General features: G+C 37.2%; 8 protein-coding genes and 1 pseudogene across 11 annotated transcripts; 4 read left to right on the top strand and 5 right to left on the bottom strand.

The window, feature by feature from the left end:
- Positions 1-6431: 6431 nt before the first annotated feature.
- On the bottom strand, positions 6432-8972 carry LOC137718385 (pentatricopeptide repeat-containing protein At2g22070). Its single transcript, XM_068457927.2, has one exon. It carries the CDS (start codon positions 8849-8851, stop codon positions 6764-6766), a length of 2088 nt encoding a protein of 695 aa, XP_068314028.1. The 5' UTR covers positions 8852-8972; the 3' UTR covers positions 6432-6763.
- Positions 8973-14456: 5484 nt separating this feature from the next.
- On the top strand, positions 14457-19001 carry LOC137732442 (protein unc-13 homolog). The gene is made up of 5 exons (XM_088686414.1): positions 14457-15129; positions 15565-16431; positions 16624-17076; positions 17187-17376; positions 17465-19001. The coding sequence occupies exons 1-5, from the start codon at positions 14629-14631 to the stop codon at positions 18394-18396; spliced, it is 2943 nt and encodes a 980-aa protein (XP_088542540.1). The 5' UTR covers positions 14457-14628; the 3' UTR covers positions 18397-19001.
- Positions 18904-25620, bottom strand: LOC137732451 (dolichyl-diphosphooligosaccharide--protein glycosyltransferase subunit STT3A). The gene is made up of 23 exons (XM_068471764.2): positions 25351-25620; positions 24911-24973; positions 24641-24696; positions 24455-24526; positions 24179-24284; positions 24042-24092; positions 23854-23949; positions 23588-23647; positions 23384-23497; positions 23088-23174; positions 22540-22643; positions 22351-22446; positions 21700-21820; positions 21501-21581; positions 21271-21402; positions 20942-21178; positions 20603-20746; positions 20291-20477; positions 20111-20208; positions 19905-19984; positions 19706-19793; positions 19499-19588; positions 18904-19406 (listed from the first exon to the last, which is right to left on the bottom strand). The coding sequence occupies exons 1-23, from the start codon at positions 25465-25467 to the stop codon at positions 19347-19349; spliced, it is 2340 nt and encodes a 779-aa protein (XP_068327865.1). The 5' UTR covers positions 25468-25620; the 3' UTR covers positions 18904-19346.
- A 5575-nt stretch (positions 25621-31195) lies between these two features.
- Positions 31196-33706, top strand: LOC137733768 (SNW/SKI-interacting protein). The gene is made up of 2 exons (XM_068472952.2): positions 31196-31359; positions 31655-33706. The coding sequence occupies exon 2, from the start codon at positions 31687-31689 to the stop codon at positions 33514-33516; it is 1830 nt and encodes a 609-aa protein (XP_068329053.1). The 5' UTR covers positions 31196-31359; positions 31655-31686; the 3' UTR covers positions 33517-33706.
- A 233-nt stretch (positions 33707-33939) lies between these two features.
- Positions 33940-36548, bottom strand: LOC137733776 (protein phosphatase 1 regulatory inhibitor subunit PPP1R7 homolog). 4 transcript variants are annotated; one of them, XM_088685712.1, is made up of 7 exons: positions 36141-36548; positions 35690-35920; positions 35439-35585; positions 35200-35342; positions 35000-35114; positions 34327-34378; positions 33940-34225 (listed from the first exon to the last, which is right to left on the bottom strand). In XM_088685712.1, the coding sequence occupies exons 1-7, from the start codon at positions 36441-36443 to the stop codon at positions 34116-34118; spliced, it is 1101 nt and encodes a 366-aa protein (XP_088541838.1). In that variant the 5' UTR covers positions 36444-36548; the 3' UTR covers positions 33940-34115. The 4 variants fall into 4 exon arrangements, with proteins under 4 accessions (XP_088541838.1, XP_068329068.1, XP_068329064.1 ...); XM_068472967.2 differs by having other exon boundaries at positions 34327-34478; positions 36141-36547; XM_068472963.2 differs by having other exon boundaries at positions 34331-34478; positions 36141-36547.
- Positions 36549-38274: 1726 nt separating this feature from the next.
- On the top strand, positions 38275-46016 carry LOC137741328 (cell division cycle protein 27 homolog B). The gene is made up of 16 exons (XM_068481052.2): positions 38275-38527; positions 39109-39181; positions 39312-39421; positions 39669-39715; positions 40243-40340; positions 40617-40921; positions 41704-41856; positions 42229-42436; positions 42741-42967; positions 43063-43128; positions 43651-43770; positions 44395-44471; positions 44587-44706; positions 44833-45052; positions 45152-45433; positions 45565-46016. Exons 1-16 carry the CDS (start codon positions 38423-38425, stop codon positions 45610-45612), a joined length of 2259 nt encoding a protein of 752 aa, XP_068337153.1. The 5' UTR covers positions 38275-38422; the 3' UTR covers positions 45613-46016.
- Positions 46017-46150: 134 nt separating this feature from the next.
- On the bottom strand, positions 46151-46881 carry LOC137746914 (lachrymatory-factor synthase-like; annotated as a pseudogene).
- Positions 46882-47368: 487 nt separating this feature from the next.
- Positions 47369-49750, bottom strand: LOC137716270 (uncharacterized). Its single transcript, XM_068455700.2, has 2 exons — positions 49452-49750; positions 47369-48734 (listed from the first exon to the last, which is right to left on the bottom strand). The coding sequence occupies exon 2, from the start codon at positions 48717-48719 to the stop codon at positions 47640-47642; it is 1080 nt and encodes a 359-aa protein (XP_068311801.1). The 5' UTR covers positions 48720-48734; positions 49452-49750; the 3' UTR covers positions 47369-47639.
- A 12533-nt stretch (positions 49751-62283) lies between these two features.
- LOC137747006 (uncharacterized) lies at positions 62284-63271 on the top strand. Its single transcript, XM_068487032.2, has one exon. The coding sequence runs from the start codon at positions 62414-62416 to the stop codon at positions 63044-63046; it is 633 nt and encodes a 210-aa protein (XP_068343133.1). The 5' UTR covers positions 62284-62413; the 3' UTR covers positions 63047-63271.
- The last annotated feature ends 7032 nt before the right edge of the window (positions 63272-70303 follow it).

The raw sequence follows: 70303 nt of genomic DNA, 5'->3' as shown, positions 1-70303 counted from the left end.
GGCATTCTGCAGTTTATTTCTTGTCCTTACACACCTCAACAGAATGGGATTTCTGAGAGGAAACACAGACATGTGGTGGACACTGCTCTCACTTTGTTAAATGCTTCTGGTTTAAGTAGTGAGTTTTGGTACTTTGCTTGTGCTCATGCAGTTTTTCTGATTAATAAAATGCCGTGTAAAACCTTGTCTTTTAGATCTCCCTATCAGCTACTATACAACAAAGTGCCTGAGGTACAGTCCTTAAGAATTTTTGGAACTGCTGTGTTTCCATGGATCAAGCCGTATAACAATCATAAATTGCAGTTTAAGTCCAAAATGTGTATCTTCTTAGGCTATGCAATGGGGTATAAGGGAGTAATATGTTATGATCAACTGTCTAAGAAATGCATTATATCACGGCATGTTATTTTTGAAGAGTCAATATTTCCAGCAAGGTTGGGGCCTTCTCACAGTGGTGTGGCATCTGCTGAGACAGTCAATCAAACTAGCTCTGTGGTTATACCATTTCCTATTCCCATGAGGTCTACAAGGGGTCAATTTGAGCACGGTCAGCTATCACAGAATCACATTTGTGAAGACTCTTTAGCATCAACATCTCATGGTTCCTACTCTACAACAAGTGATACACCAACTCCACCTCCTTTGCTTCCTGTCCTCGATACTACTCAACTTCAGGTATTATTACCTTTGTCTGAGCATTCATCTAGCACTGATTCACATGTCTTACCTGTACACCGACCACTTCATCCTCGGATTCAAACTCGGTTACAAACAGGTGCTATTTCAAGAAAGAATTATGCAGCTCATTTGGCAACTTTCCCTGAGTTAAATTCATTACAAATACTGGAGTCTTGCTCTGATATGTCCTGCTCTGGTTCGATTACTAGTGCATGTCCTGGAGTGTTTTCATTCCTAGCTGATATCACAGAACCTGAAGAACCTAAAACTTTTAGGGCAGCATCGTGTAAGTCTGAATGGCAACATGCTATGCAAGAAGAATATGATGCATTAAAGGCTCAAGGTACATGGGTTCTAGTTCCACCTCCATCTCACAGAACAATTGTAGGTAGCAAATGGGTGTATAAAATAAAGAAACATCCAGATGGAACAATATCAAGGTATAAGGCTCGGTTAGTTGCTCAGGGGTACACTCAAGAACACGGGCTGGATTACTCAGAGACCTTCAGTCCTGTGGTCCGACACACTACTGTTCGATTAATTCTTGTTTTAGCTGCACAGCTTGGTTGGAATCTGCGACAACTAGACATTAAAAATGCTTTTTTTGCATGGTGATCTCGAGGAAGAGGTCTACATGCAGCAACCTCAAGGATTTGTGGATCCTTCCTGTCCAAGTTATGTGTGTAAACTCATTAAATCTCTATATGGCTTGAAACAAGCCCCGAGAGCCTGGAACTCGAAGTTCACGAGTTATCTTCCATCCCTTGGTTTCACAACTTCCTTATCTGATACAAGTTTATTTGTTAAAGTAGATAAAGGGGATATTGTTATCCTATTGCTCTATGTAGACGATATTATACTCACTGGTTCCAACCCTACAACAGTTCAAGCAGTGATCAGTGACCTTGCAGAAGTCTTTGATCTCAAAGACATGGGCAGATTGTCTTATTTCTTGGGGTTGCAGATTCAGTATAAAGAAGATGGTTCATTGTTTATCAGCCAATCGAAATATGCTCAAGATCTCCTCAAGAAGGCAGCAATGGAGACATGTAAACCTACATCCACACTGTCTAAACCACATGCACAATTACTTGAACAAGAAGGTGATCTTCTCTCTGACCCACGTCATTATCGAAGTTTGGTCGGGGCTCTCCAATATTTGACCTTTACTCGGCCAGATCTTGCTCAGGCTGTTAACATGGTCTGTCAGTTTATGACTTCTCCGACTGATCTTCATATGCATCTTGTCAAACGCATTTTACAGTACCTGAAAGGAACACTTGAGTATGGTTTGCATTACAAAAAGAGCTTGGATTTCAATTTGCTGGCCTATTCTGATTCCGACTGGGCAGCAGACATAAATACCCGACGTTCAATAACTGGTTTTGTGATTTACTTGGGTGATAATCCCATTTCATGGCAGTCTAAGAAGCAATCCACAGTATCTCGCAGCTCTACTGAGGCTGAATACAAAGCTTTAGCACATTCTGCAGCTGATTTGTTTTGGATTCAATCTCTTCTCAAAGACATGCATCAGCAAATTTTGGTGCCTCCAGTACTTTACTGTGACAATCTGAGTGCTTTAGCTCTAAGCTCCAATCCTGTCTTTCATTCGAAGATCAAACATCTTGATACCGACTATCATTTTGTTCGTGAAAAGGTCCAACGGGGTGATTTACTTGTCCAATATATACCTACTGAAGAACAGGTTGCAGATGTATTCACCAAAGGCCTGCATGGTCCTGTGTTTGTAAAGCACTGCCGACACCTTGCTCTTGCTGTTTCAGGTCCAGTTTTAGATCCCGTTTTAGGTGTTTAGCTATTTCAAACTTCACCTGGCAGATCCATGTTCAGTTTGAGGGGGGAGTAATAACCAATATAACAGAATTGCCACATGGCATTATCTAGAAGATGGGTTAGTTAATACAGGTAGAAGGGTACTGTTGTAATTAGTCCTTATGGGTATATAAGGAGTAATAGTGTTCTCATTTGAAGTAAGAAAGCATTGTAAGAATTTCTGAAAGTATTAATACATTCTCTCTTTCTTCCTCTCTATCTCTCCTCATCTTCTTCTTCGTTTCTGGTATCCAGTGTTGTTCACAGCTTCTCTGTGTTAATAAAGACAAGAATAAAGTGTGGTATTACAATATTATTGTCGGATACTATCAATTCATGTATTTTATACTATATATATATATAGGTGACATATCTTTATATACTTATGAATGATGAAAAATCATATCATGTGATGTTATCTCAACATCGACCAATATAGGCAATAGTAAGACAGACATACTTGGTCCAAAAGAACCTCTCATCTTATTTGTAATCTTTTAGCAGCATGCGGGCTAATGACTAAATAACTAGGCAATGATGACATACCATAATCTAATGAACGATCTATGCTTTTTGTTAAATGTTTATGCGTTCTAGCAGGAGGAATACATATCTTGATGAACAGAAAAGGCAATCTTGTCTGGTGGCGGTGGAAGAATTAAAAAAATGTGGGAGATGTTTATATTTTCTACAACTTTCGTGACATTATACAAAAGGCCAAGCCTACCAAAGAGATCGACAACCACATCTATCTAATTTTCAAATGAAAAAAAAATAAAAAAAAATGATGCCGACAGCACAACAAAAATATTCCATTCCATTAATCAGGCTTATATTCGTGAAAGAGTACAATAATTTTGGATCATAAAGTGTGTTGAGTGTTACAACTCATGTTAAAGGGAAAACAAATGTGAGTGGAGATGCTGCAAAAAAAAAAAAAAAGTTTCTATCTCCAATTTGGTTGTCAACATTCTCATCAATTGTGAACCTCTTTTTTTTGTTGGATCATCCTATTCGATAATCTATGTCGCAGACATGTTTTATTGCGTGACAGATCTTTGACCATTTTTTCAATCCACGGGGATAACACAATAGTTTTCATATAGATCAACGTCGTGTACATTTACTTCTATTTTACCTTTTGAACTCAAAAGAGCTAGAACCACATTACAAAAAGTGATAGGAGTATAATTGATGTAAAAGACTTGCAACTTGAATGGTTAAGAGAATTTTGGCTTTCTGTGCCAATTGTTCATCACCTAATATCACTTGCATCAAAGAAATTATGATTGCAAATCTAATTAAATTTACAATCTTTTCCCTACTTCCTCATTATAACAAGAGAAAGAAAACTAACAGATGCAAAAAACTTGTAACTTAAGTAACTAAAAAAGAATAATACTTACATTCTCTGATGAGATATAAGCTCATTCTCCCATTTATAAATAACGTAAAACAAACTTTACTACCTTATCATTGATTTTGAACGGTTACGATTATAAATTATTTTCAGCTGCCATTCTTCAATACCTATCATAGCTCGAATGAAATGAAAAAAGGGGGGTAACTTTTGGGCTGGGCTTTAAAGTATTGATGGACCCAAAAGTTCCTTTCTTTTGATTTCCCCCTTTTTTCTAAATTATTGTCAATATCAGAGTCTAAGACAAAGGACCTAAGCTACCTACAAGATTCTGCCGACTTTTACTTACAGATTACATGAGACAATGGGAGGGTGCCGACCTACACCCAGATTCTGGTGAAAAGACTACGTGCTCTGAGCCGTCAGATCAGTGCAGTCACATCCTGCGCACCTTTATTGGCTGGAACGTTGGTTGTGGTCAAAGTTCAAACTTCTTCTCCTGTCTCGATAACGTGGCAGTGAAAAGTTGGGCGGTGTTGTGACCTTATGGTGAGGAGCACTGTAGGACCTCAGGATTTGCAGCGTCTCCTCGGAGTCTCGGACAGTCGCACGTGGGTATCGATTCAACGATCAACCCCAAGTGTGGAACTCCCTCCCCCCACCAACTTTATATTCGCCTGAACCCACAAAAATCCCATCTTTTTAAATTATCTATTTCCCGAATCTAACTTAAGATTTTATTTGCCTTAGTACCACGGTTTAGTGTTATTTTTCTTTATTTATAAGTAAGAGATTTTATATTTAATTCTCGTCAAAGACGAATTTGAATCGTATTGTTGCTATATCCCTTAGCAAGATTTAGCTCACCTTATTCCTTAATGTAGATAACATCATTTTTTTTAAAACAAAAAAAAAAATTAAGATTTTATTTTAATTGAGGAAAAAGATTATAAAAATAACCCACAACAATGACCTGAAACGACCAAAATTAAAAAATGAAATAATTGAAAGTGGAATCGGGTATTTTGATTTGAATCCATGGAAAACGATTATTTAGCAGGAAATTAACCTATCTCGATCAAATGTAGGGGTGAGCACGATGCAGTTCCATCCCTAAATCGGAACAGGAAAATATCAACGGTTCGGTTCGGTGCGATTCCGTTTAAATTTATTACTAGAATCGTACAGTTCGGTCTACCCTAATTTCGATTCGGTTCTTGCTGGTTTACCGTTCCAAATACTAAGCGTAAATGGAGACAATATAACATTTGATAGTACCCTCGGCCCTTACTCAATTATTGAAATTGAGTTGGAAGGCAGATACCAAAGAACAAATATAACAGTAAAACTGACTAAGTGGGAACAAATAAGCAGCAAAACCAAAATATGTAAAAAATCTCAAGTATAAAAGTAATAGAAATTAAATAGTAGGTTTCTTTTCTGCTTCGTAAGTGGAACATGTTAGTATTGCAAGAAGTCCCAAGCATGATGTACAATGTCTAACTAATAGTTAAGACTTGATCAGAGTAATGATGCTTATGGAATAATGGCATGTTATAAAATACATTTTCATCAAGGAAATTATTTTGACGCAAAAACATCTCTAAGGTGAGGACGTTTCTCCATTAACAAAGAAATCAACGGGGAGTGTCAACAAGGAAGAGGGGTTGATTGTGTGAAATGGGGGAATGGGGATGTGAGGCCGTGAGGTGAGTGAGCCCTAAATGGGATGGGATTCACTACTTTGCAACGTGGTGAAACTAATTTTTTAACTTATTATACCATGACATGTTTGTATATATATAATTAATTAATTTATTATTAGTAAAACGGTTCGGTTCGATTCGGTTTCGTTCCAGCCGGTTCTTGTTCATTCAAAATTGGAACCAGAACCGGCTTGAATGGTCCGGTTCGGTTTTTGACTCAAAATTGACTTTTGTGGTCAACATGATTCTTTTCAGTTTTTTTTTTTTCATATGGTTCGATGCGGTTTTGCAGTTTGACAATTTTTATGCCCACCTCTAATCAGGTGACGAATTTTTTTGGTTCAACATTAGTGAAGCTCTTTTTTTTTAATCCACGATGCATGTGAAGTTGAGAAAGGCTTGAAGGAGCTGGAGTCAAGACAAAATAAATTTTAATTTAAAAATTAAAACAATAAACCTTGAATTAATACGCATATGGTGACATGGGTTCCATGTTCCATCCAAGACCACTCTGAACAAAATGTGAGATTTTGGCATTTTACCATTCACGTTTTGCAGTGTACACAACTACAAATGATGCCAATAAATGATGACACATGCCCACCCCCACAAAGGAGGAAACCGAGGGCCGAGAGAGATTTTTAGATGCAACCGAAGATATATCCTATCTATGTACAACTCTTGTTAGGTAATGAAATCGGAGCATATATCCTACGTTAGAGAGAGAGAGAGAGAGAGAGTAACAACGGATGCATGCATGATATGGAATGGATGAACATGTTCATGTTATTGGCCATCTGGCAAGACAGAAATTTCCAAGAAAAAAAATGTAACGTATAATTTCATGATGGTGAAAATTAGAATGGTTGGCAACTTTTATTTCCTTATTATCACGAGCGATAAACATCTTACATGACATTGTTTTATCGGTTTCAGATACCTTCACAACTTTGATGGGCAAGTTTCTCTCCTCTTGCGGACGCCTAAGCCTCCTGCAGGGCTTTCCTCTTAGGGCTACCAGTAGCTTGACGGGCTCTTGTGCACTCTTCTTTTGGGGCTAGTAAAGTTGGGACGTTTTTCTTTTCTATGGATTGGGCTTAGATGGATCTGGTCCTATAGGCTTCAGTGCAGGGCCTACCAAATGGGATATCCAAACTGAATCCTTCACTTCAAATGTTGGTTTTCACCAGCAGTTCTTGCAGGAGCAATTCCCATCATTAAAATGGTGAAACCTTTTTGAATCTCTTAAGATGATAGCCCTTCCAGTAGCTTGAGACACAAGCTTCATAAACTCATGGCAATCTCCGCAAACACGGACGTTCTTTATGATCCTTATGGGTATCCTTGCATTAGGTTTTTTGATTAAACCAAATGCAAGAGCAAGTTTCTCGCTGTGATAACAGATGGACTCAAACTTCTCCTCCTCCCCAACGTTATGAAGAACCAGTTTCGTGTTGGGAGTAAACCCAGATTCCTGCAGTTTCCTTATCAGTTTGTTTAGTTCCTCATAAATTTGTTGTGTTTCTGGATGAGTTCGGTCTTCTGATGAAAATTTGTGAACATTGTTTTCAATCTCAATCCAACTGTAAGCAGGAAACTTCTTGACATTCTTGTCCTTCATGAGAGACCTTATACGTGCCACGTCTTCCCATCTTCCAGAAGTAGCATACATGTTGGAGAGTATGATGTATGGTCCAGCACCGAGTGGCTCAAATTTAAAGAGATGCTTAGCTGCTATCTCGGCATGTTCAATGTCACCTTTCACTGCGCAAACAGATAGAAGAGTCGACCAAATCAAACTATTCGGTTCATAAGGCATACTTTCAATAAGACATACTGCTTTGTTTATGCAACCTGATTGGCCAAAGAGACACACCATACATGCATAATGATCCATAGTGGGAGCCGTACCACTTCGTTCACTTATTGAATCGAAATACTTCTGTCCTTCTTCAATCAAATTAGCATGGACACAAGCAGATAAAACACCTACGAAAGTAACATTATTTGGCTTTATGTCTTCTTGTAGCATGTTCTCATATAGGGCTAAGGCTTCTAGGTCCTTCCCATTTTGTGCATATCCTGTAATCAAAGCATTCCAAGAAACCACATTCCGTGACGGCATCAATTCAAAAACCACACAAGCATCTTCAGTAACTCCACATTTGCAATACATATCAACCAGAGCACTAGACACAAGCAAATTATTAACGACTCCCATATGCACTGCCTTTCCATGAACAACCTGTCCATGATACAAATACGACAACTTTGCACAGGTACTAACTATACTTGAGATGGTAAAACTATCAGGCCTGACATTTTCCAATAGCATCTTACCGAACAATATTAAAGCATCCTCTTCTCTGCCAACCTGCGCATATCCTACTATCATTGTTGTCCAACAAATCTTATCCTTCTCCTTGATCCCATCAAATTCCTTCTTTGCTTCTACTATATTTCCGGTTTGAAAGTAAGCACTGATAACATTTGACACCGCAACCTGGTCAGGCTTCAAACCTGATGCTTGCATTGCACGAAACAAATCAATGCATTTTTCAGGCTGCCCATTTTTCAAATACCTGAAAATCATCAAATTCCAGGACACCACATCCTTATCAACCAACCAATCAAACAACCACCGAGCCTGATCAATGCCACTGCACTTGGCGTACATATCGATCAATGCATTCAAAAGAAACTCATTGCCTTCCAAATTACGAACAACCACTCTCCCATGAATTTGCTTCCCAATCCTAAAATTCAGCAATCTGGTACAAGCTTGCAACATGCTCACAAAAGTATGCTCTGAAGGCTCGAGTCCTTCTTCTTGCATTTTCACAAAAGCCTCCAACGCCTTGCTCAAACACCCATTAGCCACAGCACCAGCAATCACCGTATTGTACGAGACCAAATCCGGCGAAGGCATCTGATCAAACATTGTCCCCAATTCCTCAAGGGACCCGGATTTCGCATAAGCAGAAAGCATGGAATTCCACGAGTAAATGTCTCTCTTGGGCATTTTGTCGAACAGGTTGCGGGCGTCAGCAAGATTTCCGTATTTTGCATAGAGCTGGAGGATCCTGTTATGGACGAAAGTCTTGGTGGGCTGAAACGAGTGAAGGTCCATGTGAGATTGCAACCTCTTCGCTGCGGCAACATCGTTGGCTCGAACGCATTTGAGCACGAGCCGCGTGTAGGTCTCGGCGGTGGCGCTGCCGCGCGAGAACAATAGGTCTATGGCGCCACGGAGACTGTGCCTAGCTTTCATAATTTTACCGCTTTGAATTTGAAATTACAGGGATCCGTTATATGGCCTCACTCGCCTTTGAAATGGGTAAAGTTCTCCACCTTTTTTTTTTTTTTTTTTTTTTTTAACAAACGGTATCATCTAGCATAAGAGAAAAGAGTCAGGCTAAACTTACCTATACCTTAATTTAAGTCTGGCCCACCCCAAGCTTCATGTGCCAATACTCATTTTGGATCGATGGCTTGTCCAATTTCTTGTTCCGTCTTAAAATATTCGATAATAACTTACATGCAGCAAGAGATTCTACTATGAAATAACTCAAGCCAATTTAGTACCATATGTAAAAGAAAAGATAAAACACATGATATTACGTAATTGGCTTGGAATAGTTTCACAGTAAAAACTCTGATATATGTTAGTTTATGAAACGTTCTTTAGTTTGACATGACTTGATATAAGTGGCTTATGTAGTCATTATTTTTATTATTTTTTCTCAATTATGTTGCTTATTTTATTTTGTTTTTGAATCATTTATTTCCTTTTTTTGTACTTTGTAGGTCAACTGGACCAAAAAGAGAGAAATGAAGAATTCTGAAGAAGTGGATGCAATTCATGTTATGTGCTGGAAGGGTTGTACAGATATGTCTACTAGAATAATTTGTCGAGAACAACTAAAACAACCAAGTACGAACTAGGTGATGAGCCATATATGGATGAAAAACTCTAGATGGTATTTTTGAAGAATTTTACGTTTCGTGGATTCAATGTCTGATGTGATATTATTAAATTTTTAGTGATTACTACTCAGTTTAAAAATCTCTACTGGATTATGTGATGATCTTATGGTATAGGACGTGATTGGCTTGTAAGATTGCCATATTTTTCAAGTTGCGGGTCGAGGATTTAGAGAGGTTTGTTTGGGGGTTGGGGGGGGGGGGGGGGTGTTGTGGTGTGGGGTGTGGGGTGGGGGGTGGGGTTTGTGTGTGGTGTGGGGTGTGGGGTGGGGGGTGGGGTTTGTGTGCGCGCCGCTGTGTTTGGAATTCGTATGGCTGTTTTATTTTCCATTCAAATTTGGTTCAAAACATTAGCTCTTCATCAAGGGATCAAGCACGTCTCCACCTTCACCTCATTTGTTGCCATTTTCTGTCATCTCTTACTTATGCTTGTAGTACTTATATAGTTGAAAATCAAAGTACACATAATAAACAAGTGAATAAATGGACTTCAAACGGATATAATTATATTAAACTGAAAATTAAGTAATGACATGATGGTTAAAAATCAAATGACTGCATTGTAATTGCTAACCCTAATCCCTAATAGGCAAAGAATCCAAATCCTTAACCTACAATAAAACCTAAGACGTAAAATACCAAAATATATTGTAAATAATAATAAACCAAAATGCAAAATAATTAAACTTTTGTTTTGCTTATGTCGTTGAAAAATTTGTTTATATTTTGAATTGATGTCTAGCTAAACTAATGTCCTAAGGTTAGGATGAAGCACTTGATTGTCAATGAAAACTTGATACGACTTTCATATCTTTGTTCTTGAATCTCTAAACATGATATATCATTGATTATTTTTGGCTTGATGCTTAGCTGTCATTATTATGTGGATATTTGTGTTTGATTGTGTCAAGTGACCATCTTAATTAACATATAAGCACAATAATTTAGAGGTTGCATATGATAAGAGCTAGACATAGACTTGTATGATTTGTATGTTTATCGTTTCCACAAAGCTTATGGATTCTTGTATGTTAAACTGGACCCCGACCATACGCTAGTTGCATACAAAGATACTTAGACTTTTGCCATGCTTATTAGGAGACTTCTGAAGGGAAACAATTACATATTGAGTTGGATCAAAACCTTTTTGTAGGTAAAGTTTAAGAACCATATTTGGAATTGTATGAATGATGCATTGACTTGAGAGAGTAATACCACTAGACTTTTCACTTACAAGTGAAGAGAAATACTTAATATATTCGAATTAAGACATGTCACATGCAAATGAAGATAAATACTAATAGATCATTGTATTAAGGGCACACCAAGCAATATATCAAATTTTGAGAAAACCCCCGTAAATTAAAGGACATTACAAAATCAAACGGGGAATTAGAACCACTGTTTCGATTGAGTACCTTATATGGACAAGTTCAGAAGAGATTTGCATAGGCATTCGATCAATTAAAACTGCTATTGCTACGCCAAATTATAATTTTACAATACTCCAACGCTGCAAGTGGAACCAGCAGGTACTGCTAAATGCTCTTGCTGCTTCATAGTATTTACGGTGAAGATCTCAGAGATCTTTTTTACCTTTTTGGTAGATACAGGAGCGAAACGATAAACCTATTGATAATGAAAGACTAAAAAGATTCAAGAGGGATTAGTAGTAAAAGTAAATAACTCCTGTTCATCTTTTCCTCCAAGGTCTTCTCAAGTGCTTTAGCTTGAGCTACTACCTCTGCCACGATGACGTTCTTGCTTCTTTCTCGGTCAATTGGAAATATGGAACTGTAGCAGCTCAAGAAATCGGTCGGTAGGTCCTTCCTCTAGTTCAAGAGTTAAGAGTACTTGCATTGCGGTCCGTCCATTAGTTCGATCAATGCATCATCTCTTGAGTCCAGAGAAATTCATAGGTGATGGGTTTTGGCTTTACACACAGTAAACACGTCGACACTGGCGAAGAAACAGCGCAGATCGACTGCTGCAGCCTATGATTTCCAACACGCCGTTTCATCTCTTTTGAGAAACGACGCCCCTTTGGCCAGACTTCAGTTGGCGGTCGGGTCTTCAAAACACAAAACGAAAGAACACAAAATGCAAAAAAAAAAAAATGATGATATAGAAGTCATTTGTTTGATACCCTTTTTGATAAAATTTGACCTGTTTGCATGATTTGTTACTATAAAAGAAAACTTACAATGCTTGTTTGTATATGTTAAGTTTAATATCAATTAAATAAGCACTAGATGCTTCTGTTTATGACAATATCCGAGTTATTTGAGATATTGGAGCAAATTAAACACTTTCTCTTACTTACCGCGCGTATGTTCAAACCAACATGCAAGAGAGTTATACTGGAACATGAAGTTATTGGATCAAAACCGGTAGTTCTGGTCATTTATATGGGGTAAATTTTTTTAACAGATTGAGCTCTTAATTAACTAATTAATTAAACACAATTTGTACAAAGGTTTAATGAATATAATCCAAAAAGTAAGCTTTGTGAATCCTGTCCTAATTTGTGCTCAAACTAGTGATGATCGAGATGCTGCAATAAATTATCCACCAGCCACGAGTTATTAAAAGATAAAATTGTAGAATGAATTTGAAGAGTAAGTGTATTAGTTAATTAGTGCATGGTATTAAAAATATTGATCAAGTTTAATAAAATCAATCAACGTGGTTTCTTTTGGTTGTGCGAAGTTGGATTTGTGGAGTAAGATATTTAAAGTATTATGTTTGTTAATATTATGAATGATGATCAAAATCTATCTTGATGAGCTCTAACACAGCTAATACATTACATGAACACACGATTAAAATAAAGTGACAGCAACGTCTTAGCTAATTATGAATTAATAATATATACAAATTACAATCATACAAATACAAACAATATGTATAATATAATGAATGAAAAGGAAGGCCTATTTCCTTTTTGACGTGCAGAATTGTGCCAAATGGAAAATACTCTCCCAAATTCCCAATATATTACTTACAATTTTATAATATTATGCCAAATGCGGGCCCCGTGTGCCATTTAGTCCTGCCTGCCTAATTTGATATATGGCATCCACTTTCAGAGTTAGACATGTTACTTGTGAAATTACTAGTTTGGATGACATGTTTTATAAAATCATGAATAAAAGAGAGAGCGAATGGATATGGATCAACTATCCCCCTCTCTAATCTAATCTAATCTAATTTATGGTTTTTAGGTTTTGAGTTACAAATTGTAATGCAAAACCGCGTATTGTTCGATTCTGCATGTATATATGTAGTAACGCATGAAAAGTATTTTTTATTTTACAAAAACACATAAAAAGTTTAGAGTTAAAATAATTTCCATATAAGAATAGCTATTCCATGTAAAAAAAAAATGCCATAAGAGTCACATTGCAATTTGCAAAAGATTTATTTGTAAATATTACCTCCCTATTTTCTAAAAAAAAATTTCCTCCACTTTTTCTTGTGACCTCCAAACTAACAAAAGAATTAAAAAAAAAAAAAAAAACACAGAATAAAGAGATGTTAATTAATAATTATTTTCTGTGCTTTCATTCACAAGTGAGATATGAGTGGGTTGGAATTTGGTGTAAATATATATAGAAAGTGACATTAAAGCATTCACCTTTGTTGGCTGAAGCAACCTAACTACACAATCAGAAATTCAATTTTGCTTTATAACTCTGGCATACAAGATCTGTATGAGTGGCTTCTTCGCCGGAGACTCTTACTCTTGCCCTGCTAGAGGAGATACTGCACCCGGAGCCAAACCCTTCTTTTCGTTTTGCCTCGAATTGGCCAAAACTTTAAATAGAAGAGGCTGAATGAGAGTTAAACGAGGCCCATTCGAAACTGAACTACTCACAAAGAGCAAGAAAAAGAGTATTTTCAAGTATTTGTATCATGTTAGATTTAAAATGACGAGTTATACTAAAAAATGACTTACATATATGTAAAACAGTAACATCTATAACGTTTTAACGTTATCAAATGACATGTATTATTGGTTTGAAAATTAAAACGTTAAGATGGTAAGCCGAAAACTGTTGGTAATAAATATGTCTCTAGTTACACTTTTGCTTAGGAATAAATAAGACAAATACCGGACTTATTTTAAGCATTTTGCAAGGACAAAAATCCTAATGTAGAACTACAAGAAAGTTTGGAAGAAGTTGACAGGTTTGGGGGCAGAATCCAGGAAACAACATGGTACCACCCAGTGGCATGTTCGCCCTAAATTCTGTTGCGGTGTGGGCTCACCTTCCAGTTTCAAGTACATAAACAAATCTAGAAAATGGAAAAACGGTGGTCCTAACTCCCAACTAATTGCTATTATTTCATTTTTTTGGCCCTTTTTGGCTTGGATAAAGAAGCAAAAGATTGAACATTTTCTTGATATGGCGAAAAAAATTTGCTCAATACTATTATAAGTTAAGAGTAATGTTAGAAAAATTAAATTTGGAGATATAGTTTGCAAACTAAATAATATTAAATAAATTAATCATCAACTTATATGTCTTTTAATTTCAATTTTTCTTATAAATTTATTATTCCTAACATTACTCTTAAACTAATTGCTCTTAAACTAATTACTCTTAAACTAATATATTGTTACAGTTACATTTCCGTCAGAGAGAATATAAAACTAGTAAATTAGATACAACCAACGAGAATGTTTAAATGAACGATGACAAAGAGACCTATCATCATATTATATTATGATTTTTTATACGGACCAGAAAGAAAGAAAAGGTCTTTTCTGAATTCTCATGCACCTCGTATTGACAGATTCTCTTAAATAAAAACACACAAAAACAAAATCAAAACTAGAAAATTCTAATTTCTATATACATTACGCGCCCCAACTCTGACTCAGTTGCCTCTCTCTCTCTCTCTAACTGTCTCTGTCTCTGTATCTGTATCTGCTTGAAGTTCAGCACCTTTTTTAAATCATGGCTTCCTTCAAAGTCGAGCAAGAATAACACAATCCCCGAAAGCTTCTTCCTTTTTCCTTTTTTTCGTTTTTGTCCCCACGCGCACTGAGCAAGCAAAATGGCTCACCTTCTCAGAGACAGAGTATTCGGAAGCTCCAGACGACACTCCCAAAACGCCAATCCAATTCCTATTCCAATCCAACCCGCCATGCCCGTTCACACAGTTGAAGGCCTCCCCAACCCATTTGGGGAACTGGGTCCGACCCTCTCGGATTCGGAGCTCCGGGAAACAGTCTACGAGATCTTAGTCGGAGCCTGCCGGAGCTCCGGGCCTAAACCGCTCACCTACGTCCCGCAGTCCGAGAAGACCGACCGGAGTGCTCTGACTTCACTGCCGTCGTCGCTTCAGAGGTCGACGTCGTCGGCGGCGAGCCGGTTCAAGAAGGCGCTGGGTATGAAGTCGGCTTCTGGGAGGAGACTCGGTGGCGGGGACTCCGTGAGTCAGGGGAAGAGTAAGTGGACCGGGACGGTTTGGGAGCTTGTGAGGGTTCAGATGAAGGTTTCGGAGCAGACTGATACGAGGGTCCGGAGAGCACTTTTGAGGGTTGCTGCTGGTCAGGTGTGAATTGTGATTTGAAAGACTCTTTTTTTAATGGGGATTCTGGGTTGTGTTTGGTTGCTGAGAAAATGATAGAAAAGATAGAAAAATGAAGTTAGAATGATAGAAAATCGACAATTGGGGGAAGGAGAAATCAAAGTTGCAACATTTTAATCAAAATTTGGTTTTAAATTTTGACACTTTTGTTACGAGCGATAATCTATGTTAAACTAATCTATAAGAACTCGTGTGCACATGGGAGCTCATCCGCTCTAGCCAATGTGGCGCTAGCATCTTCAACTTTTTACACTCTATAATCTTTTTAAATTTGGCATTTCTAGAGAATGTGTATTATCTTAGTGAGTTATGAGTATTGAATTTGAATCCTTTATTTTTGGCTGTTTGTGTTATCTCTAATCCAGCTTAGTGAATTGTTGGTATTTGTCTCTGTTTTAGCTTGGACGGCGAATAGAATGCATGGTATTGCCCCTTGAGCTATTACAGCAGTTCAAGTCTTCTGATTTTCCTACCCAACAAGAATATGAAGCTTGGCAGAGGAGAAACTTGAGGGTTCTCGAAGCCGGACTTCTTTTGTATCCTTATTTGCCCTTAGATAAGAGAGACACTGCTCCTCAACAACTCCGGAAGATTATTCACGGGGCCTTAGATAAACCCATAGAAACTGGAAAGCACACTGAGTCGATGCAAGTTCTCTACAATGTTGTTATGTCTCTTGCTAACAGATCAGTTGATGGTTCTGTTTCTGAGACGTGCCACTGGGCTGATGGGTTTCCGTTCAACCTTAGGCTCTACCAAATGCTACTAGAATCGTGTTTTGACCCGAATGAAGAAACATCTGTTATTGAAGAGCTTGAAGAGGTTTTTGACCTCATAAAGAAGACCTGGGTAGTCCTCGGAATAAACCAAATGCTGCATAATCTTTGTTTCTCGTGGGTTTTATTTCATCGTTATGTTACAACTGGCCAAGTAGATAACGACCTGCTGCTTGCGTCCAGTAACCTGTTGGCGGAAGTTGAGCAAGATGCCTATGGCACAAAAGATCCATCTTACTTGAAGATCTTAAGTTCGACATTGAGTTCGATATTGGGTTGGGCTGAGAAAAGGCTTCTCGCTTACCGAGATAATTTCCACAGTGGCAATATAGAAGCAATGGAAAACAGTCTCTCTCTGGGATTATTATCAGCAAAAATACTGTTTCAAGATATTTCTCATGAATACCGTAGGAAGAGGAAAGAAACTAATGTGGGTTATGACAAGGTTGATGCTTACATAAGATCTTCAATATGCTCCGCTTTTGCGCAGGCAAGTTTCCATTTTATTTTTAGGCTTCCATTAAATAAAGAGGCCGTAAACAATGTATATTATGATAGGAAATATTCTTTTTATGCCTGTTTCTTGTCGACAATTTATTGGAAAATCAGGTCGATAAACTTTTGCTGTCCAGATTTCTGGTATAATATACTGATCAAGTTTTTATATGTTGTCGTAAGGCAGAAACTGGAAAAGGTAGGTTCTAGCAAGCGTTACTCGAAAAGCCAAAACAATCTTCCTGTCCTTACCGCCCTTGCACAAGATGTTAGCAAGCTGGCTTTTAGTGAGAAGGAGATATTTGGTCCAGTATTGAAGAGATGGCACCCTCTTGCAACAGGCATCGCTATGGCTACACTGCATTCTTGCTATGGAAATGAGCTAAAGCAATTTGTGGCGGGTATCAGTGATTTGACGCCGGACACTATACAAGTGCTTAGAGCTGCTGACAAATTGGAAAAAGATCTTGTGCAGATTGCCGTCGAAGATTTAGTGGATAGTGAGGATGGTGGAATGTCGATCATAAGGGAGATGCCTCCTTACGAGGCTGAAGCTGTAATTGCCAATCTGGCAAAGGCTTGGATAAGGACAAGAGTAGACAGGCCGAGGGAATGGGTTGATAGAAATCTGCATCAAGAGGTATGCATTTTCTGTTTCCACGCACCGAAAAAGTTGACAAACAAGAGATACAAGCCTCGGTGCTTGTTTTCTAACATAAAAGTATTTTTTGCTGAAATTTCTTTCGACAGGTATGGAATCCAAGGGCAAACAAAGAGCGGTTTGCTCCTTCTGCTGTTGAAGTTTTACGCATTGTAGATGATACGTTGGAAGCATTCTTTATGTTGCCGATACCCATGCATTCTGTCTTGGTTCCAGAACTGTTGATCGGTCTAGACAAATGTATTCAACATTATATCTTGAAGGCCAAATCTGGTTGCGGTATAAATATTTCATAGCTTGCACTGGTACATTGAATTTTTAGTTTTTGATCTCCATAATGACCGCCAGTTCTCTGTTACTTGTGCAGGGACCGGAAACACTTTCATTCCCACTTTACCTGCTTTGACCAGATGCTCAGCAGGGTCAAAATATGGTGTGTTCAAGAAAAAGGAAAGGTTGCATATAAGTCAGAGAAGGAAATCTCAGGTTGGAAGTACAAATGGGGACAGCTCATTTGGGATTCCGCAACTTTGCGTTCGCATTAATACTTTGCAGCTTATTCGAATGGAATTGGGAGTTTTCGAGAAGAGGATAATTTCCCATCTTGGGAGCTCTGAAACCCCTCGGGAGGACAATATCGCAAACGGAGTGGGCAAAATGTTTGAGCTTTCCACATCTGCTTGTGTTGAAGGGATCCAACAACTTTGTGAGGCAACAGCATACAAGGTCGTTTTCCATGACCTAAGTCATGTCCTTTTTGACGGCTTGTATATTGTGGGAGTTTCGTCGTCTAGGATTGAGCCATTTCTTCAGGAGCTTGAGCAATATTTGGAGATTATTTCGTCAACTGTCCATGACAGAGTTAGAACACGTGTCATTACTGATGTAATGAGGGCTTCTATTGACGGGTTCTTGTTGGTTTTGCTAGCTGGAGGACCTTCTCGCACTTTCACGCGGAAAGATTCTGACTTAATCGAGGAGGATTTTAGGTTTCTAACTGATTTATTCTGGTCGAACGGGGATGGACTGCCAGCTGATGTGATTGATAAGTTATCTACCACTATTAAAGGTATCCTCCCTCTGTACGGTATTGATACTGACAGCCTTGTTGAACAGTTCAAACGTGCAACCCTGGAGAACCATGGATCTTCTGCTAAATCTCGGCTTCCAATGCCTCCAACTACAGGCGAGTGGACCTCCAACGAACCAAACACACTTCTACGCGTCTTGTGTTATCGGAATGACGAGACTGCAGCAAAGTTCCTAAAGAAGACTTATAACTTGCCTAAGAAGCTGTAGCAACTTTGAAAAGATTGATGAAGGATAAATTCATCGGTTGAGTAAGGATCATTTCGGCTTGGCATATCCACGGCATCACTCGCTGAAAACTCTGTTATCGTGTTTTTGTCGGAAGAGCTGTTCAGTTTGGGGGCAGAATATAGAGATGTATAGCATATTTATTGGTCCACATTCTTCTTGTTTGGAGCTTTCACCACTGTCAGTCCAGAACTTCAAGCAAGCAGTGGACTTGTTCTTAGTGCATAGCAAATATTTATACTGTTCTTTATTCTAATGTGTCGATTACAATTTGTTTGCCGAATGCAGCGGGGATGCTTCAGTTCTCTTCCTCCGTCGAGTTTTTTCCACTATGCCACCGGCACAGCACGAGAAAAACTGCACGATACGAAGAACGACAAATCTAAAATCTAGCCGGTTACGTGAATTCAGACAGAGTGAGGTTTGGAGAAAATTGCAGATTTTTGTTTTAACTTTGATGCGTACGTATATAAGCCATGGTCTGTAACATTTATTCTTTTGTTAGCACCTACATTTTTTCGACTGTTTTCGCCCTAGGCTTGTTATTCTTCGTGATGAATAATGGAATATCTTTCTGTTCGTTTTTACGAATATGTTTCACCAGATTGAACAGGAAATACAATCGTGTTAGCCTCCAGTTATCGCCCGTGTCCACAGTCCGAATTTGCCTCAGTATTTTTTTTTTACCTAAACAATCTGTTATAAAGATTTGCGTTTCGTAAAAAGAGTATACAAGTCAAAATCCATACCAGAAGGGACTACAAAATCTTTGATCCATTTGTGTTTCGCAAGAAATGAACAACTAAAACTATGCCTGTTCTCAATCACTCTCTCCAGAGGCCCTCTCAGCGTTTCTGTATACGTACCATATGAGATTACAGATAAGTAACCACAGATAGTTTCCCTCCCTACGACAGAAACATAAATGACTTTCAGTGCCAAGGATTCCTTTTCGTTCCACTCTTCTTTGCGCTACTCGTTGGGCTTGATTTCTGCAAAGAAAACACATTCAGTTCCCCTTAGATCGATAGAACTAGTAGCCTTTACAATCGACAGTACTGAGGAAGAGTGATGATCAACATACCGCTTTTGACTTCTTTGTCTTTCCTCGGATCCTGTTCTTTGGCGGTTTTAGTTTGTATAACCGAACCATCCAGTGGTGAGTTGTGAATACCTACATTGATTAAGATCCACAACATAGTCAGAAACCGGCGTGTTTTAAGTTTTGAATAATCACTTGACGTCATATTACTCGAATATAATCTCAAACTAAACGTTTATATCGTCTGACCTCTTCAAAATGAGTCAGTTTGAAATATTTCTTTCCGATTTCTGTTCGCCTCACCCTATCGAAGCCTTTACCGTCTGTGTCCACAAACCTAAAGTAAAAGAACACAAGATGCACTATATTACTCACGGCTGGAACAAAAGAAACAAAGAAAATATGAAAAACTCTACAAATTAGCAACCAATGTTACGCAAATGCAGACCTGTAATAACAGAGCTTGTACATGAGAGAATTTAGCATAGTGGGGGTCGCCTGATTGTCGATGCGATACTGTCCATCCCTCTTTAGAAACGAAGACAATGTAAGACACAGCTAACAACTCAACAATAACATCGCTAATAACTCAAGAGTCTCAATTCATATCCAGTTAGAAAACAAAAAAGACGACGAAAGAAACCAGGGACTCACTAGGTAATCAGGTTCCTTGATATGAGGGAATACGCCCCCTCCGATCCGGACCATCCACAAGAACTTATTAATATCATCACTGGGGTAGCCAACAAGACCTGATAAGTAAAGTTTATCTATCAGAATAAGGTTTTACTTTCTTTTTTATAATAAGATCTCATCGTGATCAAAGGAATCAACCTCCAAAAACAACGAGGACGTATTTTACATCCAAAGAGTTGAAAATTTCCCAAGCAGCCTTTTCTGGAGAAGACATGGCAGTACCCACAGTTGCAATATGCGTGTTGTTCCATGTGTTGTTGTCAACAATGACAGTGCGATTAGCCATGGCAGTAGTTTGGTACCCATAATCCCACCAAGACGCGACCTGTAACAAGTTTATTCAAGAATGAATGTTAGTTAATATCTTCATTCCGCAAAAGGCGCGGTCTTTGTCTGTCAAATTAAATTGAGTTGATGTAGGGGCTAAAAAGAACACGGTGAAGAACTCACTTTATCATCCACCTCAGTGTTGTGGCTTAACCACGCATAAGCCTCTCTAAAATCATCAAAAACATGGAGACCATCATGTGACTGAGATGTTAGAACAATAGATGGGGCTGAATACGCTTCTGCTGCTGCCCAGACACAATGAACCTACAAAACAAATGATAACTTCAGAGGCCATCTTTATCAATTAAAATTTCAGTAGATAAAGTCCCCTCCGAAAAAACACTTGATAAACTCTTGATATTGGGCCATAACATACTAGTGCATACAGAATTCATATGTAACGGAATCAGAGGCGTGGTTTAAATCACACAAAATAGAGAAATAAGAAAATTTATATACCACATAGAAGGCTCCAAGCAACACAAGGAGAAAAATAGCAAGAACGGATCCCTCAAATGGTAAAACCAGAAGCCTCTTTTCAATTTGAGATTTAATGGAAGGCTTTTCAACTGGTTCCTTTTCCTTCTTCCTGTTCTTTCTTGAGGGTCTCTCCTTTAATGTGTCAGCACTTTTATCTGTTTTTGTTTTCGGTACTTCATTCTGGGGTACAGTGCTCTCAGAACTGGTTTCCCCTGCCTTAAAGGTCAAGAAGACAAAATCAATGCTAAACCTGAATAACTTATAAGAAGGCGGGGGGAAATGAAACCAACAGCGAAAAGGATGCTTACATCAACTTGGGGAGGCCCTGGTAAACCAGGTAGCTGAAACTTGATTGATCGTGTGAAAACGTCAAAAGCTTCGGAGAGAGCAATCCCAGACAAGATGCATGCTGCTGGAGCAAGTACCAGCATAAGCCGCACCTGTGATATTAGTGGAAATTGGAAAATAATATTAACATGAATTAACATGAACACTGGAAGAAAACTTAAATTTAGATAAGTCAATAATAGTTATTTACCATGACTCCGGAGAAATATACTGACGTTACAATATAAAGGATCACAAAAGAGCTTGCATCAGATAAAGGTGAAAAGCATGCCTACCAACAGATATATACCGTAAAAACAGTGGTTAGGAACATTGAATATCAGAATAAAATCAAAATGGAGTAAGTCGGAAATAAAAGGCAAAATATGTTTTAACGATTTGAATCTTACAATAATTCCAGCAGGAACCAAGAAGGCCAACACATTAATGTCCATAAAGTAAGAGGGCCAAGTAGGAGGCTGATGCTCACTAACACTAGCAATAATTGGTATGTACTTGCTCGCATAAGTTCTGAAATGAAAATATAAACATATAGAAGTTGCTTTATTTCTCAGTTAGGCAGCACAGACATTTCAAGTAATTCAAGAACAATTATAGAATACAAACAGGTCAAATGGTGACTAACATCTCAAGTTGGGAAGCTGCTGGCCTCGAGGGACCAGAAGGGTGGTGAATTCTAAAAGAGTATTACTATATACATCAAAAAGATTCCAAATGATCCACTAACTTTTTCCGGTGAAACCCATTATTTTAGCGAATACCATATTACCAAATCATTTACTAAATTACTTTGGTATTCCAAATTTGAGATGTATTTTGGTGCTTGCAGTATTATGCATTCTAAAAGAATTAGCTTGCCACATCAGGCCCTCTGAATAATATATCAGACCAAAGCCAGATGTTTGGACAGTTTCAAAACCAGTTCCTCCAAATTAAGTTGCGCCCCGAACTGAAATTGCTGCTTCGGTCAAGTGAGTTCATCCATTAAACCAAAGGTTCGCAAACGACGAACACACATAACTAGCGAATTATGTACTTACGGATCAAGTAAACTTAGACTTCGCCCACTCCATCCCTTTGTTGGGCTTGAAGCTACCAGAGCTACGAGTACTGCTACGACAGCTAAACATATGAGCCTGGAAAAGTAACATGAGAGGCATCAAGATCAATTATGTGTTTAATCTGTGAGACCCTCAACAAATTTAAAAAACAGAACAAGTGAATCATACAGGCCAATGGATACAACAAGCGTGACAGCCACTTTGAACATTTTTGGAGAGAGAATCCCTTTGATATAGTACACGAAAGCGACCACATGTATAATAATAAAAACCTGCAGAAGAAAATACAGCAACGATAAAACAAAGTAAGAAAGATGAGGTTATGACCTGCACGGGATACAAACTATCTGGAAAAAAATGAAGAAAACAGACTTCTAATTAGTTCCAAATTCAGGCAATTCCCTTCTTTAAGTTCTACTAACTGCAAAGCTTCTCCATATTTGCTAACCTTCTATAAGAATTATCTAAGTCCATTAAAGAGCAACCATATACTTTAAAACTGCTTAATGAAAACCAAGCTCTTATAACTTTATAAGTGGCTCAGTCCAAAAAAAAGAAGAACACTCATACGAAGACGTGAACTAGCATCTTCAGAACCTTATTAACTCAGTATGAGACGTCTTTTACAAGTGTTTTGAAAATAACCGAAAGCTAAGACATGCTCCAGTATCAGAAAATGAAAAGTCAATGAGAAAAGAAAGTTGGGAAATGCTCACCAAGAAGGATGCAAAATGTTCTGATGTCATGACTGCATTGAATCCAACTACCGGCACCAAAGCGGCTAACAATGTTCCCAAGACCACCTACATTAGCAAAGCTACGATTTCAATAGGAACCAAGGGTCATTTAAATGTATCAATTTTATAGTCACCATTCTTTTTCATCTAGTATTTCTAGCTACAAACTAACAAAGCGCAAGAATGTTAGTATGCATTCTTCAATTTTAACGCCAAATGCATGTTCCACTTGCTTTCAATAAAAAAATAGCATCGTCAGTGCTGAGGATACTTACAAGAGGAGCGTATGCAATGTATAAACGAGATGAGTAGCGACCAGTTACAATGCAGAGAAGCACATGCATTGGAATCAGGTTAATAATAAATGTGTAGCCTCCCCAAGAGCAAACCTGAAGCAATGAAACAAATGCAAGTAAACATAAATTCGACAGAAAATGTAAGGTTACAAAAGCACAAACAACATTAGAACATATACTTACCATGTAAAAGTATGCTATGGCATTAAGAGTTGCATAAAAGAGGGATCCTGTATTCAGTGTCTGCATATATTGCATAATGTAATCAGAAGATATTGAAGCACATTAAACATAATCCCTGTAATACATATATAGTATATACTAATGAAGATCCATCAGAAACAAATTCATAAGGTGATCCTACTCAATGGTCAACAGAATCAGATCATTCTTTGAAACAACCATGCACCTAACAGAATAAAATAAAGTTGTCTTTTACCAAACCTAACCTTTATATATAGATAGAAAGTGAAGATCAAAGCAAAAATAGCCACAGCTTCATTGTCATAGCTTCCAGCCACAGAACGAGAAATATATGATGGGACCTACAAATGAAAACATAAAAAAGGGCAGTTAAGAATTTGCATTACCATGTCCACATGTTGTAGAGTTAAAAATACCTGCTATTGTAATTTACCATAGCTATAAGAGCTGCAGCTGTTAGTCCAGCACCAGCACCCTTAACTTCCTGAAGAAAGAGGCAATTGAACACCATCAAGAAATTGGAGGAAGATAACCAAAATCTACAAAAATAACTAAGGCATGAATACAAACCCGAGTCAGAAGGTAAGTCGCCCATGATGTGAAAGCAGAGAATATTGGCGCAGTAAATACACAAATAGTTTCCACAGAAAGAGGAATGTTCAAAGAATTCAAAAACCTGATATAAGAGAGAAATAAATCATAAATATCGGCAAAAATAGGAATCATTGTCAAGTAGGTCCCTTTCCTTTTCTCCCTTAGGGTTGTGGTGAACTCATACTCAGTAGTTAAAATTCAGAAGAAAAGAAATTTCTTTCTAGCATATCTATTATAAATGGTCATACTCACCACCACAGGGATCCTGCGGTCAAGGTCAATCCAGGGTAAACAGTTCCACCAATCACACGACCAAGAGGATACCTAGAATGTAATTTCAAGAAAGTTTAAATTCAGATTGCTGAATTATGTAATCTAAGGAAATCAAAACAGTAACCCTGCCATGAAGTTTGAAAAGCCAGAAAAATCAGAAATTACCAGGTTCGATCATCAAACCAGTTCCAAAAATCGTATATTCCATTCTTCGTTAGAAACTGAAAACAACAAAGAAAGCTGTCATCAAACCAGTTCCAGAAATTATATTCCATTACAATATAGTAAGATGAATCAGCGCATGCTCTGACAGTAAAATTCAAAACTTTCAAATATATTTGATCAAAAGCAATGCCAACGTATTCAGCTTATAACTTCTAGGCGCAAGACAACCGAAACTTGAATTAAACGGAAAAAATGATAAAGAAACCAAACCTGAGTGACTCTGTAATTGAAGTAAGGATCAAACTCGTGAATTACACTCTCGTACTTTATGACCTGTAGATTAATTCACACCGAAACACGAACATGAGTACGATACAAATACAAGATACCCTCCTTTTGATTACTGAGAAATGTAATTACGAATGATAAAAATTCAAAGTTACAACAGTTAGAACACAACAATTTACAGAATAACACAAAGGCAAACTGATACGAAACACCATTTGGTTCGATAATTCACAAGAGTAGATAATCAATTGTAAAGTTGTATGATTTGCACTATAATATCCATATATATATGTACATCAATAGATAAATAATGTCAACACTGATGCATTTTCTAGGCTGCCAAACGAGCACCACCTGATTTTGATATCAATAAGAGATAGATCTACACAAACTGGAGAAAAGACAGTGATCGAAGGGCTCACAGAGAAGAGCCGGATCGAAAATGCGAGAACGCCGATCAGGATGAGGATGAAGAAGGAAAGGACATTTCCGAAAGCATGCCTCAAGGTCGTCCCGTTGGAGGTCTGCGAGGCCGCCATTGACGGCCAAATCAAGCTCCGAGCTTTTGGAAGACCGATGGAGGAGACTGAGGTCTGAGGAGAGGAAGGGCTTTTGCGGGGCAGTGACTAAACCGAGTTGGGGAGAAGACTTTGTCGCTCTATGCACAGAGAGAGAGAAGAGACAACTTGAATTTGGAAAGACGAAAATACCCCTGATATATAAATAATGAAGAGATATCCTAGTGTTTTACGGATTCAATAGTATTATTAAAAATATTGTTGGCGACATAATTTGAGAGATTTTAATAGATTCATAAATCTATGAATTTTTATAGAATTTAATTGATTTGTAGATATTTTATGTATATTTTTTATTTAATTCCTTATAAATTTTGTGGTGAGAGGTGAGATATGTGGATGCTTAAAATACATTACAAAATCTCTTCAATTCCCTCTAATTCCTCAACTTTGCCGAATTAAATTCAAATTATAATTAAATACACCTGAAATGTTATAAACTTCTTTAAAATTTTAATTCAATACACCTTGATTTCTAAAAATTTTAATAAACTATCTTAAAATTATGATTGAATATACAATAAATTTAAGAGAATCACTTAAAATCTTGATTGAATATTATCACTTAAATTTCAAATAATCACTTGAAATCTTAATTGAATACACATTAAATTTTAAAGAATTAACATCTCATTAACATTGTAACAACCCGTTCCAAATTTTACGTTTTTATTTTATTTTAAAAGCGTGAATTTACGAAATTGCCCTAGAGGCAAGGACTTTGACTTCCGTTGACCATCGACTTGAGAGATGTGGGACTTATTGTTTAAGCATACCCTCGTAGTACTTTTTGATACGAACGTATAGGCGAAAGCCGTTTGCGAGTCTGGATTATAACGGTATAGTTACGGACGTTCGAAATTGATTATTCAAGGTTTAGTGTTTATTTAAATTAAATCCCCACTTGTGGGAGAAGCCCAAAAAATCAGAAATGGAGGGAGGAAAGAAAGAAAAAAAAAAAAAAAAAAAAAAAAAAAGGAGGTGGTTTCCGTCCACCCGCACCCACCGCGGGTCCATCTTCCAAGGCCGATTCCGGCCAACTTCGGTGGAGTTTTTCGATGCCACCACCACCATCTTGAAGCTCTCATTCCCCTCTACAAAACCCACCCAAGAACTACCTTGATTAACCATGGTATGAGACGGTTTGAGGCCACGAAAGTTGACGAAAATCAATGGTGCTCCGGCCACCCTTTTTGATTTTCCGGCAAATCGGCAAAGCGATGGCCGATGCCACCACTTGGGCTTTGTAGCCCATCATCCCAGGAGCAAAACCCGACCAACCTTGACCCCGTTGGATCACTGTAGACGAGGAATCGACGTCGGGAAGTTTTAGGCACCCGCCGACTTTGTGGGCAAAATTGACCATCTTCCGTCCACTTTTGGACTTCGTGGCAGGTATGAAAGTTGCTCCACTCACTGAGATCTTCATTTATGTGAAGTTCGAGAATTTTTGGAAATAGTTGGATTTTCCGGCGAGTCGGGGTGGCCGACCGCCACCCGCGGCGGCGCGTGGCCAGTGGGCCGCCAATGCTATTTTTAGGCTATGTCAAATGTCTTGAATTCAGTTTTGTCATTTGAATGACGTAGGTTGATGGTTGGAACCTAAATTCGTTACGATACGTTACTTGATAAAAATGTGAATCGATGATCCGACCGTTGGATCGTCACCAAAATTGGATACATTATAATACGTAATATTTAAAGAGCATAGGAATTTATGGATCGGGAATCCGACTTACGGATCTTCCTGAATTGGATTTGTAAGTTAGTAAAATAAATGTCCACGGCCACTTGTTTTAGGCAATTGGCGGAGATCTGACCGTTGGATCGTAATGAAATTTTAATATGTTATTCTAGAAACATATTGTGGATCGTTGGGAGTTGCGGATTGGAAATCTGATATGCGGATCTTCCGGGTCAAGTTATACAGGGTTGTAAACCTTACCGTCGATATTTGATCGACGGTTGACTTGTGGTCAATGGGTCTCAAACTATTTTAGAATGTCGTTGAGGTTGTGTTTTATGTGAATTACGTATTCTTCGGATAAGAGTTCTGAGATGTGATTTGATAATTGGTCACAGGGACCAATCATTCAGGACGCCTCGATGCATGCGCTAGAGAATCATAGCGTGGACTCCAGGTGAGTGGATTTTTTCCTTTTTATCGTACATATTGTTGAGAGTTTTATCAACACTTTTAAATTGATTAGGCATATTACCTTCGTATAATTATTGTGAATGCTTGAAGTACCTATATGAACTACGAATAGCTTGATCCATGTCCAGGGTACGTAGGCAGTCTAACGAGACGTTAGATGCAACCATAAAATATTTAAGACAAAAACCTTATTTGGGAAATTGAGTAATGCGAAGGAAATTGATAAAGACAAGTTTTAGTTTTGTGAATTAGTTAGTTAATTAGTGTTAATTGGGTTATCATGGATAATTATCCCTGAAAATAAGTAGTTCGGGAGTAGAGCGTTATTGATTGTACATTTCATACTGTATAGTTTATAATTGAAAATGCTACAACATGGTTGAGTGTTAGATTGCATCATGGTATATCCATATGTATACTACTTGCATATAATTATTGGGAATGCTTTCAAGTGCAAAGGTGGACGCATGACACCCAGGTAAGCTTCAGGTGAGTACATGTTGATGTTAGTGATGGTAGTGAGTACGATTGTGTTGAGATATAGTATAGCTCATAAACCTGCACCCCGGTGTTAGTGCTCCCGCCCGTGGCCAGGGCACAGTCCTTCACGTGATGTTCACCTCTCGCACCTTATGCTCACCTTGGATTCAAAGTAGGTGCACAATCTTGTCGTACAGACCACTTTAGGTGGTTCCGACTCGTAGGTGACCTGCGATTATTCGCCCAGTCTTCACGTGATCGTAGCACTTGAGCGTATTTATTTACACCCAGTCCTGTCGTACAGACCACTTTAGGTGGTTCCGACTCGTGTGCAGGTATACTTATTGAGCTATTGGCTAGCCAGGATTGATGAGATATGGATAAGTCGTACAGGTCACTATAAGTGACTCCGACTTATATGCTAACCATGATTGATGAGATATGGATAAGTCGTACAAGTCACTATAGGTGACTCCGACTTATATGATAACCATGATTGATGAGATATGGATAAGTCGTACAGGTCACTATAGGTGACTCCGACTTATATGCTAGTCAGGATTGATGAGATATGGATAAGTCGTACAGGTCACTATAGGTGACTCCGACTTATATGCTAGCCATGATTGATGAGATATGGATAAGTCGTACAGGTCACTATAGGTGACTCCGACTTATATGCTAGTCAGGATTGATGAGATATGGATAAGTCGTACAGGTCACTATAGGTGACTCCGACTTATATGCTAGCCATGATTGATGAGATATGGATAAGTCGTACAGGTCACTATAGGTGACTCCGACTTATATGCTAGCCATGATTGATGAGATATGGATAAGTCGTACATGTCACTATAGGTGACTCCGACTTATATGCTAGCCATGATTGACGAGATATGGATAAGTTGTACATGTCATTTTAGATGACTCTGACTGATATATCACTTTGTATTGATTTAGTTCATTTGGCCTACTTATTAATGTATGGTGGAGTTGATGGCAAACCGTGGTTTTGGTCATTTCTGAGTATGGTTTGGATATATGTATATATGTTGTACTGTCTTATGGAAAACGATACGAGTTTTACAATTAGGGGCATTACTTTTAGAGAGGTAATAACTTTGGGAAGTTTGGTTTTATTGCTTACTCACACCTTCTGTTTGGTGCACTCCAGGTTTTAGCTGCTGAGTTTCTATCGACAAGAATTTGTGGCGAATCTTAGTATTGATGGATAATTCTGAGGGTATGATTCTTACCCGCACTACTGTACCTTACCTATGCTCTGACATCGGGTGTGATATGGGTTCGCTCCCACTCGTAACGCACTCTGGTACTTAGACACTTTTAGATTCAAATTTATTCACTTTTTATACACTATCACATTTTATGGTTTCGTCACATTCCAGGTGTCGGCCAGCACAGCTCGATTCAGGGTCCAAGTGGACTTTCTGGGTTGGGGTGTGTCAAACATTATCTTTCTATTAATTATTATTTCAATATTAAATTAAATGAGGTTAGTGTCTTTTGCGCATATATACGTGGCATTTTGTTAGAGTTAATTGGGGACACTGCAAAAAGAGCAAAAGCTCGTGATTGGTTTATTGCTACGCAGTATATCACGTGGCGTGATACGATAAGTGGAGTAGGGTTTAACGGGTAGTCGTGCAATTCATTGTTTGGGCTCGAGTTAATCGGGTTGTCGGGTTGGAAAGGAAATATGAATATAACCTAATAAGTCAAGTCAATTCAGGTTAACTTGGGTTGATTTTGGGTTGTATTATTTGTAGGGTTGTTATCATTATCAGATCCTTATGTCGTTAGTATTCGAGTTTGAGCTCCTCATTCGTTCATTGACACAATTGCATTCTTGAGTATTTCACATTGTAAAAGTTTTGAGATTGTTTGTTTACTCAAATACAGAGAGCAGTGGACATAAATTTGCTATCACGTGTTTTTAAGATATTTTTTTTTATAGTGTGACGTTATATTGATAAGACACCAAAACATATCAATTAAATGTTAACGATGTATCAACCGCATATACACAATGTTAATCTTGAATAATTTTCTGTTCAGGTAAATTAGAAAGGAGTGAATGAGCATTAGAGAGGAGATGAAGGAGGTTTTATGAAGGGGAGTGGAAATAGTTTGTCCGAGTAAATATATAACAAAAAAAATGTGAGGTATGACTTTATTTTATGGATTGTGAGGCATGGCTTTAAGTTTTTATAAATCACAATGAGATTTTCGAGCTGTACAGACGAAGAAAATTTAGTCAGGCAATATAAATGTTGGACTTATTTGAAAGTTGCTTTTAAAATAAGCATTTTGACAAAATTACTTTTGATTTCTAAAAGCATTAGAATTCACTTTTATAAAAAAAAAACACTTTCAGTCTTGATATTTTGGAGAAAGTAATGTTGATAGGTGTTTCAATATTGGAGTGAGTCAATTAAAATTTTGAGAGTGCAAGTGGCTCTTTACCACAGTAGTTGAGATGAATGTTGTTTTTGCATTACGGCTCGAGTTTGAACTCTGTCGACTCCCTAATCTAACATCTAATGTAACAAATCCATCGTTTGATAAAAAAAATTATAATTTTTCATTGTGTCCAAAACATGGAAAGCACATTATGTGTCACCAAGGTGTATATTAACCCTTGGTCTCCAAATAAAAAGAGATACTAAACTTATATAATTCTACAACTAAATTACATTAATCGTCTTTGTATTTTATCTTAATTTTGACGTTCGTTGTTTCATTTTCATCCTTATAATTTCATTATTTCTGCAAAGACCATAACTTTTACAACTCTAATTTTTTAGGAGTAAAGAAGGGGGAAGGAGAAATCGAAATAAAGACAGCAAGTAAAGATGAATGCTTTTATCAAACTAAGCTACAAGTTCCTTGCCCCCAACTAGATTTTTCAAAAAAATGAAAATGTGGACAAAAAATGAATGAAAATATCAACTTATTTGAAGTGAAAACAAAACTATAAATTTAAGGACAAAATTATAATAGAAAAAACTATAGGGACAAAAATGAAATCCAAATAATCACAGGGACTATTAGTGAAATTGACCATTTATATATACAAGGAAGCAGCCATTAGCCCTTTCCCTTCGTCTCCATCGATCGATTAAACCACCGCCCAATCTCACAAAGCCCTCTTCGACCAACACAGAAAGCTCAGAAACCCTTCCGCTGGCAATAAGGTTAGCATTCGATTCTCTCCCTCGGCTATTTTATTTTTCCCAATTCAGTTGTTCTTATTTTTCTCCTGTTCGAAGGTTAGGGTTTTTCATAATTCCTGTTCCAATCGCGTTCTCAGAGTAAATTAATCTTAAATTATTGCTTGCTTGATTAATATTTTATTGTTAATTTGAATAATATGAGTTCAATCTGATTGGGCATTGATTAGAATCTATGAATTCGATTGCTTTGTTTATTTTTTGTATTTCGAAGGTTTTTATTTTTTTATTTATTCTGGTATTTGTTCGATTGGAACAGTTTGGGATTGGAAGAAGAGGAGATTTGTCGCCATGACGTCTCTGAAGGAGCTGATTCCGCCGCCAACGGCATCCACAACGACATACTATGACCACTCGAGCGATCCGTGGTTCCGGCAGCGGTTCAGTTCTTCCGAGGCGGAAAGATCTGCTGCTGTCGTTAAACCTAATCCTGTGCCTCAGTACTTGAAGCGCCAAGGCTTTGTTCCTAGGAAGGTGGAGGACTTCGGGGAAGGTGGCGCTTTCCCGGAGATTCACATAGCTCAGTACCCTCTTGGCATGGGCCGGGACAAGGTGTCGAAACCTGGGACAAAAATTCTTCCGGTTTCAGTTGATGCCAATGGGGAGATTGCGTATGATGCCATTGTTAAACAGAATGAGAACTCGAGAAAGATTGTGTATTCTCAACATAAGGATATTGTGCCGAAAATTTTGAAGGATGCGGAAGAGGAGATGGAAGAGGACGAGGATGAGGAGGAGCAGAAGGTGATTGAAGAAACGACGGCAGAAACAAAGGCTGCACTTGAGAAGATTGTGAATGTGAGATTGAGCGCTGCACAGCCGAAAAATGTGGCCAAGCAGTCGTCAGAATCGCAATATATCAAGTATAAACCGTCTCAGAAATCAGAGGCATTTAATTCTGGTGCCAAGGAGAGGATTATCAGGATGATGGAGATGCCTGTGGATCCACTTGAGCCTCCTAAGTTCAAGCATAAGCGTGTACCAAGGGCTTCTGGATCCCCACCTGTGCCGGTCATGCATTCCCCTCCTCGGCCGGTGACTGTGAAAGACCAACAGGATTGGAAAATTCCACCTTGCATTTCAAACTGGAAGAACCCGAAGGGGTATACAATTCCATTGGACAAACGTCTTGCAGCTGATGGGAGAGGCCTTCAAGATGTTCAGATCAATGATAATTTTGCAAAGCTCTCTGAGTCTTTGTATGTAGCGGAGCAGAAGGCTAGAGAGGCAGTTGCTATGAGATCTAAAGTTCAGAAGGAAATGTTGATGAAGGAGAAGGAAAAGAAAGAGCAGGAGTTGAGGGCATTAGCACAGAAAGCTCGTTCCGAGAGAACAGGTGCTGCACCCCCTGCGGCCGTTCCAATGGCTTCTGACAGAACAGCCATGGATACTGATATTAGAGGGGATTATGAGCGTCCAACAAGGGAAAAGGAAACTGATTATCCAAAGGAGACAAGGGAGGAAAGAGAAGAAAAGATGCGGCGGGAGAAAATTCGCGAGGAGCGGCGCAAAGAGAGGGAAAGGGAGAGAAGGTTGGAGGCCAAAGATGTAGCAATGGGGAAGAAAAGTAAAATTACGAGAGATAGAGATCGTGATATTAGTGAGAAAGTTGCCCTTGGCATGGCTTCTGCGGGAGCAGGCAAAGGGGGAGAGGTTATGTATGATCAGAGGCTATTCAACCAGGAGAAAGGAATGGACTCAGGGTTTGCCACTGATGACCAGTACAATGTTTATGACAAGGGCTTGTTTACTGCTCAGCCGACACTCTCAACTCTATACAGGCCTAAGAAGGATGTTGATGGTGAAATGTATGGTGGCGCTGATGAGCAGTTGGATAAGATTATGAAGACTGATCGCTTCAAACCCGACAGAGGATTTGGAGGAGCTGCTGAGAGGGCAGGGCCAAGAGATAGACCGGTCGAGTTTGAGAAGGATGCTGTTGAAGAAGCCGATCCATTTGGTCTTGACCAGTTCTTGACAGAGGTGAAGAAGGGCGGCAAGAAAGCCCTCGATAAGGTTGGAACAGGAGGGACAATGAGAGCAAGTGCCGGGTCTTCCATGAGAGATGGCTATGAAGGCGGCTCCAGCAGGTCTCGTATTGGCTTCGAAAGGGGTCGCTAAGCTGTTCTGAACTGCAATTTTCAAAGTTGATTTGTATTAACTCTTTGAAGTTACATATCTATTTCGGTTTTGTGGATTGCCTATGATTTTGGCACTTCAGTTCTCGACAGAATTTGACTGCCTAAGATTGTGACGAAAAACGTCGAACTTGTATTTGTGTGATGTCGTTTTATCATCCCTACGTATGTTTCTTTGTGTTCGCCAGTGCATGATTGGCATAAGAAATTGTGATATATGCGTTGCTCATGCGACTGATGCAAAATTTCCTGCGATCTCTGCTGTGCGATCGGCAATTTGTGTTGGAGGAACAACAAAACATTGCGAGTACTCAATGGCGACTGCGGCAACGTACGCAACTGACTGCAACGTAACGTACGATTGTGCACCATTTTATAGATCAACAACGAAATGGGAATGTGGAGGTTGATGGAGAAGTAAAACTGTTATTAAAGCTGCAAGTTAAAAAGCACCTTCTTGCTTGGCATCCAAAAATGATGTATTACACGCCTAAACTCGGTACGAGGAGATGGAAAAGAGTAAGAGGGTTGTTTAAATAACACAAAACAACTTCAGTAAACAACACGAAAAGATCGTTTTAATTATTTTCCAGGTGAGTTCTTGAGCCATCCATGGTTTAGCAATTTATCTCTATTCATTTGAAATTCAGCACTCTGGCACTCCGGAAGCGGCCTCCAAAACCACAGTTTGCCTGCGAACAACATCCATGAGAAGAATATTACAAATAAAAGTTCATTTTAAGGAGGCACAACTAGAATAACTGGGCTAGCATAAATAGTCGAGAAAGAATACCTACATCGCGGTTTTGTACATTGAGTGCTTCATGATAATTATGTTGAGAGAGCTGAAGCCATAAAAACTTTTTAAGAAAATACATGAGAATCAATTTGCTCTATGTTTGGGAAGATTTGTCTCAAGGCAGTAGCATAGTTTGGAGACTTTGCCTGAAATGGGAGATGAAAGACCAAATATAACTAATCTTAAAGTGTATGAAAGACATTTGGCGACACACATAAAATATCGTATCAACACAAGAAGGAAGATGTAGAACCAATCACATATATATGTATGTCGTTAACAGGAAAAGTGCTCGTCAGGCTTCTTCGTTACTAGAAAGTAAGAGCTCTTGTCAATCATTTACCATACACCAGTTCATAGACACCTAGTATGGTTTGCCTTCATGATACTACTGCACATGAAACCCTAGAAGATATAAACATGTATATATATTATAGCTAATTTAGCCTACAGGATTTTCCCTTTTTCTCCACCCAGACATTGCACTCTCAATGAACATGTGCGTTTCGCCACTACACTTAAAGCATGAGACTTGCATGAACTCTAGCATACCGCTTAGCATTTATGAACACACTACTTTTGAACTTCCTTAAACAAATCTAAGCATGTTGAAAGAATACGATAGTAAAACTTATATACCACGTCTGCAAGTTACAGATAAACATACACATGGGTTATTTTCGAGATAGATTGTAGTGAGCTTCTCTCTAGAACCAGCAACAACCTCGGCAAAGCCTTCAACTGTCTCTATGCTGTTGTCATTAAGCCATAGATCTTCTAACCTATAACACAAGATTCCCATTAAAGGGTAGAAAAGACAAGACAAAACAACATCAAACGAATAGCAACAAAGGGGTCCAAACATACACTGTAAGGTTTTCAATACTCTCCACTGATGTTAGCTTATTATTCGATACATCCAAGACACGTAGGTTGACTAACATTGAGAGGCCTTCCATTTTCGAAATACCATTATGGCTTAAGTACAACTCCTCTAGAGCAACACACTCCTGCAGAAGGTGGAGCGATAGAAAGTTTCAATATTTATACAACAAATGCACTTGAGATTTCTGCCTCAAACAAATCACGGTAAACCAATCATTTACCTCAAATCCCGTCATTGAAGTTAACCGATTGCTCTGCAAGCTCAGCTTCTTGATGCATTTCAACCCACACAAATTCACCACCTTAATCCGATTCCGCCCCAGCCACAGCTCCTGCAACTTTGTCATGTTCTGCAAACTCTCCATCACCTGATTCCGCATTTCATCGTACAATCATACCAAATCAGATGCTAGTTTTGCTACATTATCAATAATTTCCACGTACATAATCTCAAATGCTCAAGAGAACTAACCCGCAATCGATTCGAACCGAGCTCGAGAATCAGAAGCTCATGGAGGTGCTCAATTTCTTCAATCTTGGTAACTTCATTTTTCGACACGTAGAGCTCCTTGAGGGTACTGGTGACCTTGGACAATCCATGTAACGACGTAATCTCGTTGAAAGAAAAGTCGAAAACCAGAAGCTTCGTGAATATGCTAACATCTGGTATTTTCCCCAACTTATTATCCCTCAGCACCAACTCCTGCATTCCTCAAAACTGTTAATTTTCCCGGGAACCAAACAGACCGCCAAGGAAATCACATTTAATTTTATTTTCCCGGGAACCAAACAAACCACCGAGATAATCACATTTTAATTTATTTTCCTGGGGAACCAAACAAAACCGCCACGAAAATCACATTTAATTATTTTCCCGGGAACCAGACAAACCGCCAAGTAAATCACGTTTTAATTTTATTTACCTCGAGACCGGAGAGGGCGTCCGAGCCGGAGATCGGTTCGACGGCGGCGTCATCGATGAGGTTCTGACGGAGTGAGAGCTTTTTGAGGTTGGAGAGGTTCGCAATCCGAGTGTCCAAGCTGGTGAGGCGGTTCGCCGTTAGGTCTAACTCAGTTAGACTCGGCGGTAACTCGACCGAGTCGAGGTCATGGAGCTGGAAGCTGGTGAGGTCGAGGACCGTCGAGGAAGAATCATCCTCCGCCGTCTGATCGTCGTGCTCTTTGGGATTCGGATCCGGCGGTGGCGCTAAAGTCTGGTCGGCCATTGAAGTGAACGGTATTCGCTAGGTTGCGTTTTGAGCTTTGTTTTTTGTTGGTTTTTGTTTCGGGTGGCGCTCCGCTCCGCACACCATTTTTACCATTTAATTTCAGACCTTTAATCCTCTTTAATTATTAAAATCATTTTAACGAAAAAGCATAATTTTATATTAAAAAACCAATTCTGGTATTATTCACTTTATCTTTTATTTTGTCCTTATCATTAAAATTCAAAATTTTCAAGTTTTTTTCATTAGTTTTCCTTTAATTATTTGATTGGACGGTAAAAAAATTTAAGAGAAAATATTACAAAGGTATTTTATGATAAAATTTCACACATGCCGAATTGTATAAGTGGTAATTAACACGTTGGATATAGATTGATGTTGTTGGAAGTTGAGATTTAGCCCGTCTCTTTAATAATTTAACATGGTATTAGTTCCAGGCTCGTAATTCCATGTGATGGGGTCCTTTTGGGCGCATGGTGGGTCGTTTGGTCCCACGTGTAGAGTGAGTCTTCTTAACTCCATGTAGTTGCTGATGTATAAATTTTTTTACATGTAACTCACTCATTGGGTCTACCGTGAAGAAGTGTGTTAACAAATACCACATCGGTAGATTAAGAAAGAAAATAAGAGTTCAAATATTCTTATCCTACTCAGCTATCAAAAATCTTTTCTAATAAAACTTCACACCAATCAAATATGTATACTGTGCAACAATAATTAACAAGTTGAAGACAAATTCATACGATTGGTTGAACATATTTGTTTTCTTTTTCTTTTCTCGAATGATGTTTTCACCTTTTTAACATCTTCAACGTTCTGTCGAGGAGTGTCTCTCAAGTGCTTATTGGTTGTTGAAGTGGATATCTTCAATCCTACACATAAAATGGTGGAACTCGTTGGAGGCATAAATTTTTAAGTTTTATTTAATTAAAAATCAGATTATAGAAATTCAGATTAGCGAAAATTCAAGTTAGATACAAACTTATGAAAGTTAAGATGCTCAAAGTAGACAAGTTAATACACATACACATACACCTCATCAAGATTTCAAACATCGCTAGGCGCTAGTTGGGTGGCGGGAAGGGGCCCAACGCCTAGGCGGTCTAGATGGATTTATGTAAATTTATTATATATCCTGTAAATAAGTACATATTTACATCTAAAAAAAAAACTATACTTGTATGAATATTAAAATAATGATAAAATGCAAATTAGGTACACCATTTCCATGAGTATTGGATGAACTTGTAGAAAATCCATCATTTGCAAATTAGGTACACTATTTCTATAAGTATACCACTATGAAACCAAAAAAGAAAAAAGCACACAATTAATAAAAAATATAAAAAAAAACCGACTAGGGCCACCTAGCTTCCAGCCGATTTTTCCAAACGTCTTGCCCAAAATCGGGACGAGACTTTTTAAAACAGTGCACCTCATGAAGCTTTTTTTGCATTTTCACAAAATTCTCTCATGTTTGCAACATATCACAAACAACCCTCTATGGTTTTAAAATCATTTCACAAAAACCAATACCGGTGGGATTTCATTAATTTTATGTGGACATCATCATAAAATAATTTTAAAATAGCAAAATTACCCTTCTATAGCTATTTTTATAGTAAAAATAATAACGTCTTCTTATCAACATGTACGAAATAAATAATTCGGATCTGAATTATCCACTTCTCCTTAAAATACAATATACAATATACAACCCACAATCCAATTCAAATCAAATACGTGAAATAACTAACAAATTCTTTATTCTTGACCGTTGCAAGATTATCCGCTTTTGCTTTATTTCGTTTTGGGACGTAATTTTGAAATCAAAGAAAAAGAGAAGGAAAAAAAATAAATAAAACGGAAGGCAATGTCGCCTAACGCGTGATTTGAAATCGGGAGATCACACGTGCCGCCCTGTTTTGAACCCAAAGCCAAAACCCCTCTCTCCCCTCTCCGAATCAGAACCAGCAGCCATGGAAGCGATACTCCGAGACTGTGTCCAGCACAGTCTCCGCGATTTCATGCACCGAAACGCCATTTTCGTATGCGAACGCCTCTGCGCCGAGTTCCCCTCCGAGGTACCTCTTTTCCACCCAATCTTTCACTCTCTCTCCTTCTTTCATCGCCTGCTTGTTTGGTTGCCGAGAAAATTCCAGGAAAGAAAGAGAAAACGAGGACTATGGCGTATACGGAATGAAATTTCTTCTTGTTTCTAGTGTTTGGGGGAACGTACCGCTTCTGTTATCTTGATCGACGCATCGTGTTTAATTTACCTGTCATTTCGTGAGGAATTTACTCATACCTGAGTAATTCAGTGTTCTGTAATTTGAGACCTTGGGTTTTGTTGATTTCGAATTTTTCGGATATTTGTATTTACCCAGAGTTCACATTTTCTTTTTTCTGGCAAAAAATGCTCTCTTTTAAGGTTAATTACTTGCCTTCAGTTTTATTTATTTTATTTTATGAACTTTGAATTATTGGAGCTGTGGATGGAAATTTTTTATGGTAGCTCTTTTGGAGTGAAGGATGAAGGTGTGAGCTTTTTGACAATGGGATTTCTTAAAGGGGTTTAGTGTCTACAGTGCTGCTCTTTTTGTTAGCATTAATCCGATCGGTTATGGGATTTTCGAAAGTTGACATGAAGTTTGTTATATTGCAGACGAATTTACAGTTGTTAGCTGGCTGTTACTTGCAAAGCAATCAAGCTTATGCTGCATACCATATTTTAAAGGGTAAGCAAGTCATATCACATACTGTCTGAGTATACATTCAATTCCAGTTTTTGGTTCAAGTTATTGTTTTTTCATCATAGTATTTCTCATGCACATGGACCTCTCTTCGTCTCTATGTTGATTTGTGAAGGAACACAAGTGGCTCAATCCCGCTACTTGTTTGCGATATCATGCTTTCAGATGGATCTTCTTGGTGAAGCAGAAGCAGCATTATGTCCTGCTAATGAGCCTGGTGCAGAGGTATTGAAATCTATCTTTCTTTGGAGCATTATTTTAAAGTAAAGCTTACATATTTACTTTTTCAAGTCTTGCTTCCTAAAACATATTTCACTTTTTTCAACATAAACTGGGTTGAAAGGAATGGCATGTACCCCTTAAACATTATGTAATCTTTGCTTAGTGTTCCAAATGTTGTTATTGGTATTCAGTTTTCAGCCTGTTCATGTGGTCTAAACAGTGGATGACTTGCTCATTATTCCTTTGGTAGGTTCCAAATGGTGCAGCTGGTCATTACCTTCTGGGGCTTATATACAGGTTTGTCTCCTGTCTTCTGGAGCTTTTGTATATGCATTACCTTTGTTATAGGGATACTTTATAAGTTTCTTGAAATGGATTTGCTTGTGATGATGGCTTGACATAATCTATTTTTATGAGGCTGTACCAAAAAAAACATATGCACATGTAATATAAGTGAATAGTAGTAGTAGTGTTGTTGTTCCTACAAGAAATATCTTCTGTGGTCTTAAGGCTTGAATCTTCTTCCTCCTAGTAGTGTTAGGCAGAGTTTCCTCTTCTAAACTGATCCCTCTGTCTCTCTGCTTGCATGTTTCTTGGGATGGAGGACTTTGTTGTGTTATATTAAGTTAGGTTTGCTCCCTTTGGGTGGAACTTGTAGTGTATCATCTTGCAACTACTTAAGTATCTATTTGCGTTTTTACAGTTTTTGTGTGCTGGATTGTATGATTATGCCCATTTTCTGTTCCTTTATCAGATTTTATATGCGTGATGCATGCCTTTCATGATTTTATTGCTTATAATTGGTATTATTGGTATTGTTCTAGGTATACTGACAGAAGGAAAAGTGCCATCCATCACTTTAAGCAGGCTTTGACTATGGATCCTTGTATGTGGGCTGCATATGAAGAACTGTGCGTATTAGGTCTGTACAGTGTTACATACATGAAAATGATAGTTTAGGCAGATTAGAGCTTTTTGTTCTTTATGAATGTAATTTCAGAGTGGCACCCTTGTCCACAATTTACTTTTGATGTTTTTTATTGATAAAATTATGGCATCTTAGAAAACAATATAGTATTTCGGCAACTGGTTAATCAATGGTTTTACAAAATCGAAAACTTCTGTGTTGATTATTTATGGTGATTTTGTGCCTTCAGATGCATATTTAAGTTGAGCTTTATATTTTCCTTTGTTTCAGGCTCTGCTGAAGAAGCAGCTGTAGTTTTTGGTGAAGCTGCTGTTCTTTCCATACAAAAACAGTATCTACATCATGGATTAGCTTCTCAGAGTTTACTTACCCTGAATGAGGACTGCAGTTTAGTTTCTGGTAGGAACTTTAGCTCCGAAGATGTTAACCAGAGACAATTCAAACATGTTCAAGGAAATAATATAAGAGATGTGTCTGGAAATTCTCATATTAGTTTGGGAGGAGCTTCTGGTCAGCCTGTAAATGGCAGTTCTGGTTCATCTTTTTTTAACACTCCTTCACCAATGCCCATGCAGGTATATATAAGTTTTCCCCTCCAATTTTGCTCCAGTAGTCTTGCATTTATTGCTGTATCTTTTTCCTTTCTTCCACTGCTTAATCTTACTGTTGGTATCAAATGATATTAGGTTTGTTTTGTCTTTGTAACTATGTGTCTCTGGACCACTTCAGTTAGGTTTTGTCTTGAAAGGAAGTGTTTGGTTTCTTTACTGATAAGTTTGGTCTCTTTGTTGTAAAGCAGACCAAATAACGTAGGGTAGGTCTACAAATGGGTATGCCTGGCTTTAGGATTTGGAAACTTGTTAACGAAGGACATTGGACTGTAGGAGAAATTTATGGTTTGTAAATCAAATTATGGTTTGAATATCGGTCAAAAGGAGGAAGGAGAGGCTGGTCTGAGGAAACTTGGTTGCTGAAATTTTTCTCAGCAGGCAACTAAGGTTCCCGATTAAGACACCTCCCCAATAAGCACATTGCTAACCAAGATTCATAAAAGAACTCATTATACTCCTTAAAAATCTCCAAAAGCCTTAAAGCAAAGAGAATTTTGAAGAATATAAACTTTTGAGAATCCGGTTCTGCAGTCTTCTGTTATGTATAAACACCTGCGTCTCTATAATTAAGGACCAGATCTAAAACAAATTCAATGCTAGAATCTTTAGGACATAATCACTCAATTATAGACTTAGTTGTCATCTAATGTTGCTTATGGACACCTGAAATAAAACACTGAAACTTATATTTGTCAAAATAAAAATATGAAATTGTTGTATAACCACTGATCTGTCCCTGTTTTCAGTTGTCAGGTGTTGCTCCACCAGCTCTGTGTAGAATTGGTCAGCCAAATGGCCCAAACCTAAACACGGGTACTGATAGCTCTCCAAAGTCAAATGTGAACTCTACAATTCAAGCCCCCAGAAGAAAGTTTGTTGATGAAGGAAAACTCCGCAAGGTACAGGCTCCACTTATTCATAATTTAAGTAAAGTTTCTTTCCATTGATACAATTCTTAATGTCACTGATTTCGTACTTTTCCTTGTTAACATAAATTAACTATTTGAGAATATGTAATGTAGTTCAGTATTGTGTGAATTGCATGTACGTCATCATGTGGGTATAATATATGCTTTATTGTTTTTTTTGGTTTAATTTAGGCTTACAATGAGGTGATTTGTTTGGTGGTGATGTTGCCTTTGGCACCTTATTTGAGTAATTAGTTATAAATGGGTTTTCTTGTCTCTGTATGTTACCTGGTCACATTTTCATGTTGTTTCTGGAAGGTTGAGGTCAATGACTTAATGAGATTATTTGTCGTCTCTTTTCAGATTTCAAGCAGGTTGTCTTTTGATTCTGGCAACCGGCGGAGCAATAGACTTGCTGCTGAAGCAGGGACCAACACTAATGCAAGTGTGACAGCCGGAAATGGAACTACCAATTCATCTAAATATCTTGGAAGTTCCAAGCTGAGCTCTGTTGCGCGTTCCTTGGCAAATCGTAAGGGGCAGCCATGGGCTAATGAAAATGTTGATGAAGGTGATGCATCTTCTCATTTCTCAGTCTTATGGTGAACATACTACCGTATAGAGATTAGCAGGACAATAAGTCATTTTATCAACAATATACTTAATTTCTTCTCTTCTGTTAATAGAGGAACAACAAATTGGATTATAGTGATTCAAGTCTTTTCACTTCCTTTGCTCTTTTAGGGTTAATAGCATTTCCTGGATAGTATAAGTAAAATGTTACCGCTCAAGGATACTCTTGATTCTTCAATGCTTGTTATGTCCAATGGATTTTCCGCTAATAGTTGTGAATTTCAAATTTGGGTCCTATTTAGGAATGCGCAACGAGACATTCGATGATTCCCGTTCAACAACTGCGGCAGTAGCTTCTGGTTTCACTCCCTCTAGTGATGCCAGATATCTTGAACAAGAAGGAGGAACCTTGTCAAGTACTGGAGGTATTATCAATGTTTCAAGAGTTGCCACTGGAGCTTCAGAAATATTGAGTCTTTTGAGAACTCTTGGGGAAGGCTATAGACTTTCCTGCATGTACAGATGCCAGGTACTGCTTAGTTATTGTGGAATAAAATGATTATAATTTTTTTTTTATTAGTTTGAGGTTATATTTTGTTATCTAATATTGACTGTGTTGTGCAGGATGCACTGGATGTCTATCTCAAACTTCCATACAAGCATTACAATACAGGATGGGTGCTTTCCCAGGTAAATTTTATAGAAAACTTCTTGGCTGTATTTCTATATCGTCTCCTGCAGTGATGATCTTGTACACAGCACTGGATTCATGTACCAAGTACAGGATTCCATTCACCTATTTTCTGCTGTTTTTCTTCCACACTGGTGACATCTGATTGGTGGAGGTCTGTATAACTTAGTTGGCTAGTTTCAAAAACTAATAAGAAATAATATCTTTCACATCAGATATAAAAAAGACTGGACGTTGCACTGCATTTTACAGATTTCTACTATTTGTTGATTTCTCATTGTCATCAGAACTTAATTAATTTGTCTTGTCACCCGTTTATCTCATCTTTAGACATATTTCATTCTCTCTTTTGTTACGCTTTATTTAGTCTTCCATGATTTTTCAATACCGAAACCTATATTTTTCAATAATTTCATGTTCACCCAGTCAAATCCCTTGCAGCTGCTCCCTTGAATGATTTTTGCCCCCACATATTTTAACACTTGCATATAATTGACTATTTTGGCATTTTTCGTTTGCAGGTTGGAAAAGCTTACTGTGAATTGATAGACTATTCAGAAGCTGATCGGGCCTTCAGTCTTGCTCGTCAGGCATCACCTTACAGTTTAGAAGGAATGGATATGTATTCTACAGTTCTTTATGTGAGTCCCCAAACTGACGTTGCTCAAAAAAATTTGAAAAAAATTTGTTTTTTCCTATGTCCTGGAAAACAGTGACGTGGTTTCCAGAGGATACTTTCGTTATACATTACATGGTCAGTGTTGCTCCACAGTCCCGCGAATCCTGCTTCCTGCTTAAGTTCAGCTTGGCACTAATTTTCATTGTTGGCTTAGCTTTTCTCCTTACTTTAGTGTTAATAGTTTAAAGGAAGGCATGCATATGTTATGTAATCATATATTCTGAGTTTCCACTGTGATGTATCATGTATCTCAAATTAAAACAGTGTCACTTTTTTCCTATTTAGGAAAAGTGTGTTGTGTTTTTAAGAGGGTCTATTGTACACATTACATGGTCGGTTTACTCCACCCGATCATTCTGAATGGAGCTTGGTGCTTAATTCACTCCTACACTTTTGTATCTGTTATTCTTTGTACTTATAATGTTAACAGATGGTGTGATTTTTGTTTTCCCAAAACCCTGATTTCCTTTTCTTGAGAAACAGGTTTTTAAATCTTTATTCATGCTTTTTTAGTCTGCATGCATCTAGTATAACCGGGTGCCCATTGTTTGATTGCTGCACTGAAAGTTATTCTTGCTCTTTGCAGCATTTGAAGGAAGATATGAAGTTAAGTTACCTGGCTCAAGAACTGATATCAACGGACCGCTTAGCTCCTCAGTCGTGGTAGCTATATCTAAATTTTGTGAAATAATACGTCATTAGATTCTCAGTTTTCTTTTAAGTATCTGTTGTCTGTCGTAAAGACACGTCTTTTCATTCTTATTGAATGGTACTGCAGGGTTGCAATGGGAAATTGCTATAGCTTGCAGAAAGACCATGAAACTGCTCTGAAATTTTTCCAGCGAGCAGTTCAAGTCAATTCAAGATTCACATATGCACATACCCTTTGCGGTCACGAGTACGAAACAGCCTTTTTCTTCCTTCCATCCTTTAATGCAAGAAATTGACGTTCCCGTAATTTGATGGTTAATTCTGACCTTGTATCAGCTAGTTACTGTTGTCTTCGATTTATCCTTATCTGCAGATATGTAGCTCTAGAGGATTTTGAGAATGGAATAAAGAGCTATCAGACTGCACTTCGTATTGATGCAAGGCATTATAATGCCTGGTATGGGCTTGGAATGGTTTATCATCGCCAAGAAAAATTTGAGTTCTCAGAGCATCACTTCCGAACGGCTTTCCAAATTAATCCACGTTCTTCTGTTATTATGACGTATCTTGCCTCAGCATTGCATGCTTTAAAGGTCATATAACCATTCTCGCGTCTCCAGGAAGTCTACTTATTTACAACTGGTTCTTGTTTTTTATTCAGTTATCTGAAATGTATTTGTTTCGATTGACAGAGAAGCTCAGAAGCTCTAGTGATGATGGAGAAGGCTATTAGAGCAGACAAGAAGAATCCACTTCCCATGTATCATAAGGCTAGTATACTGATGAGCTTAGAAAAATTTGATGAAGCTCTAGCAGTCTTAGAGGAGGTTAAAGAATATTCTCCTCGTGAAAGTAGTGTGTACGCTCTGATGGGTAAAATCTACAAGCGGCGTAATATGCACGAGAAAGCGATGCTTCATTTCGGTTATGCATTGGATTTGAAACCATCCGCAACTGACGTCGCTACCATTAAGGTGATTTGGGCATATTTCTTGTTCTTTATTAACACCCACTATCGATAACTTTCCATGTAGCTTTGATCGCAACACAAGCATATCTTTCATTCGCATTTCACTCCGAGGCTCATCTCTTCCTTTTCCAACAGGCTGACATTGAGAAGTTACATGTACCTGACGAACTAGACGATGAGTAGATCTATCATGTTGGAATTCAGTTAAAGAGGACATGTCGCAAGTTATCCGGCTGAAAAGACTCAACCCTGGGTGATGGTCTGCTTGTGCTTTCGAAGGTGTATGAATGGCCTAGTTCATGAGACTCGCCTGCTCATTTGGGCACCCGCATCCAGTCTACATATTGTAGAAACTGGCCTCAGTTTTGTAGGTGATTCACATACTGGTAGAGGACAAGATGTGACTCAAGCACTGATAGCTGCTATACTTGTACGGATAGTTGTATCATCATGTTGAGGAAAACCTACTTGTATCATTGACCTTAACCCTAATGTTTATATTTGTAATCTACCTTAATCTTTTGACCAAAATTGTAAAAATCCATGATTAATTTTCCCGTTAATACGAGTCTAAACCGTTAAATTTACCCGGATTCAGATCTAGGGTTCTTTTGTGGCCACTGCTCAGATCTCCGTCCCCAAATCTCGTCCCCAAGCTTGGAAGTTACCTTACACGGCCACAAAATTTTCCTCTATCCACTTTATTATTCAGCAAAAGTTATAGTAAGTGCCACGATCAATTGAAGTTTTTATGGCAAACATTTTAGCGCCTAAATATAACAGAAACCCACCCTGAAATAGGGGGTAACTGCTCTTAACGACTAGAGCTACAAGTCCGACAATTTATCAACCTTTCCAGATTTATCACCGGGTTTTATTTCAGGGTTATACAGAGAGGCTTCCATTCTGCTAGCCATGACTTGCAAGCCAGTGCCAATAAACAGGTCCAGATCCTCCAGCCTCCATCCCTCCACTCGTTCAACTTCATACTTCCACACAATCGTGCACCCAGCATCCTTCCGCACCACTTCCACGGTCGAAATGTACGAGTTGAACCCGACATTCCCATATATGATAGAGTAACTAAATGTCATTGTTGCTGGGTCTTTACCCAGCGGCTTCTGCTTAGTCCAATTCATCTTCTCTTGGTCTTGGTTCCGTTCACTTCTTTGATCAACCGGAGTCTTGAACCCAGTGCAGAACCGCATGCACCGGCCTACCCTGACGTGCCTTCAACACCAAGGCAAGTAGGCAAGTTGTGAGAGTTGGGAACCACTTGTGCAGGCCAAGGAAGTCCTCCAAAAGAAGCCAAACTTGCTCTGCTTTGGGGCCTTTTAGCTCTGCACTTGCCTCGCCTTCCCATTTCAGTTGTTTCTCATGTGCCATTTAGTTTGTATGAAAAGAAAGCTAATAACAAATGGATGTTTTGAAGAATGGTTCTCTCAGTAGGCTTTGTTCTCACTCCACAATGCACCCACCCGTTCCTTGTAATAAAAATACAAGGAAAAAATGACGTGTGAACAAGTGTAGAACAACTTTCTTGAAGCGTCAATAACCACTCCCTATCTGTATATACATTTCTAAAATATGAATTTTCTATTAGATGAAAGATACTCTTTTGTCACCAGTTCACAACACGGCAAACATTTATTAAACGGGTGACGTGGCATGCAACAGTGGTTGTATCTTAAGTCAATCACGTGTTGTCATGTGAGTATGTTGAAACGTGAAACCCATGGCAATGTGTAACTGTCTTGGGATCCCGTTACAAAGCTATCCCGTTATAGTTAAGTTTTTGTGGTCTTAGTGATCCTTAGTGAGTAATGGTTGAAGTAATCTCCATTTTGATGATGAAATCACTGAATCAGCAGAAGTATAGTAATAGCAGAAGTAACTAACAGCTTGAATGGTAATATTAACTGAAGGAGCAAAGGTAATATTAACTGAAAACAAACTTTATTTCTGTAATAGCACTGAGACTGTAGACATTTTAGTATGTATGTATGTATGTATGTATGATTTTTCGACATCAAACTATCACCCGTTCTCGAGATCTAAAGACAGGAAAATGTCCAATGGCTTGTTGGAAAACTCGAACTTAGACTGTACCATGTCACACAAGAAGAAATGCTACTACTTCAACTCACTTTCTACCTTTTGTTTCTTCTGCTTGTGCAGAAACTTGTAATGTTGATGACATTTTGTATTGGTTATGAATCTGAAACGGAACTGCCTCCCCTTGTAGTCTCTTTAACGCTATCGATCTTTGAGGTGTCTGAACTTGTTTCGACCTTTGATTTAATGTCAATGTTTGAATCTTGCGCTGAGATTTTGCTTTTGGCTTCCAAATCTGCACCATTTGTTCCATCTTTAGACCCAACTTCTTCATTTACTGCATTTTCATTGATTTCATTTTGATTATTCGAACTCAAATTAATTTCCTGATGACCCGTGATTGCATGATCACCACTCGATACAATCACTAAGGATTCTATGATATCATGGCCATCTACCGGCACACCATTCTCATCATCAAAACCATGGACCACTGCATCTACCACTGAATTTTGGCCCTCAAGAGAGTCATTCTTATTTTCATCCCGTCGTACTGAAATGTCTGTGTTAGTAGTATTAGATTCCTGCAATCTCTTTGGCTCTTTCTCCTGGCCCCTTCCATTTTCTTGCTCATCACGATTAACTTGTGATTCCTGCTCCTCGTCCTCTCCTGCTTCATCATGACTAATGTTCTTCACATGTTTCTCACCATCTTGTTCCGAGATAACTGCCTGTGTACCTTCCTGTCCCTCTCGGTAAGTTTCTTCACGCAATGAATTCTCGTTCAGCCCCATTGTTTCGCCATTTCCTTTAACTTCACCATCAGAATTCTCGTCTCTATTGCTCAATTCTGTGTTCTGAACTTCTGTTTCCTTTTCAACTTCATTCACTTCGTTTACTTTCTGCCAAGATTCTTCTTCATTTTTCTCTTCAGCAATTCCATCAAACACATCGTTTCCATCTTCTGTCTTTGTACTTACTTCTCCTACATGTTTTGAATCTTCTGATGCAGACACACCTCCACCTTTTGACCACCCTGCACTCCCCTTACGCCCGAAAATATTAGAACCGTGTTCTTTACTGGCCTTGTCATCTGCACTTTCACTATAGTGAGAGTGCTTCATCTGGTATAGCAACCAGAAGCAAAACACCAAAAGCAATGCAATCTGAAACGACGGCTTCACCTTCAACCCTTTGGCAGGTCTCTGGTTGCGCCCGGTAGATTGGGAATTCATCAAAACTCTGTAGACCTGCTTCAAAAGACAATCTTCTCATAAATTTCCAACCAATCGTCACAACGATAAGGAAGAAAAAGTTTCACTTATGAAAGACCTCAAATCCAAAATCAGCAACAGGGTTTTGCCATCAGCATCAGAAATAGGAAAAACCACTACTTATTCTAAGCAATTAGGGTTTTGCAAACTTCCAATCCACCTCCCCCCTCCCTTTCGAAAAACCTTGTTCTAAAATTTTCCTTTGGATTCAAATTAGAACTAGGTCAACAAATCTTTCAGGTAATTAATATAACATTAGTCTATCATCTCAATGCTATATCACAAAAAACAGACCTTAATTATCTTTCTTAATTAAATTTCATCCTGACAATATTCAACGAGCTACTAACTAAATAAAGTCTATGAACAGAAAACAGAAAAACCAAATAACCCTCTGTTTGGTTTCCTAGAAAATACAGGAAAATGTTCTGAAGTTTGAATCTTTGAGTCAACGAAGTCCAAATTCAGGAAGTTTCCAATATTTCTGGTAAGCAAAAAAATTGCACTGGAAAATACCAAACTTGGGTTTCTTTCTTTTCCACTAGATTTAACAGCAATAAATTCACAACAGCGAACAGAAAATTCAACGACTTGAGCAATAAACATACAGATCACTCAGAAATTTAGACAATAAAAGAAAGAAATTCACAGAAAAAAAAAAAATTCATTTCATTTTTTGAGTAAAAAGCTTACCTTCTAATCAGTAATGGAGATTCAAGACGCTGACTGCGATGTAATTTTACTTCTTCTTTGTGATTTATTTCAAAGTTTGGTTCTTTTGGGTGTGCAAGAAATGATCGAGGAAAAGTACAAATTAGCGGTTATTTTTTGTACGTGATCCCGAAAGTACCCCTGCAGACAAGACGCTTTCAGAGTCTTGTGGTTTTTCGCAAATACAATGGAGCATTAAGGGTTGTTTGGGTAGGGAAGAAGAATGAAGGAATCTTTCTTGATTGTTGTGCTTTCTTTGCCGCCATCGGAAACAACGACTTACCTTTTTTTCTGCGCCGGTAACGGAAATAAAAGCCGGTGTTTTGGCATACGTCTCGTCCACATGTCTACACTCCACAATAACAAAATCCGTGTGACTCGTCTTTCTAGCCTCACTCTTTTACAAGTTCACAGTTTTTTGTCTACAAAAACTCGTACAAAGTTTGGATTTTTGAATAAAATATTATTTGCTACCCTCGTTGATCATTGTTCTACATGTTTTTCTTGGTAAGATGCATGGGAGAGTATGGTCATGTGCTTCAATTTGTGGCGGTAGTCATGATTTTGGTTGTTTTACATTTGTTATGCATGTTCTTTGTATAAATTTTCTCTAATGAATCTTGTTAAGAAAGTAAAAATTATAAACCACACACAAGACTCCTTGCTATTTCTTCACCTTTTCCAAACTGGATCATGAAAATAAATAAATAAATAAAAGTCGATTATGAACACTTGAGCAACAAACATACATATTATTCAGAAATTAGAAATATATATAGGCACACGGATCTTTTGATTTCCTATTAACCATTTTAAAAGAACCATAAATTTACTTGGTTAAATAATATATAAAGTCATCTCTAACCAAATGGGTTAAATGTAGCCGTGTCCAAAACAAGAAATTATTTTATAATGAACAGTGTCAGGCCTTATTCATATTTCATCTCCAACCGAATGAGCTAAACATTTCCCCTTCAATAATTTATTAGTTTTAAGTTTATTCTTTTAATTTATTGGTTAATTAAATTAAACTACTACTCAAACCATATAAAAAAAAATATCATCCGGACATGTTTTTTTAGTGCCACATGTCACTAAATGAGTAAGCTTCGAGATTTTGTATCTTTATGTAATCTCAACAATTATAGTATAGGATTTTCAAGTGAATTGTGTCGCTAAATGAGTAAGTGTCCAGATTTCTTATCTTCATGTAATCTTAATAATTTTCAGATAAGATTTCTGAGTGACACATGTCGATATGTAATTGTTTATGCAAATTTCCAACAGGATTATTGTAAATTTGGATTCTTGGAAAGGGTAAGAGAGGTGTGTGTATGAAAAGAGTGTTTGAGGTGAATAAAATGAGAAAATTGCATAAAAATGAGGTAAGATAGTATGCAAGGACAAAGAGTATGTGTGAATTGGTGTAGGAATGTAATAGGTATTTATAGGAAAATAAAATTGACCCTTTCTTTTTTTTTTTTTTTTAAATTCCGCCTAAATGTTAAAAATATATAACGACTAGCTAATATCAACTAGATGTTGGAGATTCAAATCAGGCCGTTGGATTCTTTCAAACATAGCCATTGGATATGCAAACAGACTGTAGAAACTGCTGCTAGGCCTAGTAAACAATCTGGGTATTGGCCAAGCTTGGCCAATACCCAGCTGGGCCAGCTCGATGGCCCTTTGGCCATGTTTTGGCCTGGTGGACTCCACTAATTTTTACTTCCAACTTTTGGCTGGAGATAAATTTTGTCCAAATCAAGCCATATTTTGACCCTTTAGTTTTTTAGCTCTCTCCATCGGAGTTGGCCAAGATGATCTCTAGAGCCTATTGATATTGCTAGGTGTCTACACTAGGTACAAGAATTTACTATGTATAGAATATAGATAACTACATTTGTGTGCGTACCTTTGACATGTACTAGACACGTAGATTGTATTACATTTTGATTAATTTATAGACCCTTACGTTACGCAACGACACATGAAAAGAAGAAGATCAAACCAGCACCACTCCAGAAGTCTTGAAGATAACGTTTGGCCCTGTAAATTAATGGCGGAGGTGGACGTTTCTTCAGGCCACCAAACAGCACCAAGGCACAGGCCATTACATGCAACAGAGCCCACCATGAATATAATTATTACTCAAAGCTCTCGTAGAGCTGGAAGATCAAATGGAACTGGTCGATTAAAAAGGTCCCAAAAGCAGATGAGTTTCTAACCTTCTAATTAAAAGCACTTCTGTGATGATCTTGAAAAAGCTAGCTGACCTTATAATCAAAAGAGTTTGCAAGGTACGACTTTGACAAACAAAGACGTTAACATGAAAATTACGTCCCTGAATTTAGGTTTGCCGGACCACTAATAATTTAAGACACTCAAATATCTAACATAAATGTGATTAGTTCAGTTGGCTTGACGTGTGGTTCCTTCATATATTCAAGGTAACCATAAACTCCTGTTATAGATGGGTACGAGAAGGTTTTGGCGGCACCCGATTGTCTGGGTGGGAGAGAGCCCGCTCCCACTCAAGCAGGGGAAATGAGATTGAGGAAGACGCTTTGGGGTCTGCCTCGATTGTCAGGGCTGGCTCATGTTCAGTGCGGATTGGACGACCATCCAAGGCCCAAAAAAAATGGAGGCACTAAAATTATTAAGGTGGTAATTTCATAAATGTTTTCATAAGAGTATAAATTTATAAAATTTGATTGAATAACCAAGAAGTTTAACTAGAATAGTGGTTTTTGTTGTTTAAAATTAACAAGGAGACCTTGAGTTTGAAATGCTATATGTGTTTATTTATTTTCCAACTTTTTATTAATTTTTTCAGAAGAGTATAAATTTATAAAATTTGGTGAAATGATCAAAGAAGTTTAACCAAAAGTGGCGATTTATGCTGTTTAAAATTAACGAGGAGGTACCAAGTTTGAAATGCTATGTGTTTTTTTTACTTTCCAGTTTTTACAAATTTCTTCTCATAAAAGTATAAATTTATAAAATGTAGCTAAATGATCAAGAAGTTTAATAAGAAGTAATGGTTTCTGTTGTTTAAATGGACGAAAGGTCTTGAGCCTTGAGTTTGAAATGCTATGTGCTTTTTTATTTTTTCCAATTTTATGAATCTCTATTTGGTTGTTAATTTATTTTTTATTACTAGCTAGTAGCCATGCCGTTTGCAGTTTTTAGACATTCATTCCAATTCAAGTCTAACATTCAACAAAGAGTAATTTGTAGACAAAATATGAAAATCATATGACGTGTCACCAATAAAAATAAAAAATACGTTTACCGAAATCTTACGTGTGAAAATAAATAATTTTTCTTATATGAAGTTAGACACATTTTTTAGGATCGCTTTGGGCATCAAAAATCTCAGTACTGGCCCTGTCGACTGTATGTAAGACAAAGTCTTGCATTCAAGCTTGAATTTTCAAAAAGTAATTTAGAATACTTGTAAAAAATAAATTGACATAACTGTACACATATTATATATATATATATATATATATTATTAAATATATATTGTATATTTTCGTACATGCATTATAAACATAAAACAGGGAAGGAAATATCATCAAAGGTAGGTAAGTGTGGATGTGGAAGCAGCCAAGAACATGGTGGCCCTTTATTTCTATGGCTCATTCTAAGCCCTAGTACTATTATTAGGACAATGCATTTTTCTAGCTAGCTAGAATGGTCGTCGTTGGGGCCAACTTGTGTTTTTAATCAATCTTAATGCCGTCGTTGATTAGATAGTCTCTTTCTACATCTTCCAAGTTTGGAAGCTACTATCTCACTGAATTATTAGTATATGTCCCCGCCGTGTTGAAAACTCTATGATTTCATCATATATAAAAGTGTTCCATCTCCATTAAAGTTCTTGACTCGGTCCATAAAGTCTCTAATTGTTTTCTTAATTACATCACAAGATAAATTGTGGACTCAGATTGTTAATATGCAACGATATTTTACATTAAAGGATTTGGAGATTGCTAAAGCATACAATGAGTCAACATTATATATTAATAGCGAACTCATTATTCACAAATTAAACCTAAGATTTTGCTTACAAGCGGGAAAAAAAAAATATACATATATATATATATATATATATAGCTAGAAGGCTGTTTTGGTGTCACCGACTTTGACAAAAGAATTAGACCAAACTGCCCCTCAGCCAAAAAAAAATCCAAAAGCAGCCCAATACAATATATCAAATAATGCAAGGGTAATTTGGTCATCATAAAATATAATATTATAATATAAACTTGCATTTGCTTACACACTTTGTGTGTATGAACACATTTTTTAGAAAATGAGAAGGAGAGAGGGAGAGAGAGAGAATGTGAGGAGAAGTGGGAGTTTTTTTTTTTTTTTTTTTTTAATATTGGAAGTATTTTAACATCACCTATATATAAGGCTTCAATAAAAAACAGTAAAATTTAGACCTGTAAAATTACATTAGTGGCCATCATTTTTTTTGTGTGATAGAATACTAAGTAATCATTTCATCTTTTTTTGGTCGACAAAGATGATTAATTAATAGAGATAATAAGTGGGGAGAGAGAAAAAAAAAAAAAAAAAAGAAGGTTGGGTGAAAGTTGGTGATGCCCACGTGAAGGGAAAGAAAAATATAATTAAAAAATAAAGAAAATCATAAAGGTGTGTTTAAAATATCTTAAGGGGTGAGTAGCACTAGTGATAAATTAGTACAATTTTTTTTTAATTAGTACCTTACAATAAACTAGTAATAATGTGATTTAATCAGATGTTCATGAAATATTATTTTCTCTATTTTTAAATATGTTCAAAACATCTTAAGAGGTGTGTAATACTAGTTATAAAAAAAGTATTTTCCATGCGGATAATAATGTGATTCGCTGATTATAAAAAAGATCTTTACACGCGGATAATAATGTGATTAAATTAGTTGTCAAATGATTTTTTTTTTTAACAAACGATATTTGATATAAGATTATTCATTTATTTCAAATATTTGACTTTCTTTTTGTCAATTTATGCATATAAATACATTTAAAACGTGTAAATCACATGTAACACACCGTGATTAAAAAAATATAAAAATATCTTCTACCGGGTGAGCGTGTGCATGAAGGCTGGTGATGTTAGGTTAATTTCCCACAAAATTAGGGACCCTTTAAACCTAAAAGCAACTCCAACCAATCCCAATTCGTAAAGTCCCCACACAAAGTGCCTCATTCGAATAAAACACACTCGTTCTGCATTTCCACAGTTCCACTGGAAGCAAAGACAAAAAGTGAATAGCTTAAATGATTTATTAAAAGAAGTAAAAAACATGCAGTGCCCTACTGATGTTGATGGGTTTTGTTTTTCCTGTATTAATAATTTAATAGTACTATAAATCAATTATAAAAGCATAAAGGATCCTCCCAGCAAATGAAACCGTTTTAAGGTGATTAACTTAAAATAATTAACAATTTTGAGCTAAATAATAAACTAAATTAAATTAATATTTCTGCACCTTTATCTTTCTTTCCGGGAAAGGATGCAACGATAGTGAAGCAAACGGAAAGACATACTGCTTCAATTACTTTTTATGAAAACATTTATATGAAAGCCTGCATATGTGCATACATATCAATACGTCGGGGTTTTTACTGTGACCGTAGACTCGAGTTTTAAACTGATAGGTTTTCTAAACCTTTTGACCAACTACAAAAAGAAAATATCTTGACCTTCTATTGTCTGTTGCATACCAAATACTAGAATATGATAAAAATTTTGCAATATATACTCTCAAAAGTAAATAAAATTACAGTAAAGTGCATTATCCTTCAAACGATAAACAAAAAAAAAAAAAAAAAAATAATGGAAACTTAATTATACAAGTTACATCCATGACTAATTCAACTTAAATTGTATGAGGCAAAAAGGGAATTTCGAACTTAAAAACTGACAATACAAGTCGCGTGAAATATACTAGAGATGGAAAATAGTTTGCTTAGAACATCCCCATGAATATGACATTGACCCCCAAACCCCACCAAAAAATATCAAAACAAAACACTGCATGAATGAGCACGTCGGCACGATGATCATAAAAAGCCTTCAAATCAAATTAGACAACCAATAGTACCAATAGTTGACAGATGGCATTAGCCATTGGGTCCACGCGGTTTAGGATTCCTTCGTTGTTACTTGCTACTGTTGATTGGTGTGATTCAAAGGGGGAAAACAAGGGTTTTGAAAAAGCTTTTGTGTTAGTCGGCCGTGGCCCAACCAGAAAAGAAACTTCACTGAGGGCCATAAAAATTAATTTTTCATGTTAATCCTTTTCTAAAGTTATACAGCCTTTCTTTTCTTACTTTTTTCTTTTGAATGTAAAGTTATATATACGTTAGATGAGTGGGAGTTAGAATGTGGATCAATCGTGACCACAAATCACAACCGATTATGGCTTATAGTTCTAGAAGCTATGCATATCCATGTCATTGTTTTTGTTTTAAGCAAACGTGTTTGTGTTTGTGATCATGTTGTGTAGATGGTTTGATGTGTGTTTATTATCGATTTGTTCTATCGTTATTTTGACATATTTATTGATGCTTTTTTTTTATTTGTATGATAGTTATCTTTGTTGTCTGTGCGAATTTATTTTTAGATTAAGAATTTGGTCACTAAAATTTATGTACTCATGTTGACACTATTTATAACTATTTGTTCACTAATGAATCATGTTATCGTTTCTGATTGAAAAAAAAAAAAGGATAGTTAAAAATGAAAGATTAGAACTCGAAACCTTAAATTTATGAATAAATACTCAATACACTGAGTTAGAAGCTCATGCTTCCATATTATTGGTTCGAATCAATATTTTTGTGTCAAGTGCTTTTCCTTTGCATGCATATACATGTGGAATTCGGCTGGATCCAATCATTTTCAAAAATACAAATTCCTGAAAGAGAAAGAAGTTGTGCGATGTAAACCAGTAATAAAGTGTCATATCCCGGCTCGGATTCCCACCATATTTCGGGCTCGACTCCATCGTAGCATGATATTATCCGCTTTGGGCCCCTACCACACCCTCACGATTTTGTTTCTGGGAACTCACATAAGAACTTTCCAGTGGGTCACCTATCCTGGGATTGCTATCATGCGAACTCGCTTAACTTCGGAGTTCTGATGGAACTCGAAGCTAGTGAGTTCCCAAAAGGCCTCGTGCTAGGTAGAGATGAGAATATACATATAAGGCTTACAGGATCCACTCTCTTGGGTGATGTGGGATGTTACAATCCACCCCCACTTAGGGGCCTGACGTCCTTGTTAGCACACTTCTGGCCAGGGATTGGCTCTGATACCAAATTATCACATCCCGGTCCAGGCCCCCACCACATCCCGGCTCGACTCCACCGTAACATGATATTGTCTGCTTTGGGCCCTTACCACATCCTCACGGTTTTGTTTATGGAAACTCACACGAGAACTTCCCAGTGGGTCACCCATCTTGGAATTGCTCTCGCGCGAACTCGCTTAACTTCGAAGTTCCAATGGAACCTGAAGTTAGTGAGCTCCCAAAAGGTCTCCTGCTAGTTAGAGATGAGAATATACATATAAGGCTTACATGATCCACTCTCCTGGGCCATGTGGGATGTTACATAAATGGTGTATATAATGAGCTTCATTTCAAAGAAAGGGAGATTATATTCACACATTCCAAATTACTTCTTTCACACCCTTTTAATTTTTTAATGTTTTCATATCAAGTGTTAGTGGTGTGTAGAAAGTATTAAAAAATTAAAAGGGTGTGAGAGAAGTAATTTGGGATGTGTGAATATAATCTCTCTCAAAGAACTAGGGAAAATACACATGCCCAAATTGCATTTAATCACTAAGCATAATTAACACATGTTTAATCTAAATTACAATGATAAGGGTAAATCTTAAAGATTTAATGTGGAGCCTAAAATAATTCCAAAAATTCTAGAGGCGACACATAAACTTTTGCCGGAGAAAGACAAGATTGCCCTTAATAAATGGGCGTCTCCTCAGATACTTCTACGTGTAGCTCACACCCTGAAGGTCCCAGTAGCTGAATACGACTGCCCACGACTCACCTGCTATTGGCAAGGAAAAGTCCTAGCATTAAAGATAAGAATTAATTATCCAAATCATATTCTTAATACATTCCCAATTGAAGATTGACTCCATTCAAGTAAGTAATCCCAATTTAAATCAATTAGGGATAATTACTCTATTACCTCAAGATATTATTTCCTAGTTAATATCTTGAGAATATTTCTCCATAAACTTTGGCCAATAGGATGCTGCCACGTGTAGGGTAAAACCCTAACACTAAGGCAGACCCTTTCTGTAACATCCCGCATCGCTCAGGGGAATGATCCTTATATGTATATTCCCATCCCTATCTAGCACGAGGCCTTTTGGGAGCTCACTGGCTTCGGGTTCCATAGGAACTCCGAAGTTAAGCGAGAAGGGGGCTAAAGCAATTCCATGATGGGTGACCCACTGGGAAGTTGCTCGTGAGTTCCCAAAAACAAAACCGTGAGGGAATGGTAAGCCCAAAGCGGACAATATCATGCTACGGTGGTGGAGCGGACCCGGGAAGTGATTTGCCCCGGGCCGGGATATGACAATTGGTATCAGAGCCTAACCTTGGCCGCCTGTGTGCCAATGAGGACGTCGGGCCCCTAAGGGGGGTGGATTGTAACATCCCACATCATCCAGGGGAGTAATCCTTATATGTATATTCTCATCCCTATCTAGCACGAGGCCTTTTGGGAGCTCACTGGCTTCGTGTTCCGTAGGAACTCCGAAGTTAAGCGAGAAGGGGGCTAAAGCAATCCCATGATGGGTGACCCACTAGGAAGTTGCTCGTGAGTTCCCAAAAACAAAACCATGAGGGAATGGTAAGCCCAAAGCGGACAATATCGTGCTACGGTGGTGGAGCGGACCCGAGAAGTGATTTGCCCCGGGCCCGGATATGACAATTTGGGTATATATAGGAGGAAAATGTAACATCCCACATCGCCCAGGGGAGTGATCCTTATATGTATATTCTCATCCCTATCTAGCACGAGGCCTTTTGGGAGTTCACTGGCTTCGGGTTCCCGAGGAACTCAGAAGTTAAGCGAGAAGGGGGCTAGAGCAATCCTATGATGGGTGACCTACTGGGAAGTTGCTCGTGAGTTTCCAAAAAGCCTCGTGCTAGATAGGGATGAGAATATACATATAAGGATCACTCCCCTGGGCGATGTGGGATGTTACACTTTCCTCCTATATATACCCCATATTCTACCAAATTACAGAGTTTCTTACTACCCTAAAAAGCCCTAAACACTTTACTCTCATAAGAGAAACTAACTTAGGCATCGGAGATTCATTGGCCTAACCCCTCCCCCCCCCACACCTCGTGTGCGCGTGAGGCTTAGGTCTTTGATCAAAGGTGTTGATTGTTTTGCAAGTGCATTTTCGTCAAGACTAAAGACGACGGAATTTGCGTCGACATTTAACACATCATCGTGTGTTATACAATTGATTAATATCGTTGATGAGTATGAGTCAATCACACAATAATTCTCTTACACATGTAGTCTATAGTCATGTACTTACATGTAAATAATTGTCTATTACAATATGTAAATCTTATTACACACATAAACAACTCATAACTTCTACAAAAAAAAAAAAAAAAAAAAAAAAAATCTCATAACTAGTTTTTTTTTTCTTTCTTTTTTTAATACATCAATATTTTTACACTGAGAGGATGGGGAGTTCGGCAAGTCACACAATGGGCAGCCTAATTTGGTATCAAATTCGTCATCCACGAGATTTGAACCTAAAACTCTCACTTCCAAGTAAAGAACAATACTACCAAATCGTAGTACTGAATGACAACTCATAACTAGTTACAGTCGAACATTTATTTATGCAAATCTCGCAACAAGTCTTGCACAAATCAACAACTGAAAGTCGTCCACCTTGGAAGCAAACCTCAAAACATGGTACGCGAGCACACAAACCAAAGTAGTTTTGCACAAGTGCATTTCCTAGCAGTTTGGTTGGTGGTGGTCGATCGTGAAAGGAAAAGCATAATGTTTGGAGTTGAAAAAAGGAAAAGCATTTCCTAGCAATATGGGGGCCGGCTACCATTATGCTTTTCTTGATCAAGTAGGACAATGTGTTATTAAGCATTTTCATCATGAAGACATTAAAACATGTATATTTTAATAGGTTATCTACTTCAGGCGGGTATAAAAGGATCTAATTTATTGACCAAACCAATCTCCTTCGAGGAGAAGGAAAAATAAAAATGCAACAGTAAAATTTAACCAAAAAATAAAATACAACAATAAAAATAAAATTTGATTAGGGTTTAGAGGTCCCCAGAGCGTCTTGCTTTGTTTATCTGAACGTCCAATTTTAGGGTTTTCGTATATGCGTGTACGGTGAAAGATTCATTTGGGGCCTCAAATCAGATGGCCACGTGTTCAGAGTAGGTGCCTCTTATTCAATCCTGTCAACCTTGTCAGGCTGGCTTGGTTCCACCCAGTCTATCTCATGGGAGCTGTAGCAACCAAGATTTTCCACGCCATTGTCTAATGTCTGCTGCTTGAAATTGAAAGAACAAGGAAAAACCATTCAGTTTAGAGAGATCCGATGTTAATTGCATAAATTAGAATTGACATTAACAATTAATAACTAATCATAATTGAGTAAAGATTTGACATATATAATAATTAACAACTAATCATAATCAGGTATAGAATGTAGCATTCTTACTTTTATTCGTTAATTAAACAACAACGCTTTTAGGATTGTGGATCGTCGAATCACTAGAGATTGATCGAGTCAAGAAATTTTTTAGAAAACTATACACCACCACATTGTATTATTAGCAGCCATGTTATGAATGTGAAACCGCTATATTATTAGCATAGTCATTCTATGAATGTGAAACCCTTTGCTACTCATCATATTATAAAATTTAAATTAATTACATCGTGTGATACTGTAACCCGAAAATTTTCTCGGCAAAGTGAGTTGTGCAGTCAAGTTTCTTTTACTCTTCTGCTTAAAATAAAAGCGTATCTTACCTGAATTGTAATGGCAATGTCAACATGGAGTCAAAGTGACCTTAACTTCATGCATGTTAATTAGGGAACTCAATTAATTTTAAAAGAAAGGAACTCAATTATTTTCATGTTACCCCCACAACATTGATTAACTTATAGTACAAACTTGATTAGACTTGCTAACTAATAATTATACTTTGGGTAAAATAACAAGTCAAATTTTGATTGAGCTCACAAACAGCGCTTTACCACAATGATGGAAAGCAATTATGTTTATACATTCTAATACGAGTTAGATATCCACCGATTTCCCTTCCTAACAACTAACTATTTAACTTACTATTCAAATAAACTCCATCGAGTTGACTGACAACCGGCCTGTAAAGCATAAGCATACATTGGGAGAGAATCTCAAGTCTATAGCCTAATATGCACATACAATTTTGATCTGCTAGCCACCTCTTTAATGTCCTCAACTTGATATTTGCGCATGTTGTAATCAAAGACTAGTTGGTTTTCGTAAATTCCTTTATTTTTTATTTTTTATTTTTAGAGTTATTTATTGAGAAATTAAAGGAGGAAGAAATCATGATTTACCTTTATCGTCGTGAACCATTTAATCATATGCTCAATTGGCCTGACCTTCGGGTGTGTTTAAGGATTGCTTTTGTCCAAAGAGAGCTTTATTCAAGTACCGGATATTTAAGTGGTAGTCTATATATCATAATTCAAGTGGAAGAAATGATATATTTTTTTCGTATTTCTCCATTTGTTTTATAACATGTATAGTACCCATTTTAATATTGGACACTTAGAAAAATTTCTCTTCTCTAGTTAAATTTTGTGCATGCGATAAAAACACACCTAAACAAACCATTACTAGCTATGATCATTTCTTATAATCAATCTCTTATCTACTTTTATGTTCTAACTTCCATCAATGTGTACATAATATGATTTCAAGGATATGACGGATCTTGCACACCGCCTAACCAAATTTGATCTTTCTACAAGTCACCGTTTAATTTGGTTTGAGAATCCTCGTAATATTATACAGAATGTACTCATTGAAGACTCTATATTTGAATTTCTTTTAATCAATGATAATGCTACTATTTCCTAACAGATAAACTCTAAAATTTTAATCCCTAAACTAAATGTTTCAGCCTTGAACGTATAAAGCACCAAAAACACAAGGTGAAGGATTATTTGAATTTCAGAAGGATACAACTGGAAAGGCCAAGGTGCAAATACCTTAGTATGTAGGGCAAAGGCTGCGTTTATTTGACACTTGGGACCTTCCCCAAATATCTTTAACCATTGCATACGGGGGAATACTTCAGTAATTGGTTTCTATCAAAGGGACCTTTTAATTATTAATCCGTAGAAGCCAATCATATAAACCATGAAACAAAAAAAAAAAAAAAAAAAAAAAAAAAAAAAAAAATCATATAAAAGCACTAACAAAAAAAAAAAAAAAAAAATCAATCAAACAACAAATAATTAGAAATTCTCACCAATTCCTATCCCTTTGGAAATGCCATCCACACCGCGTGAAACAAACTCTTCCACTTTATTTTGCATTTCTTGACCTTTCTCTTAAGATTGTAACACTCACTCGCCATAGAAGAGAATGATATAAATCTGTACCACTTTATAATTATCAACTTAATCTCTGTTATTAAATATTAATTTCCAACCCCTTTATATACGTCCTTCCCCTTCCCCTCATGGGCTCGAACCAACAAAAACAAATCTTCTAAATTTCAATCATCTCTCTCTCTCTCTCTCTCTCTCTCTCAGCCAAAAAAACCTCTCTCTCTAGACAAAAAAAACCCTATCTTTCTCTATCATCCAATTATACAAATGGAAGTAGAGCCAAGCCCACCAGTTGTGGCAAAGAAATTGTGGAACTTAGTACGCATAATGTTCTTCATGTTGCGCAAAGGCTTATCCAAAAGCAAGCTTATTGTCGACCTCCATTTGATGCTCAAACGTGGCAAGCTAGCAGGCAAGGCATTAGCCAACAACCTCATGCTCCACCACACCTCCGCCTTCAGCTGCCGCTCAAACGACGCTGTCTCCTTCGTCACTCCCCGAGAGTACGAGTTCAGCTGCAGCAACAGCCCCGCCATTCACAACCCTTTTCATTTCAACAAGCGCAACAAACACCACCACCACTATTTTCCCAAATCAACCAGTGCGTACCAATACGACGACGTTAGCACTATGAGTGCAGTTCAGAAGGTGCTTGAGATGTTGAACAATGAGATGGCGGTGGAGGTCTCGCCGCTTGTGACATTGCCAGGGTTTGGGAAGAGCCCTATGGTGAGGCAGCTGAGGATAACGGACTCCCCGTTTCCGTTAAAGGACGAAGGTGATAGCCAGGTGGACAAGGAAGCTGAGGAGTTTATTAAGAGATTTTACAAGGATCTCAAGTTGCAGAAACGATCGGCTGCCCTCGAATCTCCGTCATACCGTGCCATGCGCGGTCGATGAGAGAATGGGCACAAAATTTAATTTCAACTCGGTTTATTAATTCCCTTGAGTACTGCATGGTTAATTTGTTTTTGAGCTATCTGCTTTGTCATTTGCACATAAAGGGTAATATTTCCACACACACACACACAGAATTTTTGTATGTGCCAGTTATTATGTAACATCGCTCAATTTATATATGTATAACTGAAGTCTGAATGCATACTGTGAGGAAGAAGTTTTATATATCACGGGCGCATATTATTATATATGTTTCACACACGCTAAGTATTAACTCTTTTTTTTTTTTTTTTTTTTTTTTTTTTTTTTTTTTTTTTATAAAGGTTTTTTTAGCTAAAATAGTCCCTGAGATTTGCATAACATATCATTTTGGTCCCTGAGATTGAAAATCAATAGAAATGATCCCTGAGATTGTTCACCATCCATTATTTTGATCATTCCGTTAAAAAGATAGGAAATTTTCAAAAGCAACCAATACATATCCACGTAAAGCAAACTAACACCCAATTTCCCAATAATTATATGTTTTCATAAAAAGCTTTTTATCCAAAATGGTCCCTGAGATTTACATAACACATCACTTTGGTCCCTGAGATTGAAAATCAATAGAAATGGTCCCTGGGATTGTCCACCATCCATTATTTTGATCATTCCGTTAAGTGTCCCGGAGCTTTTGGCCAGAAGTTTGGCCAATTTTCAAAGCTTCGTAACTCAATCGTTTCTTAACCAAATTCGACCCATAATATATCAAAATAAAGATAGGAAAGTGTAGAACAAAATTATAGCATTTGGAATCCCATTGGTTGCCGGAAATGGCTAGAAAATAGCCTGAAAGGTGACTGGTCAGCGGGAAAACTGGAAAACTCGCAATAAACTAGGTAAACTTTAAACGTTCATAACTTTTTCAATACTCAACAAAATCGAGTGATTTAAAAACAAAAATCATACTTCTCGATGAGACAAAGAGAATGGTACCTTTCTCGATGGCTAACTCGCCATGGTTTGGCCGTAAAATTACTTGAAAGTGGCTAACTAGACGACCAAGACAGCCACTTTCGAGCCGTTTTTTAGTCAAACCACGGCGAGTTAGCCTTCGAGAAAGATATTATTCTCTTTTCCTCGTCGAGAAGTATGATTTTTGTTTTTGAATCACTCGATTTTTTTGAGTATTGAAGAAGTTATGAACGTTTAAATTTTACCCAGTTTCAGCCAAGTTTTCCAGTTTTCCCTCTGGCCAGTCACCTTTCAGGCTATTTTCCGGCCATCTCCGGCAACCATTGGGCTTCCAAATAGGTATAATCTTGTTCTACACTTTCCTATCTTCATTTTGATATATTATGGGTCGAATTTGGTTAAGAAACGATTTGAGTTATGAAGCTTTGAAAATTGGCCAAACTTCTGGCCAAGAGCTCCGGGACACTTAACAGAGTTTTTAACAGAATGACCAAAATAATGGATGGTGGACAATCTCAGGGACCATTTCTATTGATTTTCAATCTCAGGGACCAAAGTGATGTGTTGTGTAAATCTCAAGGACCATTTTGGATAAAAAGCTTTTTATGAAAAACATATAATTATTGGGAAATTGGGTGTTAGTTTGCTTTACGTGGATATGTACTGGTTGCTTTTGGACTTTTAGATTTAGATGAAACCAAGGCTCTCCCTTTGGAGAGCAATAATTTTGATTCTTGTATTTTCCTTCCCACCATGTATCTTTTTTCCTTTTTGTTGTCAACGTGTTTGCTTGTAATAAAAGAGAAAAAAAGCAAAAGGGTGCATGTACACATGTATAGGTGATGCCAGAGAGATTATCTTTTTAATCATATTTTGTAGACCATATGACATGAAAGTTAATGATTGAATTTATTCTTTAAATCATTGAAAACGAAATTCAATTATCAATCACCATATCATATTATTTACAAAATATGATCTAAAAGGACGGTCTCCCTAACATTTTTCATATGCATATATGTGTGTGTGAATCTCTCTCTTTTTGCAAAGCTATGGCCTTGTACCTACTGCGCCCAGTTGCATGATAAAGAAGCTTTAAAAAGAGCGTTACGTTTGTCATGGTCTCTCGTATGTGTGGGATTTTTCAGGTTGGTGAGTAGGAGCTTTGGATTTATTAGGGTTTAGGGTTTTTGTCTGTCTAGTCCTCTGCTTGTGATGGTGACACTAGTGGTTGATCTGGTCCAAAATTTGGTTACGTTGTTAGAAGGTCACTGCCAATTTTCCATGAACTGAAAAATAAAGATAGCCACAAATTTTCAGATCAGATCTAGCTACACTACCATTTCGATCAGTTTGTCCAGATTTTTGGTTATATACTTTTGTATATTTTAGCTTCTTGTTCTTTTCGTTTTTAGGTTAGTGAATGATTCAAGGGAGAGCTATATTGGTTAATAAAATTATGGCTGTGGTTTTAATTAGAAATATTGAAGCTGACAGCAACGTCTTTGTCGTTAATTACCCTCGGCTAATACTATGAGCTCTTGTCATAGATTTTCAGTCCACAAGTTGGGGCAGGTTAGTGGTAATTATGACATATGGGGCAATCAGTAGATCGACATCTTCCTTCATTTAAAGGAAACAGATACAATAATTTTGAGAGAGACGAACATTATTAAAGAGGCAAAGCTAATGTGATGGGACTATGGGAAGGAACGTTGTAATCATCGATTTTATTGTGTGTTGTATAAATAATCAAAGCTGTAAACATTATATATTGCGTACATATGATATGAAAGATGGGGCTTATGGTTCAAAATAAGCTCAAATTGTAACAAATGAAATGCATGAAACCAAGTTGGTAAGACCATCTTTAACCGAAAGGGCTAAATATAGTCCCATTCAAAATTAAATTTCTGCAAAAAATTATTTTTAAATGAACAATGTCAGATCATACTCATATATCATCTCCAACCGAAGGGGCTAAATATAACTCCCTTAATAATTTATTAATTTTAAGTTTATACTTTAAATATATTGGTTATTTCAGTTAAACTACATTTGGATGTTTTCAAATATAGTCGTTGAATTTGAATCAATCATTGCAACTGAGGAGCTGGGCTAAAAAAAAGGCTACAAGAGGGGCAACATTTGGCTAGCCTAGTGCCCCTTTGGCCAAATAATGGCATGGTGGGCTCCATAGAATTATAGCCCAGCTACCAGTTAGAGATGAATCTTTCAACAAATCAGGTCATTTTTTTGCTTTTGGACCTTTAGCCCTCTCCATTGGCAATATATGAAGTAACCACTACTTATAAACACATGCAAGATCGTTTTTTTTCTTCGATGTGGATTCATAATCTCAATATTGTGAGGATGTAAAGATAAAAGAGTCTCACATTGGTAAAGGAGAAACCTTGTAAGGGCTTATAAAATGTTGGGCTAACTACTCCTCATATTACTAATTGGTTTTATGGTAAAATCTCAACTTTCTTCATAGTATCAGAGCAAGCTGACCCACATGTGAAGCCCAACGACCATATATACATGCTCCACATCACCCAATTCGTGTTGTCCATGTGTTTGACTTGAAAATTCGCCACACGTGAGGGAGAATGTGAGGATGTAAAGGTAAAAGAGTTTTACATTGGTAAAAGTATAAACCTTGCAATAGCTAATAAGAGGTTGGGATACTCCTATGTTACTAGCTAATTAGTTTTATGGTGGACTCTCAAATTTTTTTTGAGGTTTCTCATATCACTGATGTGAGACTCTTTTACATTCACATCCTCACAAACACGTGCCTTCACTTGTGACGAATTTTTGAACCTAACACATGGGCAACAAGAATGACTCACATGTGATCGTTGGGCTTCACACGTAAGATAATTTGGTTGTGATACCATGAAAAAATAAAAGTTCAACCATAAAACCAATTGGTAACTGCTTATAAACACATTCAAATTCCTCATTTCTCTGATATAGGGGATCCAAACTCTACCGTGCAATTGAATTGACTTTAGGCATATCAATATTGGGCTTTTTAATCAAAATGGTCCCTGAGATTTGCATAATTTCTCACTTTGGTCCCTGAGATTTGAAATCAATAGAAGTAGTCCCTGAGTTTGTCAACCATCAATTATTTTGGTCATTCCATGAAAAATCTCCATTAAATAAGGCTAAAATGATAAAAATACCCTCAATTTTTGTCAATTCATTTGGCCAATTGTTTATTAAATTGATGGTATTTTCGTCATTGTGGTCCTTATTTAATATAAATTTTCATTGAATGATCAAAATAATTTGTAGTGGATAAACTCAAGGACCACTTCTATTGATTTCAAATCTTAAGGACCAAAGTTATGTGTTATGCAAATCTCAAGGATCATTTTGGCTAAAAAGCCTTAATAGTTTGATATAAAGTCATTGCTTTACCATACCATGGTTTGTAATAAATTATAAGTGATGAATAATGATGGAAGCTTGCACAAACATGTACATAGTACTCTTTTAATCATCACCTTATGCACACTAAATAATATATTTATGTATTTGTGTATGTATCATTGTATGCTTAATAATCGACTTCAATGATCGACTCTGATCCTAACTTTTCTTCCTTCGCAATGTATATTCTCCTTTATTCATTTCAGCTATATTTAATTTGTCTGGTAGAAGCTGAAGTGTCCATCTCACGTTTTCTTTAATTGCAGATTTTGATCACTTCTCCAACGCAAATCTTACCACAGAAAAATCCGAAAAAGTTATCTTTGTAATACATAGAGAACATAGTAGGTATTCTTGAAAAGAAAACACAAAAGTCACTTTAGTCTGCTGAAGATAATTAATTAGGTAACTATCCATGCAGACATACGAAGAAGAACTAAAATATTTAATTATTATTATATATATATATACACACACACACACATACACCCAGTTTCTACTATGATGAACTAACTAATCCGCTGAACAAATTTACTACTGTTTACTACTCAATAAACTCGTCTATACATATCATTATTATTAGTATTATTACATTTTGAAAAACTGAAATAACATTACAAATAGGATGCCTCCAGGGATCCTAAAAGCATACAAATTAAACTTTAACTTAAGCAAAATTACATTTGGAAGGTTATCAAACTAGATACAAGAATGATCGTAGTTATGACCTAAAGAAGCAAACTCATATGCTATTATATTAGCTTCTTAATAAATATGATTAAGGGTATAATTCAGAATTTGCTAAAGTTGTCAAATATCTTGTAAAATATACGTATGATTCTATTTATAATTGACATGTAATCACAAAAATTCATTAAAAAATATGCATATTTATATCCAAAATGATACTTTTGCTATCTATTTTTCCATCTCTATTAAAACAAATGGTACAAATAGATGGTAAGTACATCACTACTCTATTTATATTTGATTAAAGTTTCTCTAAAGTATATGAAGTTCCCTACTTCTCAAACTATATGTACAGAGCTACTTGAGTGAGAGATTGTCGGCCTTATAGATACTGAGGAAGGAAAAAAGGGTAAAAAAAAAATTAAAAAAAAAAAAAAAAAGAAGGGAAGAAAATGACTCTAAATTATAGAGTGGGTGAAAGATTGCGATGTATGGTTGCATGATTGAAGAAACGTCTCTCTCAAGCAGTAAAGAGCCGCCTCCTCTGTCTTGAATCGATGCTTTCATTCCATTCTTATCATGCAATTGCATACAACTATATTGGATCCTCATCATCATAATACATACTAGCAGAGAGCACACACTTTGTGTGTGTGAACAATTTCTTTTAATAAATGCATATTTTTTCTTAATATTACATAATTACTGTTTTATCATAGGAAAAATATGTATATGATTGTCATTTTCTAAAAAAATGAGGGTAAAATAGGAAAAATAGGGATATAATTGTCATTTTGTCAGAAGGTACAAAATTAAAGCCTCTTCAATCACCCGCCTCCACTCACGTTCTCATCAAGCGCAATCGCTTCAGTTCATTCAAACTATCCAAAAAAACATCATGATTTCACTTACGCGTATGAAAAAATGATGGTGGGACAATTTCTCTTAATAAGTGCATATTTTTTATCTTATGTAAATATTTTGATATAAAATTACTATTTTGCCCTCCTTATGTAAATATTGTGTATCAAAAGTGAGAGCAAAATAGGAAAAAAAAGGGGAAAGGTTCAAAAGATACAAAATTACTATTTTCCCCTCCTCATATCAACATTGTGGATTGAAAGTAAAGGCAAAATAGAAAAAAAATGGGCAAAAAGTTGACAAGGCCTCTTCTCTTAATAGAATAGAAGAATAGATATATAAATATAAAATATATTAATATCAATATTCACGGCTACAGCTTTTTTATTTTTTGGTTTAACAGCTGAAATTCTGAAGGGCCAATGCCACAGCCCCCCTTGTAGACACGTGCATGCATGATTATTTGATATGGACTTGTTTGATTTAGACAAATTAAATTTTAAGCACTTTCTCCTTCAATCTTCATATTTGATCCAACCTGTAATTAATTAATGTCTATTGATCTTGATCAATCAGATAAGGGCTTTTGATTTAGGCAATTTTGTTTGGGTTTCTTCTATATGTAGGAACACTATTGTACTCATAAGCGCTTTTGTTAAATCTGAAATTATTATTATTATTATTTAAAAAAAAAAATTATTTTCAAAGCATTTGAAAGTGCATATGAAGAGAGCGCTAAAGTGCTTTTAAATAATCTACAAGCTCTTTTAAGTTTTTCTTCTAAATATATTGCCAAAAGTGCTTTGATCATTTTATAATTCGTGCCAAACAAGCTCGATCTGAGTATTAGTTTTAAAATTCTTACAACGTTCATTGCCAAAAATTCTTATTAAAATTTGGTGCCACATTTATAGATTCTGATAGAATAACTTGGCTCCACAAAAATTATGAAGGAAATTTACCTTAAATTACTACGTAGCCGAATCATGGAACATCGTATATATGACCAAAAATGTTTATACTATAAATAGTTATGTAAAAATGTTCATCTGTGTAAAAAATCATAAAATATAAGATCTTTAATCATTAAATTGTTTCAAAGCAGATGGTTAGAATCGATAAAAGTATTACGAACAATATATTTTTAATTAATGTTTTGTAGAGACGACATTCACAGAATAATTAATAATATGAAGTAATTTAAAGTACAATTTCTTCACAATTTTGTGGAACCAAACACTTATTATTCATTTTTGGAAGTGTTATGTGAGAAGTAATTGTGAAAAAAGTAGTCATGCGTTTGGTAAA

This window comes from Pyrus communis, chromosome 15 (assembly GCF_041283825.1).
Source record: "Pyrus communis isolate YQ-2024b chromosome 15, ASM4128382v1, whole genome shotgun sequence".
NCBI classification, from domain to species: domain Eukaryota; kingdom Viridiplantae; phylum Streptophyta; class Magnoliopsida; order Rosales; family Rosaceae; genus Pyrus; species Pyrus communis.
The sequence above is the reverse complement of the archived record's forward strand: the minus strand, read 5'-3'. Positions and strand labels throughout refer to the sequence as shown.

Coding starts and splice junctions, on each gene's coding strand:
- LOC137718385 (XM_068457927.2), bottom strand. CDS start 8,851: ATGAAAGCTAGGCACAGTCTCCGTGGCGCCATAGACCTATTGTTCTCG.
- LOC137732442 (XM_088686414.1), top strand. CDS start 14,629: ATGGCTCACCTTCTCAGAGACAGAGTATTCGGAAGCTCCAGACGACAC. Junction 17,077..17,186: donor ATAGAAATCTGCATCAAGAG/GTATGCATTTTC, acceptor TTCTTTCGACAG/GTATGGAATCCAAGGGCAAA. Junction 17,377..17,464: donor GAAGGCCAAATCTGGTTGCG/GTATAAATATTT, acceptor TTACTTGTGCAG/GGACCGGAAACACTTTCATT.
- LOC137732451 (XM_068471764.2), bottom strand. CDS start 25,467: ATGGCGGCCTCGCAGACCTCCAACGGGACGACCTTGAGGCATGCTTTC. Junction 24,285..24,454: donor ACCGCAGGATCCCTGTGGTG/GTGAGTATGACC, acceptor CTCTTATATCAG/GTTTTTGAATTCTTTGAACA. Junction 20,747..20,941: donor TGCTTGGAGCCTTCTATGTG/GTATATAAATTT, acceptor TTTGTTTTGTAG/GTTCATTGTGTCTGGGCAGC.
- LOC137733768 (XM_068472952.2), top strand. CDS start 31,687: ATGACGTCTCTGAAGGAGCTGATTCCGCCGCCAACGGCATCCACAACG.
- LOC137733776 (XM_088685712.1), bottom strand. CDS start 36,443: ATGGCCGACCAGACTTTAGCGCCACCGCCGGATCCGAATCCCAAAGAG. Junction 34,379..34,999: donor ATCTCGAAAATAACCCATGT/GTATGTTTATCT, acceptor TTATGGCTTCAG/CTCTCTCAACATAATTATCA. Junction 34,226..34,326: donor TGTACAAAACCGCGATGTAG/GTATTCTTTCTC, acceptor TGTTGTTCGCAG/GCAAACTGTGGTTTTGGAGG.
- LOC137741328 (XM_068481052.2), top strand. CDS start 38,423: ATGGAAGCGATACTCCGAGACTGTGTCCAGCACAGTCTCCGCGATTTC. Junction 42,968..43,062: donor CCTGCATGTACAGATGCCAG/GTACTGCTTAGT, acceptor TGTGTTGTGCAG/GATGCACTGGATGTCTATCT. Junction 45,053..45,151: donor CAGCATTGCATGCTTTAAAG/GTCATATAACCA, acceptor TTCGATTGACAG/AGAAGCTCAGAAGCTCTAGT.
- LOC137716270 (XM_068455700.2), bottom strand. CDS start 48,719: ATGAATTCCCAATCTACCGGGCGCAACCAGAGACCTGCCAAAGGGTTG.
- LOC137747006 (XM_068487032.2), top strand. CDS start 62,414: ATGGAAGTAGAGCCAAGCCCACCAGTTGTGGCAAAGAAATTGTGGAAC.